This window comes from Lepus europaeus, chromosome 11 (assembly GCF_033115175.1).
Source record: "Lepus europaeus isolate LE1 chromosome 11, mLepTim1.pri, whole genome shotgun sequence".
In the NCBI taxonomy this organism is placed as follows: Eukaryota; Metazoa; Chordata; class Mammalia; order Lagomorpha; family Leporidae; genus Lepus; species Lepus europaeus.
Window position 1 is genome coordinate 104,388,439 of NC_084837.1, and position 55,132 is coordinate 104,443,570.

Genomic DNA, 55,132 nt, shown 5'->3' on the forward strand with positions numbered 1-55,132 from the left:
TTGGCCACCTCCTCCTCTGGCCCCATGTTCAAATTGGTACCTTGGGGGCCGGCGCTGTGGCGCTGTGGGTTAACGCCCTGGCCTGAAGTGCCAGCATCCCATATGGGCGCCGGTTCTAGTCCCGGCTGCTCCTTTTCCAATCCAGCTCTCTGCTGTGGCCTGGGAAAGCAGTAGAAGATGGCCCAAGTTCTTTGGCCCCTGCATCCGCATGGGAGACCTGGAGGAAGCTACTGGCTCCTGGCTTCAGATTGGTGCAGCTCGGGCCGTTGTGGCCATCTGGGGAGTGAGGCCAGCAGATGGAAGATTTCTCTCTCTCTCTCTCTCTCTCTCTCTCTCTCTACCTCTCTCTGTAACTCTGTCTCAAATAAATAAAATAAATATTGAAAAAAAAAAACAAATTGGTACCTTGAATCAATTCTTTTTTTTTAAGATTTATTTATTTGAAAGGCAGAATCACAGAGGGAGAAAGGGGAGAGAGAGAGAATCTTCATCCACTAGCTCCCCAAATGGCCACAAGGGCCGGAGCTGGGCTGATCCAAAGCCAGGTGCCAGGAGTTTCCTCCAGGTCTCCCACGCAGGTGCAGGGGCCCAAGGACTTGGGCCATCTTCTACTGCTTTCCCAGGCCATAGCAGAGAGCTGGATCGGAAGTGGAGCAGTTGGGACCTAACCAGTGCTCACATGGAATGCTGGCACTGCAGGTGGCGGCCACAGCGCCAGCCCCTGAATAAATTATTGAATAAGCAATGATCGACTTAACTGCCCTGTGATTAGTGTTAGCATCTACAGTGGCTATGGCACAGCAGTCCCACAGGACACTGCGTGGGGCCACATGTGTGTGCTCAGTGTGCCACAACCACCATGCACACACACACACACACATGCACCTGCTGCCGGAACTATTCCCAAAACCAGGTGTCCCCACCCTAGAGCCCCCTACTGGCTTTGGACTAGTCCCTCCACCTGTCGGTGCTCAGGTAGTCTGCCGACCTGTGTGATGGGCATAAAGGCAGCACCCCACCTTGCCGGGACTGGAAATAGCTGGCAGACAGGGCCCTACGCACGCGTCCGAGCAGGGCCAGTCCCCAGAGCGGCTCTCTGAGCAAGGAGGCGTGGGGAGCAAAGGGCAGAGCGCCCGCCTTCCCGCAGACCGGAGCCCCGGCCACTCCAGACCGGGCACCGCCACGCCCCGTGCGGGTGGCAGGCAGCCTCCCACCCCCGCCGGCCGCACCTCCCTCCACCTCCAGCTCCCCTTCGAGAACCGCGGAGGTGGGCGGCTGCCGCGTGGCGTCTTCCCCGGCCCGCCCAGCCGGTTGCCCGAGAACTGATGCGGGAGGCTCCACCTGACGCAGGGCGCAGGACGAGCCCAGCCGGGACGCCTGTTGCTGTCGCGGTCACCGTGAAGGGACACACAGGAAGAGGGGGAGGGGGCCCCAGAGCAGCGGGAGGTGGCCCCTGCCTATCTCCAGGCCCCCGACTCCTCCGCTATTAGCAGGAACGTGTTAATGAGAGTTCGCACCCGGGTGCTAATAAACAGTGGGCGCGGCCCGGGCTGCGAGCGGAGGAGAGACCCTCGGTGGGGGGGAGGGGGCGGGCCAATGAGCCCCACTTATCTGTGAAAAGACTTGCTAATAACTTTAATTCCCCATCCTAAACCGCTCCCCCTTTGCCATGCAAATAGATTTTCTAAGCTGGGTGGCTCCAAGGGGACACTTCGGGTTCTGGGAGGGGAGCGTGAGGTGGAGGCAGGTGGGGGGGCGCGGGGAGAGGTGTGAGCCCCACCCACCCTTACAGGGTTCAGCTTTGGACCCCGTTTTCTGCAGCCGGGGAGAGAGCCCTGCTGAGGCCCGAGCCTGGGACCGCCCTGCAGTCCTGTCCCTTTGGGAACCTGGAAATGCAAACAGAGCTTCAGCGGCACAGCGCACCGAGAGGTGGCCGCGGCGCCGGCCGCGAGGGCTGGAGCCAGACACAGGTGCAAAGCAGAGGGCCAGCTGCCGGCCCGGGAGTGACAGGATGCTCACAGCTGCAGGGCTTCTCTGGGCGCCCACAGGGGAGCTGTGGTCCCCCGGCTCCGTGGGCACAGCCAATGCACACAGCACAGGGCGCCTTTAAGAGGGTGGATTTTGTGCTACGTGAATTCTATCTCAATAAAATACTCAGAACGAACACCAACACACACTTGAGGGGGACAAGCGAGGCCTAGAAAGTAAGGGGCCCCTCTCCCTCCCTGCCCTACCCCACCCCAAGCCTGACAGCCTCAGCTGGCCTCTGTAGCATAAGTGTTCCCCTGAGCTGAACCCAACCCACGCAGCCTGGTTTGGCTGCAGGCCCCCATCGGGCCCCTCATCTCCGGCTGGCTGGGCCTCCAGGTCACGGCTACATGGCTGGGAACTGGCTCACTGTGGTTCCCACGGGAGGGAAACAGAAAGAGGGAGAAAGGAAAACCCCCAGGATCCAAGGCCAGGAAGCTTGACCTCCAGGGGAAGAAGCGCTCAGGAAACACGGACCTGACCCCTTGGAGCTGGTGCCCTGCTCCCAGCACCACCCCCACCACCCCAGGCCCCAGGATGAACGCAGCCAGCAGAATTCCAGGAGCCGAGCTCCGCCCTGTGCAAGGCAGCCCAGGGAGCTCTCAGCCAGGGAGTTCTGTTCCCTCCAGCTGCCCTGGTGTTACCCAGTCCCCCACCAGGAGAAGGGAGACTCCTCTAACGCCCACCACAGCGCTTCCAGGCTGACCCACCTGGAACAGGGGGCGCCAGGCCAGGGAGGGGGCTGGGCCTGTGCGTTCTGGGGGCTGAAGATGGCCAGAATCCCTCCCGCCTCCCCAGGGTTCTTGTCTGGAGGGGAGGGAGGCAGCTTCGTGTCCACGGAGGGGAAGAAGAAATCGCCAAGTGACGCCACCACAAACAGTTTATTCACAAATAAATACACATTAGGCAGGGCCTCCGGCCTGCTGCGAAGCGTCCATCCCGAGTCCTTCCGTCCAAGGAGCGGCGGGGAGGGCCGCCCCGGGTCGGGACAGGTCAGCCCCGGGCACGCCCACGCCTGCGTCGCCGCTGCACCCACGTCCAGGAAAGGCGCCGAGGCCCACGGCGCCTCGGTGCTCACAGCCAGGAGGCCAGGTGTCCGTCCTCCGTGGGCTCCTCAGGCCGGCGGCCCCTCCAGGGACGACGGGGGCGTCCAGGCGTCCAGCAAAGCCAGCACGTCGCCGGGGAAGAGCTGCGAGGGGAGAGGGGACAGCGCAGCACTCAGCAGGGGCCGCACCCAGGGGGCCGCAGTCCCCGTGCCCCGCGTGGCCTCCCCGTCCGCTCGCACACTGCGTGGCTCCCCAGAGCGCGCGAGAGGCCGGGGCGCCCTCCGCTCTCCGACGGCGCGGGGAAGAGTGTGCTAACCCGAGGCGAGCGGCTCGGCTCCATCGCCTGCCCTTCGGGACACACCACCTCAGCATAGGCTCGGCCTCTAGGGCGGGCGTCCGGGGACCCCCAGGCGGCGCCGGTGCACACGGCGCCGCCGTCGGGGCAGAGCGGGCAGCCCCGGGCACTCGCGGCGTCGCTGCGCCGCCGGCGCGGGCGCCGCAGGCTGTCCTCGCTGAGGCCCAGCACGGCCGACAGGTGGCCGATGTAGCGGATGGCCAGGCGCAGCGTCTCGATCTTGGTCAGGCTCTGGCCGGCGGGCGCCACGGACGGCGGCAGGAAGCGGCGCAGCTCGTGCAGCGCGCGGGCGAGCGTGCGCATGCGCAGCTTCTCGCGCTCGCTGGCGCTCTGGCGCTGGCCGCTGCCCAGGCGGCTGCCGCGGGCCCCGCGGGGCTGCGCCGCGGTCGGGCGCGGGGGCCTCGGCTCCGGGCTGCCGCCCCACGAGTCGGGGGAGCGCCCGCAGGCCCAGCCGCTGGAGAGCACCCAGGGTTCGGAGAGCGCGGGGCGCAGGGGCTGGGCCATGGCTGCGAAGGCGAAGGCGCCTCTCAGGGCTGCGGCGGCTTTATCCGCAGCCTGAGGTGTGAAGTGGCCCCTTCCCAGGCAGCATCAGCACATCAAAGCCGGCTCGGGGCGGGGCCGCCTCTAACCCCACGCGGGTGGGGGCTGCTCCCCCAAGCTGGCCCTCTGGGGTGCCCACTGACCCGTGGCTCGCAGAGGCGCTGGGCCAGCTCTGCAGGCCGAAGGAAGCGGGGGAGTCAGGCGACGTCCAGTTCCTAGGTTAGGGGCCCGCCCTCCCCTCCTGGGAAACCTTTGAGAGACCAGGTGGGGGCGCGCGCTTGTGCGCTGTGGAGTGGGCTAAGGACCGGGAGAGGATCACCTGTTCCGGAAGTGGAGAAGCGAGGGGGTCCGTTACCCATCGAAGCCCCCTTGATCCTGCGTGGGTCTCTCCCGGGAGGCCGTGGGGGGGCCTATGAGGGAGCCATCCCAGGCGCATCCGCCCTGCTGGCCAGGTCGCTGGGCCGTCTGGGCAGAGGGACACCCCCTAGCCTGGCAGGATTGGGCATTGGGGCCTGTTGGCCCGGCTGCCACCAACTGGCTTCTAAGGCATCTTGCCACTGGGAGCAAGTAAGTGGGTTTAGCCAATGAAATGGGTGAGGAAGTGCTAGAACTCAGCTCCACTGGCTGATCAAATTCTCAGCACACTTAAAGGACCCTTCTCCACGTGATACGGTGATGTGGCGGTCACCAGAGATAGCTTTCCACTGCTACTGGGAGCGCAGTGGAGCTGTCTGCTCCCACAGCCCCTGTTCCCACCGAATGGAGGGCCAGGGTTGTGCAAGGGAGGAATGAGTACAGCCGTTTGCAGATACCGCGGTTGTCCACGCAGAAAATGCGCCGACTCTACGCTGCGTGCCTGCGTGCCTGGGTCCTCAGGAGCTGGCGTTTGCAGCCTGGCAGGTGCATGATGGGTGGCTGCCCTGAAGGCCGTGGTGTCTGCTGTTGCTCCTGAATGTTATCTTGGGTCTCTTCGGTGCCAGAAGTTTGGTGTCTTGCAACCCCTGTGGCTTCCAGCCCCGTGAGATGGATGGGAGGGCTGGTTGGAGGCAGTGAAGGCCAAGAGCCTTGGTCCCTGGCCCCCGCGTATCTCTGCTCCCCAGCTTCCGTCCCTGCCCCCTGCCCTTGGCTTCCTCTGACATCGTCTACAGCCGCTTCTCTAGCTCTGTCGCAGTAGCCCCAGGGTGCTTCCGCCCATGCTCACCTCCACAGGAAGGGGTGTCCCCCCCAGCCCTGGGGGACTGGGGAGAGGATGAGCCCACCCCCGGGCATATGCCTGTGGACCACCGGAGGGAGTGCCTGGCCGGGGAGGCCCTCCTGAGCCTGCGGCTGGCTGCCGGGTCCACCCCCACTGGACCCCGACGATGCGCTCTTGGGGCTCCAGATCCAAGCCAAGGACCAGGCATGGGAGCCTAGTGAGTGGGCCTCTTCAGGGAACAAGTGGTTGGGACTCAGAAGAGTGTGTTAAGCACTGGCATGGGAGGGAGTACAGAGAAAGAACCGGAGAGGGTGGCCTCTCAGAGGGCTCTGGGTGGGGCCGGCACAGTGGTGTAATGGGTAAAGCCACCGCTTGCAGTGCCGGCATCCCATATATGGGCGCTAGTTCGAGTCCCAGCTGCTCCATTTCCGATCCGGGTCTCTGCTAATGCACCTGGGAAAGCAGTGGAAGATGACCCAAGTGCTTGGGTCCCTGCACCTGCATAGGAGACTCAGAAGAAGCTCCTGGCTCCTGTCTTCGGATTGGGCCAGCTCTGGCTGTTGTGGCCATTTGGGGGAGTGAACCAGTGGATGGAAGATTTCTCTCTCTCTGCACCTCTGCTTCTCTCTGACTCTGCTTTTCAGATTTAAAAAAAAAAAAAAAAAAAAAAAAGGCGGCTCTGGGCCACCCTGTCGTCCAGGGACTGCCAAACTTCTGAATGCTGAAACTCCCCCAGGTCCCACAGGCTGCGATTTCACTTGGCAGCCTGCGGGGCAGAAGATTTGCGGGGACCCAAACCCTGTGTTGGTGTCCTGCCTTCGTGCACACGGTTCCACAGTCAAAAGGCTCGCCAGGTACAGCAGGGATCACACCTCTCTTTACTGTCCTGCCTCACCTGTTTCCAACTGCCTGCCCAGGAGGATGCCACCATGCTGGCTTCTTTGAGATGAATTGGGGGGGCTGGCGCTGTGGGCGCATTGGCTTAAGCCACCCCCTGCGACACCGGCATCCCATAGAAGTGCCGATTTGAGTCCCGGCTGTTCCCAAGAAAGCAGCGGATGTGGCCCCTTGCCACCCATGTGGGAGACCCTGATGGAGTTCCAGGCTCCTGGCTTCAGCCTGGCCCAGCCCTGGCTGTCGTGGTCAGTCAAGGCCATGAACCAGCACATGGAAGATCTCTGTCTTTCGCTGTGTCTCTCGTTCTCTGTAACTCAACCTTCCAAATAAATAGAATCTTTATTAAAAGAATGTGTCTGATTAAGTACAAAACCAACTAGACGCCTTTGTACAAGGGCTGCCTGTGTGCGTGGCGATGTATCTGTTGGAACACACAGCACCCAGGAAGTTCTCAGACCCGAAACTATCCCTGTAGCTTCACCTGAGCACCTGTGAGCCACGCAGGGAGGGAGCCCGGGAGTGGTGCATGATGGGAAGTCCTCTGGGGTCCCAAGTGTGGAGCAAAGCCCACACAGATGGTGCGAGAGGGGGTGAAGGCAGAGGTGCTGCCCCCAAAGCTCAGCCCTCAAGGCTGCCACGTTGGAGCTGGTGGTGGAGCCCCCCCCTCGCCTGCTGCCCCTGGGAAGTCACCCTGGGACCCACCCAGCCGAGGCTGTAGTCAGTGGGCCTGATGGAGCCAAGTCGGGGTCCAGAAGCACCCCCAGGCTCAAGCCGGGGCCCTCCCCCGCCCACCGGCCAGCCTCCCTGTCCCTGTCCCCAAGCCTGTCTCTCTCTGTCTCTCTCCTTTGATCTTATCGGCCTCTGTGGAGTTAATGAGTTCTGCAGGCGGCAGGGCCCACATGCCCTCCTGCTGGGGTGAGGCCTTCGCACATGGGAGCCTGTGTTTTGACAAGTGCCGGGGTCACTGGCTCCTGCCGCCCTGGCCCGAGCCGCCCCTCGCCAGCCTGCACGTAAGGCTGGGAAATGAGGCTTGGGGCAGCCCCACCGGAGCAGAGGTGAGAGTTCAAGCCTGGACGCGGGCAGGCAACACAGGGTACCCCCCACCCCCAGCTCAGGCTCAGGCCCTGCCTGTGTCCTGGGCGCTGCTCCTCGCCTACCCCCAGCCCCTCTCACAGAGGAGTGCTAATCAAAGGTGCGAGGCAAAGGTTCCCCTTCAGCCCCTAATCCCCCACCTCACTGGAGCCAGCGGCCCCAGGAGGAGGAAGCAGTGCCCTCCTGCCACCTCCCGGGGAGAGAATGGCATTTGCAAAGAGTCTGGCCCCTGTGGTTAGAGTCCCCTGTCCCGTCATGGCCTCCCGAGCTGCTCCGGCAGCTCTCTGTCCATCCATCTGTCTGTCTGTTGCAGGGCCCCAGCTTCTGCTTCTGCACCGGATGAGTGATGCCTGCTGGTTGCATGGGGCATCCCAGAGGCCTGGCTGGGTCACTGCCCGCTGTAAGTGGCACCACCATGGTACACACTGTTGATGAGGGAATGAAGCCTGCCCCACGGCACAGGGCGAGCAGGGGCAGAACTGGGGACCGTGGGGCTCTGTGACCACCTAAGCCTGGGTGCTGAACTCCCTCCATCTCCTGTCTCCTTTGGAGCAGGCCCCTTTCAATCCTGGGAGTGAGGAGCCTGGGAGCTCTCAAGCCTCACCAAGCCTCACCCTGCATCGCAGAAACCGGAGGAGCCGGAAGTTGGACCTGAGACCACAATACCTGGAGGGTGTAGCCACAGAATCTGGCTGTGAACAATAAACCTCCCAGGATCACAAAACAGGGCCCCGAGCCAACACGGAGAAGAGATGTTGGCCAGTAACCGGGCCCTTGGATCCCACACCCAAGTCCAGCCCGGGCCCCTGGATCCCATACCTGAGTTCCACCTGGACCCCTGGATCCCACACCCGAGTCCCGCCCGGGCCCCTGGATCCCACACCTGAGTCCCGCCCAGGCCCCTGGATCCCACACCCGAGTCCACCCGGGCCCCTGGATCCCACACCCGAGTTCACCTGGGCCCCTGGATCCCACACCCGAGTCCACCCGGACCCCTGGATCCCACACCCGAGTCCCGCCCGGGCCCCTGGATCCCACACCCGAGTTCACCCGGGCCCCTGGATCCCACACCCGAGTCCTGCCCGGGCCCCTGGATTCCACACCCGAGTCCTGCCCGGGCCCCTGGATCCCACACCTGAGTCCACCTGGACCCCTGGATCCCACACCTGAGTCTACCCGGGCCCCTGGATCCCACACCCGAATCCCGCCCGGGCCCCTGGATTCCACACCCGAGTCCTGCCCGGGCCCCTGGATCCCACACCCGAGTCCATCCGGGCCCCTGGATCCCACACCCGAGTTCACCCGGGCCCCTGGATCCCACACCTGAGTCCCGCTCGGGGTTGAGGAAGCTTGGGGCTGAGCGTGGGCAGGATCCTAGAGCAGAAAACCCAACCACAGGGGCTCCAAGCACCCCCGCCTGTACCTCCTCCCCACCCCAGCCTCCCAAGGGAGCTCCTTCCACCCAAAATGCTGGCTCCTCCCCCTCCCAAACGCACACCTTTAACCCTTGGAGCCACTGAGCTGGCAGGCCATATGGAATAGATTATTCTGGGTCCCTGATAATCTGATTATCTGGCCACGGGCCAGCTGGGTGCTCAGCAGTGGAAGTCACAGGCAGGGTGACGAGGAGGAGGGGGTGGGAAGGGAGGAAGGGCCCCGAGGAAGTGCCAGCAGCTCCGAGGGCCTGCAGAGAATGCAGAGTAAGTGGGGCTAGCGCCTCACTCCTGGGGGCTCCCAGGTCTGCCCCTTTCACTTCAACCAGTAAATGGTGGTGGGGCTGAGCCTTAGAAGGAAAAGTGGGGAAACTGAGGGACAACACCGTTAAGGTGATAAACAACCACAAAGCAAATGTGAAGACATCTCACAGTGCCTCCCTTTCTTCAGGGACTCCCTAGGGTCAGCAGGGATGCCCTGGGGAGACCCAGGCCAGAGCAGCGACCCCCGTATTTCTCAGGGTCCTTGCATTCCCAGACACAGCCAGCAGAGGGCGCAGCTGGGCTGCCCGGGCTCTGAATCAGGGCAGCGCTTTGACAGCCGCTGGGGAAGACTGATTCCAGGGGCCAAGGCCAGAACCCAGCTTAGGTCCCCAGCTTGGGGTGGGGGGGCGGCTGCTGGGTCTGGCTTAAGAAGTGGGTGCAGCCTGGCTCAGCGCAAGTGGGATGGACCAGGCCACTGCCCTCTCCGGACCTGTTACTCCTCTGTCCACCAAGAAAAACGGGCTTGGTCATGCAGACAGAGCAAGGCTGGAGCCCACAGGAATGACGGGAAGGAAGAAGGCTCAGGAGGGCCCTGCCCCACCCAACACGCAAATGCCTGCCTTGGTGTAGCCAGCCCAGTTCCCTGGATCACCCTCCAGGCACGGGTCTCAGGCCACAGTGGTGAGGGGCTGGACACCAAACCCCTGGCACGTTCAGGTCCTGCTTCCCACTGTTTGAGGTATCCCACCCGAGACCCAGTGAAAGCAGAGCAGCTCGGAGGGCTGGGAGGGATTGGGGCGGCCCTGGACAGGCTGCGGGACAGTGGGGATGGGGTCGGGGGGTCTGGAGTTGGCCAGACGCTCCATCACGAGAAGGCTCTTTAACGACCAGGCCCAAGGGCCCAAAAGTCAGCCAGATCCAGCCCTTGGCCTGGGTCTTGGAGGTTATGCATGGGAGTGCCTCGGTGTGTGGCTCCCCAGGCCTGGCCTGAGGCTTCAGAGAGGCCCCATCATGCCCTAAACCGGCCCTTGACGGGAATTTATCCTCATCAGAGAAGATTAAAGGGGCAGGTTTAGACTGAAAGGCAAGTGGCAGGAAAGTCCATTCGGCCTGACACCACCCACACAGCAGAAACCCCAAGAATCTGAAACACAGCCACACCCAGCCTGTTGTGGAATGACGCCGTGGACTGTGTGCGTACGTGGGCACATGTGTGGGCAAAGGCCTCGTGTTCTCGCCACGTACGGGCATGCCTCTCCTAGTGACAGGGGCACAGTCGTAAAAAAAAAGAAAAAAGATGCCTTTATTGGAAAGAAAGGCAGAGTCGCAGAGAGAGAGAGAGAGAGAGAGAGGGAAGGAGAGGTCTTCCTTCCACTGGTTCACTCCCCAAATGGCCTCAATGGCTGGGGCTGGGCCAGGCTGAACCTAAGAGCCAGGAGCTTCTTCTGGGTCTCCCAAATTGGTGCAGGGACCCAAGCACTTGGGCCACACCAGCAGAGGAGTTGGATCGGAAGTGCAGCAGCCAGGACTGGAACCAGCGCTCACGTAGGATGCTGGCATTGCGGGTGGTGGTTGAGCCCACTGCACCACAGCGCCAGTCCTGGGGTACTTCCTTTAATGGTGTTATGGATGTTTTTGTCATCGTGCACACAATAGCGTGTCCATACTTAGGCACACTAAAATGACTACAATGTCATACCCTGGGTGACACAATCTTACGGACCAACTGTGATGTATGTGACTCCGAGGGGCGGCAGGCCTGGCATGTGACAGTGTATGCTAACATACCAGGCCCAGGTGTGTGGCCAGGGGCAGGCCTGGGTTCTGGCTGCTGGTCAAGAGAGAATTTCATCTTCCCTGTTAGGTTTACATTTTATACCTGGAGACTGTATTCCTGTGTTACACGTGCAGTTTTAAAATAGTTTTTCAAATACAGGTCCAAGGATGTACACAGGTAGAAAATGCTGAGAAATTGCTCAGAGTTAACTTCTGCTGTTACCACCGCACCATGGAGTATCAGGCATGCCTGAGAAATCTCATGCTGGGGGGTGGGGTGGGGTGGGCGTTTGGCACAGCAGGTAAAGCTGCCATCTGCAATGGGTTCGTGTCCCAGCTGCTCCACTTCCCATCCAGCTCCCTGCTAATGAGCCTGGGAAAGCAGCGGAGGACAACCCAAGTGCTTGGGCCCCTGCACCCACATGGGAAACCCAGATGAAGCTCCTGGCTCCTGGCTTCAGCCTGGCCCAGCCCTGGCCATTGCGGCCATTTGGGGGAGTGAACCAACAGGTGGAAGGTCTGTTTCTATCTCTGTCTCTGTCTCTTTTTCTTTTTCTGTTCTGGCTCTCTTTCTGTAACTGCCTTTCAAATACATAAATAAATCTTAAAAAAAGAAGAAGAAGAAATGGTGTCAGGTGCATAGTACTTGAACATATGAATACCACCAAGCTGTACACTTAAAAATGGCAAATTTTATGTTATACATATTTCACCATAATTGTTGCAAAATTCAAAGTGCAATGTACAAAAACCTCACATTGCATACTTTAAACACATGATGCACCCTATGTGAATTCTAGTTCATTGAAACTATTAAAAAAAAAAAAAAAAGAGTGGGCATTTAGCCAACCAGGTGAGATACCATCACCCCATGTCAGATCCCTGGGTCTGATCCTCAACTCCAGCTCCTGACTCCTGCCAGCTTAAGGCCCTGGAAGGCAGCAGTGATGGTTCAAGTCCTTGGGTTCCGCCACACAAGCCGGAGCCCCGGATGGAGCTCCTGGCTCCTGGCTTTGGCCCCAGCCCAGCCCTGGCCTTTGTAAGCACTTGGGAAACTAGCAGAAGGGAGCTGTCTGTCTCTGTGTCTCTGTCTCTCTGTCAAATAAATGAAAAAACTTTAAAAAAAGAAAGATACATATGTCAGGAATTTAAAACAATGGGAAAGGTGTGGCCATTCAGGCATGCTGGGTTAAGCCACCACTCGGGACTCCCACATCCCATATCACAGAGCCAACTCCATGCTTCTGGTCTACCTTCCTGCTACTGCGCCCGGGCAGCAGCAGATACTGGTCCCAGTACTTGGGCCCCTGTCACTCACAAGGGAGAACTGGACAGCGCTCCTGGCCTAACCCTGGCTGTGTGGGCATTTGAGAAGTGAGCCAGTAGATGGAAGTTCGGTCCCTCTCGCTCTGGGTCACCCCGCCTTTCAAACAAATATTTAAAAAAAAGAAAAAAGAGAAAGAAAACCAAACAATAAATGGTGCACTCCCTGGAAAGGCTTGGCCTGCGCTGACACAGGCCCAAGTGCTTCTCTCTGGGTGGGACGCATGGAGGGTTTTGTATTTCCCCACATTTTTGCAGTGAGAATGCATTGCTTTGATAACTTAGAAAAAAAAAAAAAAAACAGAGAAGGAGGCTTGTGTGCGCTCCAGCAGTGGGGCTCAAGCCCCCCTGTGGCTCTAGAGTTGAGGCCTGGGAGGCTGGGCCTGCAGCGCGGGGAGGGGGCACCTCAGATCCCCCCTTCACAAGAGCTGCAGGGACTTGGAGGGTCCCTGTGGAGCCCCTGGGTGCCTCACCTCACGCAAACAAGGACACCCATTTCATAGGTGAGGAGACCGAGGCCTGCCTGCTCCCAGCTGCTTCCTCATCACCTCTCCTGGTCCCACCCTGCCCTGGGGCAGTTCTGAGCTCCGCCCCTCCCAGTCTGGCCCCACCTCCACCCAGAAGAGATGTGCAGCCTCAGGTCCCTTCTCCCCCCACCCCCCCCCCAACCCTGACCACCCCTGCAGGGAGCTCCTCTTAGACCTCCCTGGGCACCCAGCACACAGCTCAGCTCCCAGCTCACAGCCTACCTGCCGCCCAGCCACAGCCCCAGCACGGCAGTGTCCCAGGCCTCTGTCTCAGACACCAGTGGACTGCACTCCTGGCCCAGGGACCTGGTGGGAGTGACCTGTGGGCTCAGCTCCCCGAGCCCTGTCTCAGCGGCTGCTCTGTGACCTTGCCCTGCTGCCTACCAGCCTCTGGGCCTTGCGTGATGCAGCCTGGCAGGGCCCTGTCATCAGGCATCCCTGGCTGTGCGCAGTGTCACGTGCCCGCCCCTGCAGCCAGGGGCCCTCCTTCTCTGCCCGCCCCGCCCCCCAGGGGGGCAGACCCTGCAGCAGTCCACACCCCCCCCAACAAGTGCCTTCTGGGCTCCTGAGGGGACCTGCTGCCGGGCTGTTTTGGAGGCCCCTGCACACCCTCGTTCCCAAGTCAACACCTTCTGCCCCGAGGGAGGTGACCTTAGTGTCAACAGGCAGCCGGGAGGTGTGAAGGCAGCCACAGTGGCCTGGGACACCAGCTAGTAATGAGAATACCACACGACCCTGCAGGCGCTCCCGGCCCTGCCTCCCCCCTCCCCTCCCACGTTCCCACAGCCCCCACAGCCCTCCCCCAGGGCCTGGAGGGGACCCGTGCAGAGGAAAGGGAGGCGGTGGTCAGCAGCCTGGTCTTACCCTGGCACCACAGCTTCGGTCCTGTGTCCAGGGGCTCTGGGCTGCCTGCCCAGGGATGTGGCTGTGGGCAGCTGGGTGCCTGCTGGGGCCAGGGGTGAGCAGGCCGGAGGCACTGCCTCAGTTTCCCCATGCAGGGCTAGAGCTGGATGAGGGTGCCAGGCTTCACCCCTGTGGCCTCTGGCATCGCCCTACCAGTGGGGGCGGGGAGCAAGTTCAGGGATGTGAGGAGGCAGAGGTGGACGGGGCCCTCAGTCTCCTCACCTGCGCAAGGGCAATGCCAGTGTGGGCACTGTCCGCCTCCCAGCGCCAGGCTGGCCCACGGCACCCGGGCAAGCCTCGCCAAAGGTGGTGGCGGCCTTGTGGCTGCAGCCCCGAGCGTGGGCCCAGCTGCATCCCGGAGCTCCAAACGCACACAGCAGGGGTGGGCACACAGCCCGATGCACGGGAGCAGCCTCCTTCTGCACCTGCCCACGAAGCAGCAGCCCTGTCCTCTCTCTGGTCCTCGGCCTCAGCTCTGAACACATCAGGGCCACCCAGCCTCCTCAGTGGCGACTGAGAGCTGGGCACCCCAGCACCCAGGCATCCAGCCCACCCGGAAGTCCCCTCCTGTCCCTGGATCGGTCCCCTGGGCCAGTCTCTCTGGAGACAATAGCCACGCCCCTCCCCCGTTTTTATTTTTGGGTTAAACACCCGCAGGTCCTGTTTCTCTGGTGACCTGGCCTCCTGCCCTGCGCTGGGGTCCGGCCCCACCCTCATGAGCTTACTCCAGGCGCGACCCACCCTGCCTGGGTGGGGGAAGGAGCCAGGACCTCCTTGGCTGGAGACTCCCTGCTTCTTGATAATTGGAATGCAGCTTGGGGTCCCATTTGCTTGCCTTGCCCTTGACACCTGGAAGCACGGCCCCTGTGCCCTTCTCTCGTCTTACGTGCTGCAGCCTGCCCCTGAACTTGAAGGGCTCCGCGGATCCCACCTGATTCCACCTCACCGGCTGCTCTAGGCGGCCAGATCTCTGGCTGGCAGCCAATTCCTCTCCTGGGTTTGGGCTCCCTCCACATTATTCGGGATTACGACGCTGGGGCAGGTGTGTGGCCCAGAGGTGGAGGCACCACCTGGGACGTGCACAGCCCAGGATGGGACATCCTGAAGGGCAGTGGTGATGGCTCAAGTACCTGGGAACTCACCGCCTGTGAGAGACCCAGCCTGAGGCCTGGACTCCTAGCTTCAGCCTGGCCCACCCAGCCTCGGCTGTTGCAGCAGGGGGTGACCCAGCAGATGGATGGCATCTCTCTCTCTCTCTCTCTCTCTCTCTCTCTCTCTCTCTCTCTCTGCCTTTCAAATACATAATTTTAAAACATGATGATAATATTGCCTGTGACAAACACATGTCACCAGGGACCTTACTCCAGGTGCACCTGCTCTATCTGTGGTGTCACTTAACTCCCTGTCATCCGTCGCATGTCCCCATGCACTGACCGGGAAACCCTACGCCATGTCCTTACGTGGACAGGGATTGTGTGCAGTTGCCCATAGCATAGACTCAAAATGACCCCCGCGACTTAAAACACAAGGTGAGTCATTTTCTCTCACATTAAAGGAATTCAGGGGTAGAGGTAGAGGGGCTGTTTCGGGCAGTCATCAATGCCTCCGCCCTCTAGTTCCAACAAGGTAGCTAAAGCTGCAGCCATCACGTTTTCCAGGTGGGGAGGAAATAGCAGGGGGCGGGGAGCCACAGGAGCATACCTCTTAGCTTCCGTGAGTTCTCGCAGGGAGCTCCCTCATCCAGGCGCCAGCTCCCCCTATCTAGGATGGAGGCCCAGCGCTGAGCCCCCTCACCCAGCGGCTGGCTCACAGCCTCGTCTCTCCTTCCATCAGGAGGTCAGAGGCTTCGTATGTGTGGAAGAGCAGGGTGGGACCCAGACCCAGCTTGCTGGCCCAGCACCTCGGGGCAGACAGCAGCCAGTAAAGGCCCGGCCCCACCCCCTGGCCACAGGAGGACCACTTGCAGGCTTGAAGCTGGACAGGCACCTGGGCAGGCCCCAGCCCTGGGAAGCTGGCTCTGAGCCTCCGCATGGAGCCTGGCCTGGGGGTGCGGTGGGGGTGGGGCCGTCAGCTGCAGTGCCAGCTCCAGGCGCCTGAGTTTTCCTGCAGCTCAGGTCAGGAGCCAGTGTGCTTTTGAGGACAACCCCATGCCTGGGTCCAGGGAGGAGCGGCTGGAGGTGGAGGAGGGGTGGAGGGTGCTACTGCTGGAGTGAATCCCAGAGAAGGGCAGACCACGGCCCAGCCCGCGCTGACGGCCCCAGCACGCTCCCTTTCCCACCCAACCCTGCTGCCCTGGAACTTGCCCAGCCCCGTGCTAAATACTAGGAAGTGCATTATCTTACTACCCCAGCCATTACACGGGAGATTGGAATCCCTATTTTCTGCATGAAAAAAACCCGAGGTTGAATAAGCTGCCAAAGTTCTCACGGCTTCCATGGGTGGAGCTACTCGACTCCATAGCCCAGCCCCCTAACCACTGAGCAACACTGCCTCCCTGTGCTAAGCATCGGGGCTACCATGTTGGTTTCCCTGCTGAAGAGTGAGACCGGCAGACAGTGCGTCCCCATGCCTCCGGAGCTGACTCGGGCCCATTGAAGAGCCAGGGGCCATAGCAAACCCATCCCAAGGCCACACTTAAGCTTGGACATCCCCAAGGCTCGCCCAAATCAAGGCAGAAGGCAGGCAGGCTTCCCCAGAGAAGGGGGAGCGTGTTCCACGTGCAGGGCTCTGTGTGGGTAACAGATGCCCATGCAGCATTAAGGCTGGGGACAAGGGAGGTCCTGGGTCATCAGACCTTGGTGGAGATACCTGTCACACGCGCAGGGCAGCGGAAGGCGTACACGGAGGGACTGCCTTCAGTCCGCGCCGCTCCACAGTCCCTCACGGCAGTTACAGGTGAGTCAGGAACACAACCAGACTCCGCAGCTGGACGGAACTGTGACACCTGATCAGTCTGTTGACGACTGTCAAGTGCCAGCGTGCTAGCTCCCTGCTAGTCCCTGCGGCTTCCGTGCCAGTTAGTACGTCCAGAGCTGCTGGCTTGGCTGAATGAACGATGTACCTAAGCCACACCTGCCAGTATTTCAACCTAAAAAGCCTGTGACGTTTCCACTTCCCTTAGGAAACTGTGTGCGTCTGTGTGTGTGTGTTTGACCTTCATTGAAACCCTTTTAACTCATGCAATGTTGTATACTAACTGCTTCGTGCCAAAGCAAGCCTGTATGCAATCAATTTCATCTTCTTTTTTCATGTTACAGATTAAACATTTCTCAGGGCCGGCGCTGTGGTTTAGCAGGTAAAGCTGCCGCCTACAGTGCCGGCATCCCATATGGGCGCTGGTTCAAATCCCGGGTGCTTCATTTCCAATCCAGCTCTCCGCTGTGGCCTGGGAAAGCAGTGGAAGATGGCCCATGGCCCTGGGCACCTGCACCTACATGGGAAACCCGGATGAAACTTCTGGCTCCTGGCTTCAGATCGGTGCAGTTCCAGCCATTGCGGCCAATTGGGGAGTGAACCAGCGGATGGAAGACCTCTCTCTCTTTCTGCCTCTCTCTCTGTGTAACTCTGACTTTCAAGTAAATAAATAAACCTTAAAAATTTTTTTCTCATTGTTCATAGCCACTAGAATAAACAAGTTACCTTAGCCAATGTTATTTAATGTCAGTAATTACTTCATTATAACATCAAAATTTCTGCAACATATTTTGAAATAAGTTCTGAGAGGGATAAAGTGTTAACATTTTATTTTTGAAGGTTTACTGGTCTCTCCTGCCATTTTACTTTCCCCCCCCCAAAATTAAAATTATTTAAATAGGGTCGGCACTGAGGCACAGAGGGTTAAACCACTGCCTACAGTGCCAGCAGCCCACATGGAAACCAGTTCAAGTGCTGGCTGCTCCACTTCGATCCAGCTCCCTGCTAATGCATCTGGGAAAGCAGCAGAGGATGGCCCAAGTCCTTGGACCCCTGCACCCACATGGGAGACCCGGATGAGGCTTCTGGCTCCTGGTTTTGGCCTGGCCCAGCCCTGGCTGATGCAGATATTTGAGGCGTGAACCAGCAGATGGAAAATCTCTCCCCCTCTTCCTCTGGACCTCTGCTTTTTGAATAAAATAAATAAATATTTATAAAAAATTATCTAAATGGATGAACATTCGAGTAAACTAGGGCTGCAGTTTTCTTCTTCTTTTTTAAATTTATTTGACAGAGTTAGACAGTGAGAGAGAGAGAGACAAAGGTCTTCCTTCTGTTGGTTCACCCCGCAAATGGCCACTACGACCAGAACTACACTGATCTGAAGCCAGGAGCCAGGTGCTTCCTCCTGGTCTCCCATGCGGGTGCAGGAGCCCAAGCACTTGGGCCATCCTCCACTGCCCTCCCGGGCCACAGCAGAGAGCTAGACTGGAAGAGGAGCAACCGGGACTAGAACCTGGGGCCCATATGGGAATGCTGGCACCGCAGGCAGAGGATTAGCCAAGTGAGCCACGGCGCTGCTCCTGCAGTTTTCTTTTGTATATAGCCCGCAGCAGGTATCTGTGCTCATCCAGAGTAAAACTTCGATTGGTTACTGTTTAAAAAGGGGAATCGGCTGCACACATCCTGATGTGGGATGATCTAAGACAAGCTGCTGGATGAGAGAAAAAACAAGCAAATTATAAGCTGCTAGGTGTGACGTGCAAGGTGCACGACAGCACTGCGCGTGAACTGTGCGCCCTCCGAGGGTACACGTTTGTGTGAACACGCTGAGGGCCCGCAGCCTGGGACTCCGGCACTATGTGCAGCGTTACTGTTCCTTACAGTGAAGTTGCATAATTAGCCCAATGAAAAGTTAGTTTTTAATAGCAGCCATAAAAACAAGGTCATCCACCCTTTGGGGCAGCAATGGTTCATCTGCTCTTGCCATGTTGATCCTTAGTTACCAATTTCTTTTCAGTACAGCAACTTTATGCTCCAAAGTCCCGAGGCTAGCTCCCCGTTACCTTGGAAACAAAGCCCACCTCCAGCCACCCCAGCAGTGCCCTGTGCCTCTCCCCATCCAGCTCCCTTCTGGAATGCTCTCCACCTGCCTCCCTCCCTGCTCAAAACCTGCTCATGGCCCCAGGCCCAGCAGTGACCTCTGCACTGCCTCTGGACCTCAGGTGGCTTTTTTTTTAAAAAAAGATTTATTTTATTTATTTGAAAGAGTTACAGAGAAAGGTAAAGCCAAAGAGAGGGAGAGGCCTTTCATTCCACTGGTTCATTCCCCAATTGGCTGATGGCTGGAGCTGCGCCAATCCAAAGCCAGGAGCTTCTTCTGGGTCTCCCACATGGGTGCAGGGGCCCAAGGACTAGAGCCATCCTCCACTGCTTTCCCAGGCCATAGCCGAGAGCTGGATGGGAAGTGGAGCAGCCAGGACTCAAACCAGCGTCCATATGGGATGCTGGCACTGCAGGCCGGGGCTTTAACCGGCTACGCTACAGCACTGGCCCCAGCTCATGTGGCTCTTAAGCCTCCTGCTCAGCCCTGTCCCTGGAGCTCGCACAGGAGTGAAAACCATCCCCGGCAGCGATCCTGCGAGCAGATGCTCCAGTTTCACTCCTGTTGTATTGCCCAGAAGCTTAAGGTGAGACAGGTTAAGGGCCTTGCCCAAGGACACTCAGCTGGCTAGTGGTGGGGCAACTGGTTATCCATTGTCCTGTTCACTTGCCCTTCCCACAAGAAAGGTATCTCAGGAGAACTGACCCCAAGAAGAGCTTGTTCACCCGGGGACACCGACAGTCGCCAGCTGCTACATAAGACGAATGAACAGCCTTGACATCTGAGTCCCTTCCTTCTAACAGCGCAACAGCCGGCACTGAGCCACCTGCCAGTACCAGCCTCCTCCCCAGCGCTGGGTACCCTGGCTACTGCTGGGGCGCTGCTGAGGTCTCCGGAGCCCAGACGCTCTAAGTGACTCGCCCAAGGTCATCCAACCAATAAAGAGGCCGGCTTGGGCGCCCAGCTTCTCCCATCATCACCCACTGCACCCCAGACTTCTCCAGGCCACTCGCAGCCCCGAGATAACGATCCCGGGGTCCCTCATGAAATCAGCCAGTGGGGTTCTGGGGGACCCCATGAGGGTCCACCTGTACCCACCCCCATCACACTGGAAGCCAGATCCAGCGTGCCAGGAGGTTCTGTGTGGGAGTTAGAGGTTCAGCCCCGGGCGGCAGCCACGCCTCACCAGCGCCCAGGAGACACCGGAGGGACCGCCTGGCCACGCACCTGGGCGCTACCTGCCTCAGCGGTGGCACCCCCACTCCCCAGTGGATGGAGCTTGGGGGGGGGGGGGATTGGTGAGAAGCTTAGCAGCTCCATCCAGATGCGAATTGTCCCTCCCACACTTCCCGGGCCCCATTAGAGCCCCCGAGGAGTCAGAATCCACACCTCCGCAAATGGGCCCGCTTTCCCAGGGCCCCCTGCCCGGACCGTCCCTGGGCTCTGTGGGTTTTGACACCTCTCTGTAAGCCGGCGGGGGGCCACCTCGCACCTCGGGCCCGGATAAAGGCTCCGGCTTGGAGCTGGCCGGCCCAGCCGCCCAGAGCCCCGCAGCCGAGCCATGGCCCAGTCGCCGCCGCCGCCGCGGCCGCCGCCGCCTCCACACGGCCTCCTCGGCCAAGACCACTGGGTCCTCTCCCAGGGCTGGGGCTGGGACGCGGCCTCCGTCTCCACGTCCCCGGCCTCCTCCTCGGACTCGTCCGGGTCCTGCCCGTGCGACGGCGCCCGCGGCCCCTCGCTGCCCGCGGCCCCGGGCCACGGCGCCCGCACCCGGCCCCCCGAGGCCGCCCCGACGGCGCCCCGACGCGCGCGGCCCGGGCCCGCGGGCGGCCAGCGCCAGAGCGCCAGCGAGCGCGAGAAGCTGCGCATGCGCACGCTCGCCCGCGCGCTGCACGAGCTGCGCCGCTTCCTGCCGCCGTCCGTGGCGCCCGCCGGCCAGAGCCTGACCAAGATCGAGACGCTGCGCCTGGCCATCCGCTACATCGGCCACCTGTCGGCCGTGCTGGGCCTCAGCGAGGACAGCCTGCGGCGCCCGCGCCGGCGGCGCAGCGACGCCGCGAGTGCCCGGGGCTGCCCGCTCTGCCCCGACGGCGGCGGCGCCCAGGTGCCAGGCGTGAGCTCCGCGGTGTGCACCGGCGCCGCCTGGGGGTCCCCGGACGCCCGCCCGGGGCCCCGCTCCGCGCCTGAAAGCCTGGGGAGCAGAGTCCCGGACTCGGATCCCTGGGGGACGCCCCCGTACTGCCCCACGACGATGCAGTCACCCACGCTTCAGCCCCGAGGGAGAGCCCCGGATGCGTCGCCTTGGACGCCACCCCAAGCTTGCCCCGGGACGCAGATGTCCCCAGAGCCCGGGCACCCCGCGGCACCCTGGACGCCGCCCCCCGCGCCCCCGGAGCTGGCTGCAGTGTACCAGGTATGCAGTTCCCTCGGGTGGCCCCAGGATGCGTTGGAAGTGGAGGGGTCGGAGGTCTCAGGTCCACAGGGAGGGGCGTCCTTTGTAGATTAGGGATCGCCTAGTGGATGGGAGAGCGGGAGGAACCTGCAGCCTGGAGGGTGTGTAGGCCACTGCCACCCAGGGTCCTCAGAGCCCCCAGACTTACCCAGAGGTCAGGGTGGAAGGTGGTGGGGTCCCTGGGAAGAAACTCTCTCTAGGAGGATTCGGGTTCCGGTTCGGGGGTGGGGAGGAGGGAGGCCCACTTGTGAGGATAGCACTTTCTGAGATGGGCTGGGAGCTGATGACCCTCATGCTTTCTCGGAGTCTGCAAAGGGTCAAGTTCGTAACCAGAGCTGGGGCATTTCCCCAGCCCCCGTCTTGGCACTTGGCAGTGTGTTAATTCCTTCAGCCTGCCCAGCAGCTCCTCTGAGGAGCTGATATTGGCATCTCGCCCATTTCACAGATGAGAAAACCCAGGCTCTGTGCAGTCAGGAGAGTTCTCATGGCTAGCGAGTGGCAGAGCCGGGGTTGAGTGTTGATCCTGGCTGCCAGCCCCCACCCCACCCCCCCAGGCAGGGGCCCACTCCTGAACTGCTTTCACCTGTTTTACAGAGTTCCTCTGTGTCTCCACTGGGAAGCCCACCCATCCTGCCCCCGGCATCGTGCCAGAGACTGCAGCCTCAGACCCAGTGGGCGTGCTGGGGCCGCAGTGTGGAGGTGCTCCCCGGCCCCCAGGAGCGGGCGCTGGGCCCCGCCTTCCCGCTCAGTGAAGCCAGCCCCTCGCAGAGTGCGGCCCTGCGGCTCAGTGGCTGCCCCGAACTTTGGCAAGAAGACCTGGAGGGGACCCACTTGGGCATCTTCTACTAGCAGCCTTGCCTGCCTCGCTTTCAGCCAGGACTGGGGCGCCCCCCCATACACACCTGTGGACTGCTCCCAGAAGGGGACTGCGTGGCCCCCAACGAGGCTGGGCTGGGGCCGGCTGGGCGTGGGTGTAGGAGCCTAGCCCCTCGCGCTGCTTCTTGGTGACGGCTGATCGGAAGCCTGTACTGTAAATTGGTTTTATCCCGCTGCAAACACGAGCCTGCGCACAAATACACCGTGTGGCTCCACTGTGCCTACGTTTTGGACACTGTGTTGTTCAGTGATACATAGTCATGGGGCATCACATGATGTTCTGATAGCTGTGTACACGGCGTAACGTCGGGGAAGCCTGCTTCCTCAGCCTGGTTGTCTGTCTTCCTTTCTGAACCTGGTTTGGTTTGGTTTTGCCTTTGGGAAGGGTAAACTGGACCCGTCCAGTGGCGAACAAGTCACAACACTCTCAGCTTCCCGAATCCAGGCGCTGGTCCGCACCTGCCCGTTACCCAGGCTCCCCCTGTGGTTCAGGGCTTAGGCCCGCCCCCTCGCTTCAGTCACCCCTGCCCGCCTGCCTCCTGCTGCCCGTCAGGGAGCGGGCGCCTGTGGCTGGGCACAGACAGGGGCCAGGCTGGAGCGCAGAGGCGTGGGACTCGGCTCCAGCACGAGGATCCGGAGCGGTCCTCAGGCTGCCATCTAAGAGGGCCCGCCGTGGGGGCAGAGCACGGTCAATGCAGCCACAAACACAGAACTCAGTTCTGGGGGCCAGGACCCCGGGTCAAGGCGGGGGCAGCTCTAGCCGCTCTGAGGCCTCCTCTCGGCCCGCAGCCACCTCTTTCTCCCTGTGTCCCCACGTGGTTGCTGCTCTGAGCGTCTCTGTCCTAACCTCTTAGGAGGACCCCATTTAATCTTAGTTACCGCTTTTAAGGATCTGTCTCCAAATATAGTTAGGTTTGGAGGCTCAGGCTTAGACATGCATTTTAGGGGGACCCAGTTCAGCCCCGTAACCCCTGGTGTTAGGAACCAGAGAGGAAATATTTCCCAACCAACGGAGATGATGGGAAAGTGAGCCATCAGGCTGCAAAGGTGGGCTTGGACCAGGTGCTCTGGACCAGCGAGGACGTGACAGCAGGCTGAGTTACCCGTCAGTCCTGCGCCTAAGCAAGGACTCCGGGAGTGGACGTTTGGCTGAGCGGTTACGATGCTCGCGTCCCACACTGGCGCTGCCTGGATTCCAGTCCAGCCCCTGCTCCTGACACCACCTCTCTGCCAATGCGTACCCTGAGGCAGGAGGGCCGGTGCTAGTCACAGGGTCCCTGCTACTCATGTGGGAGATGCAGGTGGAGTTCCCAGCTCTTGGCTTCACCTGGTCCAGTACTGGCTGCTGCAGGCCTCTGGGGGAATGAACTGAGGGATGGGAAACCTTTATCTGCCTTTCAAATAAAATGGAGAAGAGAAACCAGAGGCATGCCCAGATCTTGGGGGAAAGGATGCCATATCCACCGGGCAGAGCTCCCGTGGATGTGGCAGTGCAGCCAACTCAGAGGGGAGCTGGAGAAGAGGTAACCTTGGAGCTGGGTGCTGAAGGATGTGTAGGAGTTCGCCCAGAGGGGCGAGAAGAGTGGCACAGCCATGAACCGAGCCAGAACAGCAGTGGCTGGTGTCCAGAGTTGACAGGAGGGACAGATAGCTAGGAAAGGAGCTTGGAGGCCAGGCTGCAGGGCTCTGTTTGGTGCTGGGGTGGTTGGCCCTGTGTTTCCTGGGTGCTGGAGGGTGCTGGAGGCTGGGACAGAGGCCGGGGCTTGGGGGTTGGGCAGAGCTGCTTTTGAGCCCCTTTGCTTTGCAGACTCGGAGCCAAGCAGCGTGGTCACCACAACCGTGCAGGTTGAGAGAAGGGCAGGGAGGAGGCCCCACGCAGACTTGAGCTCCTGTGTGACCTGAGTGGCAGCCATTGCCTGCCCAGGTGCCCGTGACACCAGGCAGGTCCTTCCCTATAGCCTCGGCCACTTACCTCCTGATGGACAAGGCTCAGGCAACCACTGACTTTTCCTTTTATAAAGATGTATTTGAAGGCAGAGTGACGGGAGGAGGAAAAGAGAGACAGCTTCTGTCTGCTGGTTCACTCCCCAGATGGCCACAATGGCCAGGGCAGGTCGAGGCTGAAGCTAGGGGCCAAGAACTCCAGCCAGGAGCCAGCAAACTCCCTCTGTGTCTCTCACGTGCATGACAGGGCCCCAAGCACGTGGGCCATCTTTTGCTGCTTTTCTCAGGCTACTAGCAGGGAGCTAGATCTGAAGAGGAGTAGCCGGGACTCGAACCGGTGCCTGTGTGGGATGCCGGCGCTGCAGGTGGAGGCTTAGCTCACTACGCCACAGCACCGGCCCTAAGCCTCAGTGAGATGGAGATCGTGATGGAGCCTACCGAGCTGTCAGGTGGCCAAGCAGGCACTCAGTGACATGAGTGGCTGAGCAGAGGCAGCCGGCCTAGGGTTTGGCCCCATGGTTTGCCAAACCTGGCCTCTGGACAGCTCATCCACTCTCCTCGGCGTGTCCCTGGCTGCACCCTGGGCGTGCTGCTCTAGCTACACCTCGGTTAGTGCCTGCCCGGGGAGGGAGAGGAGCTGACACACCGAGCCCTGTGTGACCAGTCCACCAGCACTTCCTGGGGACCCTCGCTGCTGTCCCTCAGAGATCAGACACTCACAGAACGCAGGGCTGCTGCCGAGAGGTCTTGCTGGCTTTGCATTTGCGGAAAACTTGGCTCAGCCTGGGCACATTCCCAGGTCCCCAGAGGAGCCCCCAGTAGGCTCCGGCTGCTCCCGGAGCTGTCTGGTGCTGCAGGGGCAGATGGGATATGGGGTCGGCAGCCTGAGTTCTTGTTGGTTCTGCTCTGTGACTTGCGCCCGGCCCTGCAGGCGGATCTCTAGCCTTGGAAGCTGTCAGGCCGCGTCAGCATCAGCGTGGATGTCACAGTCCCTGTCCCAGCTGCAAATGGGGGCTGGGCTTCCGGCCAGGAGGGGCAGGCAGCAGGGGGCCTAAGCCACCCGGGTCTGTGAACCTGCGATAAAGCCAGTCCTTATCTGGGAGCTACTGAAGACAGGATGAGAAAACAGGGACCCAAGATGCTGAGGCCAGCTCCTCCCCTGGCCAGTCCCAGGTCAAGTGCCAGCCATGGCCGCTGGGTACTGGCGACAGGAAGGGCTGGCGTAGAGGGGAGGGGCTGGGGGCTTAATCTGGGGCTGCCCCAGGAGCCTCCGGGTTGGTGTCACCCGGGCTGGCTTCAGCCCCTGGGCCCGCCCTCCCCTTTGATGTGCAGATGGGGGCAGGGAGTGCTGGCCAGCTCCTCCCCAGGTGGGGCCGCCTCGGTCTGGAGATGGGGCTCTCCTCACCAGCCCAGCAGCTCGCTCCCTGCCTCCTGGGCCCAAGAATCAGCCGCCGAGCCGCAGTCTGGAAGCAGGCCTGGGAGCCCGGCTCCACCCTTCCCCCCACTGTTGCTGCTGTGCTAGAAGAGGAGCAGTTAGCGTCCGTGTGAAGACCGCTGGTTTCTGGGAAAGCCCTCCCTCCCCTCTGCCAGGACCTGCTCTGTGCCTGGCCCAGGACTCACTACCCACGTGGGAGCCACTGCGTCCACAGCCGTGAACCCTCCACCAGCTCTCAGCACCTTGAACTTGTCACAGGCGTTGAGAACGCAATGACGGCTGCAGGCAGACAGGGCCGCCCAGGTGCACAAGCCCTGTACAAGGGCCGGGGCAGGTGCCTCTCCCACGGTGCTCCTGGGGGCCCCCAATCCCAGTGTTCCCCATGCACCCCAGCTCCCCTCCACCCTGGCCTCTCCAGGTGCTGCACTCACACAGCTTTCACGAAGCTCATTTAGAAACCCTTTATTTACATTTGTTCTAGAAAAAAAATATACAGATTTGTGCCTTGTTGATTCCTCGGGTTGGAGGTCTTTATGGGAAGGTGGGGGAGGGGGCAGGCGGCCCCCTCAAGGCTGTCCTTTTTCCGATGAGGGCTTCTGCCCACCTGGCCCTGGACTGGGCTTCCCTGAGATCAGTTACCCCGGGCCTGGCATCCGTGCCGGGCTCCAGGTGAGATTGACACGAGGGGCAGGGGCTTGGGAGGCGCTTGGGACGGCCTGGCAGGCCCCGCGGACAGAGCAGGGGGGCTTGGGCTGGAGACTTGGTCCTGGGAGGGAGGACACAAGTGCCTCAGGCCCTGAGGACGGAGCTGCCGCCTTGGCACACGTGGGCGGGCCCTGGCGTGGGGGCCAGGTGACATGAAGGACCCAGGACTAGGCGCTGTTTGCCGTGAACCACGCGAGCACTGCCTCCTTGTTCTCCTGCACCCACTTGATGTTGGCTCTCGTCTTCTCCAGCGCCTGCTCCAGGGCCCGGGTGCCCGAGCCGAAGCCCGTGTCCAAGTTGTTCAATCTGAATTGCTCCAGCTGCCAGCAAGATGGAGGGTCTCAGCTTCTCTCAGCTCCCCTCCCCGCCCCAGCTCCCCCTCCAGCCCCTACACCGCAGCCAAGGATGGGCCCCCACCCCGGGGCCCTGAGACAGGGGGGACAGTGATTCACCAGTCCCTGGGCAAAGTCCACATCTACCCTCTGGATGGGAAATAGCCCTGGGAGGCCCGGAAAGTGTCATGGGTCACTGGCTTGGCTCAGCTTTGAACCAGATTATAATCTCAATGCAATCCAGACAGGAAAGAAGGGGCTGCCTGCGGCACTGGTATCACAGCACTGGTTCAAGTCCCCGAAGCTCCACTTCCAATCCAGCTCCTTGCTAGCGTGCCTGGGAAAGCAGTGGAGGAGGGCCCAAGTGCTTGGGGCCCTGCCTCCATGTAGGAGACCCGGATGGAATTCCAGGCTCCTGGCTTCAGGCTGGCCCAGTCCCTAACTTCTGCAGTCATTTGGGGAGTGCAGCAGCAGATGAAGATTCTCTCTCTCTCTCTCTCTGCCTTTCAAATAATAAATAAATAAAATGTTTTTAAAAACCATATGATACCACTTCCTACCTACTAGGATGTCAATACTCAAAAAAGAAAAATAAAAAGAAGCCCAGTGTTGACAGAATATGGAGAAACCGGCCTCTGCACACACAGGGCAGAGATGCTTTGGAGAACATCGTGGTGGTTTCACAAGAAGTTCAACAGAGTCACCAAATACACCCAGGAGGAATGAGCACATATGTTTGAAAAAAAAAAAAAAACCTATGTGAACGGTCACAGCAACACTATCCGTAACAGCCAAGAAAGGGCAGTGACCCACGTGCCATTTTCTGCTGCACAGACGAAACGTGCATCGTCTGGCCATACAAAGGAATGGCAAGGGGCTGGCGCTGGGGCGCAGCAGGTAAAGCCACCGCCTGCAATACCGGCATCCCGAATGGGCACCAGTTCGAGTTCCAGCTGCTCCACTTCCAATCCAGCTCCCTGCTCATGTGCCTGGCAAGGCCCAAGTGCTTGGGTCCCTGCCAAGAATTGGGCTCCAACCTCCAGGCTCCTGGCTTTGGCCTGGCCCAGCTGTGGCTGTTGAGGCCATCTGGGAAGTTAACCAGTAGATGGAAGGGCTTTCTGTCTGTCTGTCTCTCTCTCTCTAACTCTGCCTTTCACATAAATAAACTTAAAGAAAAAAAAATGACAATAAGGAATTGCCCATTTTCTTGGATTTGCTAATGACTGTGACTGTGCAGTATTTACAGATAAAATCAATTATCTGTGATGTGTTTTGAAATTACCTATCCCAAAATAATGTTGGCAAGATGTTGGTAATTTTTAAACCTGCATCATGGCTCTGTAGAGGTTCACCCTAGGTTCCCCTACCTCCAAATTCCACAATGAATTTTTCTGATGAGAGTGGCAGCATTGACCAGGGCAGGCTACTCGGCCCCCTCCTCCAGGCTGGAGGCCAGACCGCACAGAGACGCACGGAGCCCATGCTCAGCCGGGGCTGGGTGGCAGCTGTCCCCTGGGACTGGGAGGGGGCCCAGGAGAGGCTGGCGTCTCACCTGCTGCAGCTCGTACTCAGTGGAGAACCGGCGGGTCACTGCCCGGATGAGATTGGCAAAGGAGAAGGAGCCACCACCAAAACTGCAGGGCATGGAGAGAGGAGCCGTGAGGGGCCCAGCAGGTGCACCGGCCTCCAGGGCGGGTGCCTGCAGGGGCCCTGGCTCTCCCCATGTTCCAAGGACTCTCCCATCAGCCCCATCAGCACACCTCGTCTTCCCATGCCTGCTGCCAACTTGAGCCCTCAAGCTTGGCTAATCTTCAACCAGCCCACGCTGAACCCGAGACCCCTGGCCCCCCAGACTCACTCCTCAAAGAGCCTCTTCCAATTGCTCTGGACAAAGTCCCAGACCAGGGTCTGCCCGACCACGTTGTTGGCGATGCTGTTGATGGTGGAGGTGGCGTCCTGCCTCCGGATGTAGTCAGGGTTCAGGGTGTAGCCCAGGTACCTGGCAGGGGAGGGTGCTGGCTGTGGGACCACTGGCAGGGCTGTGGCCCAGCGGGTCGGGAGGGAAGCCAGGCCCACAGGGACCAGGCCGTGTGCCCACACGGGCCCTCTTCCTGCATCCTCTCAACATCCCCTTGGCGTGCAGAGGACCAGGGGGCCTCTTGTCCCACCTCCCCCGGTAGAAGGGAGCTGAGAGGAGGCAGCAAGATTGCAGGGTCCCTGGCTATGCCAAGCGTCACAGGGCTTGAAGGGTTGCATATGCAGAGGGACTCAGGGCCCAGGACACAGCCCCAGACCCGGGGCTCTCACTGCTGAAACCTTAAGGTCTTTGGGCAAAATAGTTTTGCTTCTTTGTACCTCAGTGTGCTCATCCGTAAAATGGGAACACCCTCCCCTCTCCCTGGCCATACAGGTGTGCAGGGATCGCCTGTGTGAGGCAGGTGGAGCCCGGTGGCCTCAGCCAGCCAGCCCTGCCCAGAGCCTCACCTGTTCAGGATCCACACCTCGTTGCTGCAGGCCAGAGCCGACCGCAGCTTGTCGGCCTCGTTCACCAGGGTGGCGCTGCGGAACTGCTCCCAGGCGAAGTCCCACTCCCTCTCCCCGCCCAGGGCGATGGCATTGCAGTAGACAGTGGTGCGCAGGTTGGGGTGGATCCTGGGGGGGGGGGGGGTGCAGCTGTCAGGTGTGGGGCAGCAGCAGCAGGGAGGGTGGGACAAGGGGCTGCTGAGACCAGGACTGTGGGCTGCAGGCACGGCAGAGACTGGTGGAGGAGGCATAGGGAGAATGATGGAGGAGGCATGGGGAGGCTGAAGGGGGAGGCACAGGGAGACTGGTGGAGGAGGCACAGGAGAGACTGATGGAGGAGGCATGGGGAGACTGAAGGGGGAGGCACAGGAGAGACTGATGGAGGAGGCATGGGGAGACTGATGGAGGAAGCACAGGAGAGACTGATGGAGGAGGCACAGGGAGACTGACGGGGGAGGCATAGGGAGACTGACAGGGGAGGCACGGGGAAACTGATGGAAGAGGCATGGGGAGGCTGAAGGGGGAGGCACGGGGAGACTAAGGAGGCACAGGGAGACTGATGGGGGAGGCATGGGGAGACTGAAGGGGGAGGCACAGGAGAGACTGATGGAGGAGGCATGGGGAGACTGAAGGGGGAGGCACAGGAGAGACTGATGGAGGAGGCATGGGGAGACTGATGGAGGAAGCACAGGAGAGACTGATGGAGGAGGCACAGGGAGACTGACGGGGGAGGCACAGGGAGACTGACGGGGGAGGCATAGGGAGACTGACAGGGGAGGCATGGGGAAACTGATGGAGGAGGCATGGGGAGGCTGAAGGGGGAGGCACGGGGAGACTAAGGAGGCACGGGGAGACTGATGGGGGAGGCACAGGGAGACTAAGGAGGCACAGGGGGACTGATGGAGGAGGCACAGGAAGACAGACGGGGTAGGCACGGGGAGACGCTCACGGGTTATTACTGGGGTCGTCCATCCATTGCTTGAAGAGATCGGAGACCAGGGTCTCACACTCCTGAATCCCATTGGAGCAGGCAGTGCTGATGGCGTTAACCTCATTGTACCTGCCCCAGGGGTGGCGTGTGGTTAGCACCCTTGGTCCAGACTCTGGCCGAGATGCACCCCAGCTCCAGGTCAGGCTTGGGTCTGAGACTCTGGCCCGCTCAGCCTAGTTTCCTTGCGCCTCAAAGCAGCCCAGGAGGCTGGAGGGGCCAGTGCAGGCTCAGGCCCCAGCCTTAACCCCTGGGAGCTGTGTGACCTCCAGCTGCTGGGGTGCCCTGCTTCAGGGTGGGCTTCTGTATGAAAAGGTTTTGGCTCATGCAGCGCCTCCCGGCAGGGCCCCTGCTCCAAGGGTGATGGGGAAGGCCCTCTTTCAGCCCAGCCAGGCATTGAAGGCTCAGGAGAACATGGCCAGGGGTCACCATGACCTTTGAGATCCAGGGGTGGGGGGCAGCGCTGTGGTACAGCGGGTTAATGCCCTGGCCTGCAGTGCCAGCATCCCATATAGGCGCTGGTTCAATTCCCAGCTGCTCTACTTCCGATCCAGCTCACTGCTATGGCCTGGGAAAGCAGTGGAAGATGCCCCAAGTCCTTGGGCCCCTGCACCTGCGTGGGAGTCCCGGAAGAAGCTCCTGGGTCATGGCTGCGGATCAGCACAGCTCTGGGCCACTGCAGCCAACTAGGGAGTGAACCATCAGATGGAAGACCTCTCTCTCTCGCTCGCTCCCTCTCCCTCTCCCTCTCTCTCTCTCTCTGCCTCTCCTCTCTCTGTGTAACTCTGACTTTCAAATAAATAAATAAATCTTAAAAAGAGAGAGAGAGAGAGGTCCTTGGGGGTCTCACTCACTGGTCCATCAGGGTGTCTGGGCGCCGTGTCCAGTTGACGGTAATACTTCTGAAGTGCTCAAAGAGCGGGCGGACCTGCTTGCTCAGGTAGTTCTGCAGAAAGAGCACAGGTGGGAACAGCTTTGAAGACCCACACCGAGCAGGTGCAAGGCGGCCCAGGCCTGAGCTGAGCGTCCTCGCTCTCTGAAGCTTCCAGCAGTGGTGGGCGTTTGGCACAGCGGTTCATTCGCCGCTCGGGGACGCCTGCATCCCAGGTCCCAGTGCCTGCGTGCAAACCCTAGCTCCGATTCTGCTAAAGGTCAGCCTGGGAGGCAGCGGGGAGGGCTCAATGCCTTGCGGCCCTGTCCCCCATGTGGGAGAGCCCTGGATTCTGTTCCCACCTCCTGACATCAGCCAGCCCAGCCCAGTCCAGCCCCAGCACGTGTAGGCATTTGAGGCGGGAGCCAGCAGGTGGGAGATCTCTCTCTTGGTCCAGGCATCTCCCTCCACCACCAGTGCTGAAAGCCACCACGGGGCATTCAGAAAGCACAGGAAAACGGGGGGCGGGGGAGAGAAGGCCACATGGAGCCCCCCCTCCGCCACTGTCATTTCCAAGGCGGAGGCTTTGCCCCGTCATCTGCACCTCTTGGTGTCTCGTGTGGCACACCTACAGTCCTGCACACGGCCCCTTTCACCTGGCCCCGGAAGGCCGACCTCGCGCCTCCATGGACCGCGGCTCAGGTTCAGTCTGGCAGGCTGGCTCCTGTGCCCGGCTGAACCTGCAACCGCGGGAGAAGGAAGAAAGCCCGAGAACGGGAGAGGACACGGTGGCTGGGCGCGCAGAACCAGACCTGGCCACCCAGGAGAATTCACAGCCGGGCACCTGCGGGAGGCGCGCCTGAGGCAAGGGGGCTCGAGTGACAAGGCTCCAAATTAAGGGGCTGGGGTGCAGCCCTTGGCCTGGTAGCTAAGAGCGGTTGGGACACCATCTGTGTCCTATAGCAGAGTGCCTGGGCTTGAGGCCTGACTCTGCTCCTGGTTCCAGCTACCTGCTGATGAGCACCCTGGGAGGCAGCAGGTGGTGGCTTGTGTCACTGGATCCCTGCCCTCATGTGGGGGACTCTGCTGGGAGTTCCAGACTCCCGGCTTTGGCCTTGACCCAGCTCCAGCTGTTGCAGGTATTTGGGGAGTGAGCCAGCGGATGGAAAATCTCTCTCTCTCTCTCTCTCTCTCTCTCTCTCTGCCTTTTCAGTAAACAAATAAATTTAAAAGAACTTAAGGGATGGGTCTACAGGGGCACAGGTGAGCCAGGAGTTGCAGGCAGGCAGAGCCAGTCTACAGAGAAAATTGAACGCCCAAGTCCCCCAGGCTCTCAGCAGCCTCCATGGGGGAGACTGAACCAGGAAGGGGGCCTAGACGCAGTGAGAGGGCTTGGTTTCCACCCCGCAGGGCCACAGGGGCTCCCGGGGTCTGGGGAGCTGGGAAGCTTCGCGAGCTCGTGTGCACCTGCCCAGACTAATTCTGAGGCCGTGAGAGCTGCAGTGACTAACCCCAGCTGGCCCGCCCAGCTTCTGCTCGGCACGGGATTGCGTGCGAGCCTTGTGCAGGGGCGCTGCTAATGGATCTAGATCCTTCCAATTTTAGTCCCCCAGGCATTGCCAAAGAGAGCTCTGCTTCCAATCACGTTTTACAGCCTCGCTCTCAAACTCAAAGGCACAGCACGGGCCTCCAGCTTGAAAGGAGCCCAAAACAAACAATGCTGCTGGGAGGAAATGCAGGAGAGACGCCAGGGCTGGCCCAAGTCCCCTCTGAGAGCCGGCCGCAGAGCGGGGCCATGGCAGGGGGACACGCAGAGTGGGGCCATGGCAGGGGGACACGCTGGATCCCCAGCGGTTGATGAGAGAGACAACTTGGGTGGGGGATGGAGAGGAAGAAGGCTTAAGAAGCCTCGCCCCGGGCAACGGGGTGGCAGGCACCTTGTCTGCCCAGGAGGGCGCAAGGAGCAGCCCCCCATGCAGTCCAGGGAGGCAGCGGAGGAAGCTAACGCACAGAGAGACAAGAGCAGAAGAAATTGGCCGAGGGAAGCGCCCCGGGGCCTCGGGGCCTCCAGGCTCCTGTGCCTACAGCGCCCATGATGGCTCCTCTGGGTCCCCGCTGTGGTGGCTCTGGCCACCCCCCCGCCAGGATGGAGTGCAATCCTGGTGCTTGCTGTACCGCGACCCAGAGACTTCTGCACGGGTGGACGGGCGGGCGAAACTTGGAGCAGCGGCTGTTTTCAGCTGAAGGACGAGGCCAGAGCCGCAGCCAAGCCCACCAGGGCTGAGAGGAGAGCCGGGCTGCTCGCGTGCAGAGCCCCCCTCTGAGAAAGGCCCCTGGCCAATGTCCACGGCTGCAGGGCCGTGAACACCCGGGGAGGGGGCCACGATGTCCCTACCCAGAAGCCTCTAAGCCCGGTCGCCCTTTCTGGAAGCCGCGCTGCTCTTGAGAGAGAACCCAGGAGAGAGTCCCCTGGGCTTCAGAAACCACAAGGGGCCATGCAGGAGAGGGCACCCCCCGCCCCCCGGAAAAACCTCAAGCTCCCGGATGTCCCCTCCCGCACCTGTCAGTCACAGGTGGGCGGAACTCAGCTCTGTGGCTGAGCTGAGCATTGGGCTCAATCACAGTACCACAGAGGCTCAGATCCGAGGGCGTGTGCAAAAGCTCACGGGACAGTGCGATGAAAAAGAGAAATTCGTTTTGGTGCAGAAATTTCCTTGAGTCATATATACAGGAGGTCTTTAAAAAGCTCAGGAAAAGGGTGAATTACGAAAAATGATGGCTCTTAACATCCTTTGCACCAAAATAAACTTATCATTTCATTCCATTTTCCTATGAGCCATGAGTCTTGGAAAAAAAAACTATTTTATTTGAAACACACGCGCACACGCACACACACACAGACCTCCCATCCACTGGTTCACTCCCTAAATTCCCCTAATAGCTGGAGCTGCTCCAGGCCAAAGCCAGGAGTCTGGACTGCCTCAGGATCTCCCACATGGGTGGCAGGGACCCCAGCACTTGGGCCATCACCTGCCGCTTCCCGGGGTGGGGCACCGCAGCAGGGAGCCGGACCCCCCACAGGCACATGGGAGAGTGCAGGTTTTGAAGTCCCCTCTCCTTTTAGGATTTGAGTTCCTGAGGGGGCGGAACGGCATGGGGCAAGCAGGTCACAGGCTTGGAACTTCCTCCACCAAAGCACCTCGCTCACCATGACTGGCTGTGGATCCTTAATTTTACATTTTTTTTTTTCATAAAAAAATTACCTCTTCAAGCACGCTCTGATGGCCACGTAACATCTCATCAAACGGGGGTGCTACCTTAGCCTAACCAATCCCCCGGTGTTGGACACCTCAGTGTTTCCTGGGTTTCTTGTCTGTTTCCTGTCTTTATCAACAACCTGCCAGGAACATCCTACCCACTTAACTTCAGCCACAACAAGCTCGCTTCCCTCCAATAAAATCCATCCAGCGCCTCCCCCGGCAGGGAGGGGCCTCTCCCTGGGCTGAGCGGGGAGGAGGCCAGGCCACAGAGCTGCGCAAGGACAGGTCTTCTGTGGCCACCTCCCCTGCACAGGGGCCTTTTCTGGGCCTCCCCGAAGCATTCACTTCCCGCGCTTCAAAGCAGCAAACTCTGCCGCAAGCCCCAGCGTGCTGTTCCCATCCCCCTCTGCATTAACCACTGCACCTGCTCAGTCCCGCCTCCCTCCTGCTCTGCGACCTCTCCCTCCCGCCCCCTCCGCCAGGCCTGCGCTCGGGAAAGGACTTGACCAGGGAATCTTCCCGGTAGCTCCCGATGCTGGGCAAGAACAGGTGCACGCGTGTGGACGCCCTGGCACCCCACCGGGCGGTTCCATACCTTCATGGGGCCGTAGACCTCGGAGCGGTCGAACATGAGCTTGAAGTAGCTCAGGCTGCTCAGGGCTGCCTGCCAGGGCATGTACTCGGTCTCTCGGATCAGGAAGAGGGTGTTATCTAGTGCCAGTGTGACGGGGATTTTTTGGGCACTGGGAAAAAAAACAAAAAAAACAAAAAAACACAGAGGAGCTCAAGTAAGCACGGCCTCCAGCTCAGCCACAGCTGGAAACCCAGGCCAAGCTCTCAAGAATGGGCCTTCCAGGAGCCCGAGGTCCCACAGCCAGCATTTGCCTTGGGGAATGCAGCAACCGGTGCCCTCGCTCATTGTACCCATTTTACAGATGAGAAGACCAAGGCTCAAAGAAGTGACCCGACAGTCCCAAGGCCACTCAGCTCACAAGAAAAAGGCTCTGCTACGAACTCCGCCCACCCCCTTTCACTTGCGAGCTGAGTGGCATCTGTGAAGTGGGTGTGCTGGGACCGAGGGAGGGAGCCCGGGGAGCCTGCTGCCCTGAGAGGGGGCACAGCTCGCACCCCGGAACCTGCCCTCACCTGGCCAGGTTGAAGGCGTCGTGGATTATCTGTGCCCGATTGATGACAGGGATGACCTGCAAGGGAAGCAGGGCGTGTGAGCTCGGGCTGGCCACGGAGAGCAAGCGTGTGGCCCTGCAGTCCTGTCCTGGGGCAGGGGACACCCACCGAGGGGTTGGTCTCCAGCTGAGTCCGAATCTTCCTCCAGTTGCCTTCATCGTAGTTCACCTGGTAATACCCCGTCACGTTGAGGTTTGCAAGGATCCAGTCATCGCCTTCCGCTCTAAACAGGGAGTTCTGGGCTGTGGGAGGGACCAGATCTTTGGAGCAAGGGGCTGCTCAGGCAGCCATGGCCTCCTCTCCGGACTGCGTTAGCCTGGCTAATGCCCATTCTTCCTGATGAGCTCACCTCCTCCAGGAAGCCTTCCCTGACTACTCTGAAACGCAAGTTCCTTTATTCCCAGCCCCCTATCCCAGTAGCCCAATCACAGGCGCTAGAATGCTATTCACTGCTCTCTCCCTCCCTCTCACTGCCAGCCTGGGCCCAGACAGAGCCATCTGGCTGTGACCTTCACTCCCTCATGCCTGGCAGGGTGGGACTGTTGCAACCCTGTACCAGGCTGTGCCTGAAGACTTTTCTATGGATTCTCTCCTTTAACCCTCAGCCAGCCCGGGGTTCTCAGCCCCATTTCACGGATGCTGACATGGCGAGCAGAGAGGGATGGTCGTTTGCCCAGGGTCACACAGCCGGGCAGCAGCAAAGCAGAGGCTGAGACCCTCCCCGCGCCCGCACAGCCCTCTGCACACAGCTGGGAGTGTGGGGCGAGCACCACCCATGAGGGCAGGGTCCGGTTACTTTGCTCGACGCCTTCCAGCCAGAATTCCTGCTGCTGCACGCCATTCCGCATGGACGAGACAGGGACAATCCACAGATAGCTGCAACCAGAGCCCGGCAGCGGGCGGTGAGCGCCTGCCCAGGCTCCGTCTCAGACACCAGGCTTGGCCCCCGGCACCCCGCGTGCTCACTTGAACTCTGACGGGCGAGTGACATTGGACGCGGGGTCCAAGAGGAAGTGCTGCTGGGAGATGATCCCGTTGGTTGTGTTCACGGTGACGACCGGGAAGCCCATCTGCAGGATCCAGCGGTCCATGATGGCGCGCACAGTGGTGGGCAGCTGGACCGCCGACTGGTTGTCCACGGCCTGCAGCAGAGCACAGTGCGAGGCTGTCCCCACCCGCCTGGGGCAGTCTCGGGGACCCTGGGTGGGAGGCAGGAGCCAGGGTCCTGCTGCAGCTATGCAGGGAGCAGGCCAGAGGGAGGGAGGGAGGGGGCAGGGGAGGGGGGCCGGGCTGGAGATGGCCAGGAGGGACCCAGGGCCTGGACAAGACCCTGGCTGCCCCTTGTGGGTGGGACTGGCCATGGGAACTGGCAGGGCAGTGGCCACGGGGAGCAGGGAGCGGAAGGGGGCAGCTGGACTGGAATCTAGGGTTGTGGGGGAGGGGTGCTGGCACTGAAAGAGGCCATGACCTCAGCTAAGGAGGCTGGTGTCGGATGGGGGCACGGGGGGAGTGTGGACTCCAGCCCCAAGTGGGGCGGGGTCAGTGGGATGGCTGCGAGGGCAGGCAGGCAGGCAGGCAGGTGGGCGTGGTGGGCAAAGGGTTTGGCCACAGACAGGGGCTGGATGGGGCACAGGGCAGCCGGGAGTGCTGAGTAGGGAAAAGACTGGCTCCAAAGTTCTGGTAGGGGAGGAGGATCCAGGCTCAGGAAGCCCCGGGACTGTGTCCTCTCCACTAAGAGGAAGCTCTTGTCCCTGGAACCATCAGCACACCCATTGCACAGACGAGCAACCAAGGCTCTCCAGGGCCTGTCCCAGCCAGAAACAGGGGAGCCCAGCCCCTACTCTGGCCTGTGCTGCCCCCGGTACTCAGGACAGCCTCCCCACCGCACCCCCTGCTGAAGTCTTTGGGGGCTGGCTGTTACGCACCCGCTGCAGGTGCTCCCACAGGTCCAGGTAGATGGTGTTCTGGTACTCAAAAGTGTGCAGGTAGGACTGTGGGAAGACAGACCTAGGTGAGTGCCGAGTTTGGGGTGGGGGGGAGGCCAGAGAGCCACCCCCAGGGCTGGCCAGGGTCTCTGTGCTCACCGCCAGGCCCTCCTTGAACAGGTCCTCGGTCAGGAAGCTGGACAGCATCCTAAGGACAGAGGCGCCCTGTGGAGGCAGACAGGGAGGGGCTGAGGAGGCTGCGGGAGGACCTGGGTGCTGTCCTGCCCGCTGTGCCCCCAGGGCCAGTGCCCCATCTCCCTCCCCAAGCCCATGACCGTGGGCAGGGCCGAGGCAGCACCTTGCTGTAGCTGATGGCGTCGAAGAGCTCGCTGATCTGGGCGGGCGTGACAACCTCGTCGGCGGGGGAGGACAGGGGGTGGGAGGAGGCCAGGGCGTCCACGGCCATCACGTAGTGCAGTTCGTTCAGCACTATGAGGTCTTTCTGCACAATAACCCACCACCTCGGCCATCAGCAGTCTGGCCTGGTGAGTGGGCGTGGTTCCTCCACCTGCCCGCCCCAGCCCCCGACCCCCGGGGGTGCAGCTGGCTCACCAGATTCCAGGTGGGCTCTGCGTAGTCAGCGCCCAGGTACTCCACGTAGGAGGCAAAGCCTTCGTTCAGCCACAGGTCATTCCACCAGTCTATGGTCACCAGGTTCCCAAACCACTGCCAGAGAAGGGAGTCAGCCCCAAAGCCACACGCTTCCCCGAGTGGCTGGGACAGCACTGGCCCTGCTCTCGGCCTAGTAGCCACCCGCCCAGGCCCCAGGTCCTGGCATCACTGGGACCCCCTCCCTGCTGCCCTGCCAGGGCCCCTCCCTCTGCAGTGGCTCAGGGCGGAGCCTATCACAGCCCCACCCCCTTCTCTCCCAGCACTCCCCATGATGGGGGCTACCTGGTGGGCCAGCTCGTGGGCAACCACGGTGACCACTCGCTCCTTGTTGCTGCTGGAGGACACCAGGGGGTCGAAGAGCAGGGCGTTCTCCCGGTAGGTCACCAGGCCCCAGTTCTCCATGGCCCCGGCGTTGAAGTCGGGCAGGCCGATCTGGTCTGGGAAGAGGGTATCTTGTGGGCCGATGGCCCCTGGGTGGGGCGCCCCAGCCTGCCTCCCTCCTCAAGGCCCCTCACTCACCAGATTTTTCGAGCGGGTAAGGAGTGTTATAATGGTTGGCAAAGAAGTTTAGGATGGGGCCCGTGACATTCAGGGCGTACTGGCCATGGCCTTCGTTGATGGCGCTGGGCCGAGCCCAGATCCGGATCTGCAAGGCGGCGAAAAGAGGTCAGGGGCCCCTCTTGAACCGGGGGAAGCCCTCTTCGGGCCAGGGCTGGGGCCCATGCAGGTTAACCGGAGAAGCGGGGGGGGGGGGGGGGGGGTGGCGCCCTGAGGGGCTGTGGCTCCCAGGGAGGGCCTCTGGGGAATAACATTGGTCACAGCCACCACGTGTCTGGCACGCGTTCGGAGCTGGGTTCGGACAGTGCCTAAGCATGGAGAAGCTGGAGTGGGGTTGAGGACCCAGGGCTAGCTGGGGCCCAGGACGTACCAGGACGTTATTGGGTGACTGGCCCTCTATGTGCGTGAACTCACTGACGATGTAGGCCAGCAGGTACGTGGACATCTTGCGGGTGGTGTGGAACTCCGTGACGTTCCAGCTGGGGTCTTCTGGGAGTTCGGTGCTGCCTTTTGGGCGTGGAACACAGGGACGTGTGGGGACACACGCTCCCTCCCACCCTGCACCCCGGGGCCCCGGGCCGACCCACTCACTTTTGGGAAGCATGTTGGACAGGGCCGTGTAGCTCCTGGGGTGGATGAGCGTGATGTTGAACGTGGCCTTCATCGCCGGCTCATCAAAGCACGGGAAAGATTTCCGGGCATCTGCAGCCTGCATCTGTGTCGTGGCCACCACCCTGTGCAAACCCAGATGTCAGGGGAGTGTGTGTGCAGGGGTGGGGGAGGGCTTTGCAGGGGAAGGGGTGCTCAGGAGGCCGTTCCAGCCACATCCCTGCCTTCTCTGCCTCCTGTCCCGCCAGCTGGCTTGGGGGAGACAGGTGCTGCTTCGGGGTTCAGTCTAAGTCTATGCAGGTCCCATCGCTGCACTGGCTGGGGAGCTTGGGCAAGTGTCTCTCCTGCGTCTCCTCCCTCCCAGGTGGGCGAGGGCTCCCTTCCACAGCCCCCTCGGAAGGGGGAGGCCTGGGGTTCTGCCTCAGCACCTGGGACCTCCCCGGCAGGCAGCCCCAGCCCCGGCTTACTTTCTGACGTCGCCTTCCATGTACTCGCTGCGGTAGAAGCCCGCCAAGTCGTCGGCCAGCTCGCCCTGGAACTGGGTGTCCATCTCGTACTGGCTGCCCGCCACCAGCTGGCCCCGGAGGTGCACCACCAGGTACTCGGTGAGCTCCACGAACTCCGTGCTGTCGATGGCGGGGGGCTGGGAGCCCCCCACGCCCCGCAGCACCACCGGGTGCCCCTGTGTGATGGTGTAGTTGAGTTTCTTGCTGTGAATGATGATGACGTTGGTGGGCTCCTGGCAGGTGAACCGCACGGTGCTCGAGCCGGTGAAGATGTAGAGCCCTTGGCTGTTGGGAGTCAAGTAGGGCCTCAGGACCACGTTGTAGGAGTCAGGGATGAGCGTCTTGGGCAGGCGGTACCGGTTCCATGGCAGGTTCTGGTCCAGGGTGGTGGCGGGGGAGGAGGTGACAGTGGGGTTCGAGGGGGCCACGCTGGGGCTCTGAGCCGTGTTCTTGTTCTTCTCATGGGCGTACACCACGGACAGGGCCACGATGGTGCACAGGGCGGCCACGCCCAGGAGGATACCCAGGATGCCCAGCGACTTGGAAATGTAGAAGCCCTTGGCCATGGTGAGGCAGGGAGGGAGCTGGGACAGCTCAGGCCAGGCAGGGACGGGAGCAGCCCAGGGCCAGGCTTATATCCCCCAAGGGGAGGAGCCCCACTGCCTTTCAACTGGGCAAAAATTAACCAAGGCTCAGACAGGCGAAGGTCACTGCACCGGGCAGGGGCTGGTCCAAGCACGGTGTTGGGAGTGCGGCTCAGGGGCACCTGCTGGGGGCAAACAGTGTTGGGTTACAGGCTGGAGCGGGTGGCTTCGGACCCCAGGGGCAGCTGCAGCGGTAGGATGGGGGTTACAGTCAAGGGGTGGGGAGATGCTTCCCAGGCATCCCAGGTGGGACACGCACAGAGCACACAGCCAGGGCCAGGGACGTGCCAGGGGCTCCTGGGCCACAAGGCCCCGCCTCCACCTCTGCCTCGTGCTTGCCCAGCAGGGACTTCTCCCAGCCCCTGCCCGTCCCAAGTCCTCAATTAGCTCAGAATAAAGCGACTCCGGGTGATTAGCTCTGCCTTTTCTCTTTCAAACGCCAGGAGGCGGCTGGAAGCTTAACCTCTCCCCAGCCGTGGCCTGGCGCAGGTACTTTCCTGGACCTCTTTCCTCTAATGACAGATTTGCTGGGAAGCCACACTGGACGCCACGGGCAGAGCCCAGCGGCCACTCCCTCCGTCAGACCCACAGCTCGGCCGCTCTTCCCGTGCTCGGGAGATGCGAAGCTCCGAGCTCTCACAGCAGCACGCCTTCCGCCTCGCGACCCTCACCCCTACATCCCCGTCACCCCATCCCTGTGTACTGCTGCATCTCATCCCACTTCCGCTCGGGCCCCTCAAACCTGCTCGCCACACACATGAGATCGCTTCGCACCAACGCTTAAAACCTTCCTTTGGCTCCTAGGGACCCAAACCCCTGGTCCAGCAGCGATCAGCCTGCCCGCTCCCCAGCCTCAGGCCCATCACGCTCCCCTGTCACACCGCTCCGGCCACTCCAGCCTTCCACCACAGGGCCTTGGCACATGCTACTCCTGCCGCCAGAAACATCTTGCCCTGTTCATCCTTCAAGTCTCCCTCAGAGAAGCCGCCCTGGATGCTCTCACCAGGCCAAGTCCCCGGGAGCTCCATCAGCACCATAAACTTCTCCCTCAAACCCTGGCCCTGAGCACGCTTGTCCATTTGCTTCTTGTGACGATGACTGGAGAGAACTCCCCTTTGCTAGTTCACTCCCCAGTTGCCCACAAAGCCAGGGCTGGTCCAGGTGAGAAGTCAGGACCCTGGAACTCTTATCTGGGTCTCCCACGTTGGGTGTGCATTAGCAGGAAGCTGGAGCAAAAATGGAAGAGCTGGGATTCGAACCAGGAACTCCGGCATGGGGGGTGCGGGTCTCCCAAGCAGCCCAAACTCCCGCCCCATCTGTCTGTGCTGACAGCGTGGATGGGCGGATGAACCCTGAGTCCAGGAGAGGGTCCTCGCTGAAGACTCTGCGGCTTCTGTCTTTTCCCGATCCTGGCCCGCACCTGGCCCATCTCTGAGCCCCTGGCCACCCACGGCAGGCAGGCAGGGCCTTGGGGGCTCCCGTGCCTGGCTGCTCCTCAAACACCTCATTCTCTGCCACCCCCATCACCCCGGAGTGGGCGCGAGGCCTTGCTGAACACATGCACGCGCCCGTGGATGGACACGATGATCCATTCATTCAGGTTCAAGCGCGGGGAAGGGGGGGTGAGTGACCGCCCCCTCTCATCCAGGCTCTGCAGGCCGGGTCCCCGGGAGAATCCCAGGCGTGGGTGGGTGCTCGGAGCCTGCAAGCCCTGTGGAAAGCAGCCCCTGGGGCGTGGACAGAGGCCGGCGGACGCGGTGGCCAGCAGCCACCTCTCCGCTCAGGCCTGGGCACCGACGGGAAGGCCCCCGGGGTGGGTTCCAGAGGGCACGCTGGCTCACAGGGCGACGTGGCACAGGCTCCCCACCACTCTCCATCAGGGCTGAGCCTGCCGAGGGAGGCCAGCCTGCGGCCCCTGCACCCCTGCTCGGCCTGCAGGCCCCCTCCCCATGCCTGCAGCAGGAAGCCCCACAAGGCCACGGGGCCTAATCCCTTCCGCAAACAAAGGCAGAGGCTGCAGGCCCATCGTGGTCTCTTCCTGTTTGCCTTGGACGCAGACCACGGGGCCCAGCTGCCTGGAATCTTTTCTTTTTTGGACAGAGCCTTTGGGCTTCCAGGCTGGCGCAGCAGGCAGCCCGAGGCTGGCGCTGTGGTGAGCAGTCTGGGCTCAGGGCACCACGCCAGCCTGTGCAGGCCCCAGCCTGGCCCCCCACCCTTCTCCCTCCACTGGGCAGTGGTGGCCCCGCCCCCTACCCCCAGCATGCCTCAGCACAGGGACCCTCCTGCTCCCAGCCGTCCCCAGCCTCCAGGGCCTTCAGATGGAAACCTCAGCTCCGGTCTGTGCGACCTTGGCTCCGGCTGCCAGCTGCCAGAATCCCGTGGGCTTTTGCACACCGCTGTGCCTTGGCTCATCCTGTTCCCTCCCTCCTGTCAAACTCCTACTTGTTCCTCAAAACCCAGCTCTCAACATGCATGGCAGCACATCTGAGCCACGCCTCCCCAGTCTCCAACTCACACCTCTATCACAGAACTTGGGAAGAGGCCGGCTATGCGGTTAGAGGCGGACCCGGGCCCCCCAGGGCGGGCTCTGTGGCTCTAGACACAACCTGCACAATGCTTGCCATGGCCTACGGGTCTGGTGTGCTCCAGCCCCCACTACCCTGTGCTCCATGCCCTGATCTCTTGCCCCCGCCCCCTCCCAAGCTGGTCCCATGGACTCGCCTTTTCCCGTCTACTGCCTGCTGCAATGCAATGGATGAAGCCACTGCCTGTGACCTTGGCCTCCTGCAAGCCCCGTGACAGTGCCAGCGGCTCCACTTCTGATGGAGCTCCCCAGTAATGCACCTGGGAAGCGCTTGAGCCCCTTTCACGCATGTGGGAGACCCGGATGGATTTCTGGCTTCAGCCTGGGCCATTGCTGCTGTTTGGAGAGTAAGCCGGAGGACAGAAGCACTTTCTCTCTCCCTCCCTCTCTCTCTCTGCCTTTCAGATAAATACATCTCTTTTTTTTAAAGACCAGCACATCATGGTTGAATTATTATTATACTTTTTTTGGGTATGCATTTCAATTCACTACTATCGGTTTAAAAACTGTTCAAAAACTGTTCACCTAGGTAGGCCCTAACATATTCCTGTAGCTGCTTTTGGGGCCCCTGTGCCATTCTGTGTGGCTCTAGGGCCGGCACCACTGTGGCTGCTGGAGCGTGGGCCCAGACCCTCGCCCAGACCCCCGCCCATCCAAACACAGCAGCTTTCTATGGCTCTTCCTTTGTCCTTGTTCCAGACACAAAAGTGCTTCTAGACTAAAAACCCCAATGTTACAATCCACAAGGGGCCGGCGCTGTGGCACAGTGGGCAGTCACTGCCTGCAACGCCAGTATCCTGTATGGGCGCTGGTTCCAGTCCCGCTGCTCCTCTTCAGAACCAGCTCCCTGCCAACGCGCCTGGGAAAGCAGCAGAAGATGGCCCAAGTGCTTGGGCCCCTGCACCCACGTGGGAGACCCGGAGGCAGCTCCTGACTCCTGGCTTCAGACCGGCCCAGCACTGGCCTTTGGAGGCTGCTTGGTTCCACATGCGCCATCAGAGATGCCTTCTGTCCCAGCATGAAGACGCTGGGGGCCTGGGCACGGCTGGCCAGTGTCAGGGCCTTTCCCATTCTCACTCCATGTGCCCACCTGCACCTGCGGCTGGGCGGGGCCTCAGGACAACCTGCAGCCCCTTTGTCTGCTCTAAGGAGCAGCTCAAGGGGCGGGGGAAAAGGCTGGGCCCAGCTTGGGACACCAGCCCCTCCCGGGCTCTGGAGGCCTCCAGCACAGACAGCTGTGTCAGTCTGGGCCCGGGGCCAGCCCCCAGGGCGCTTCCTCTGGGAGCCCCTGAGTTGTTGTCCATCCTGTGAGAACCGTAGAAGCCTTGATGGGAAATCGGTTCCCTTCAGCTTCTCCAGCCTAAAACAGAGCGCTCGGGTGGGGTGCAGAGGGGGCCCTTGGGGGAGGGGGCTGCAGAGCCAGCCTGGTGGCTCCATCTGTGTAACCCCCCATGCAGCCCCCAGGTACCCCTCTAGCAGTGCCCGTGAGCGCTAAAGCCCACAGGAGGGGACACGCACCCTTTCACGCAGACCAGGACTTGGCAGGGACTGGGGGGCTGGAACTGTTTGGCCAGCGGGGACCCTGGCCCTGCCTCCAAAGGTGTGGCTAGGGCCCCTGCAGGGGCTCTGGGGACAGACACAGGGAGTGGGGCGCAGGCCAGGGAAGGGTGTCCATGCTGCTGTGTGAGCAGTGGGCCATTGTCCATACCATCCCTCTGGGAACCTCGAAAAGCCCCCAGCAAGGGGGTCCCAGATCTTCGACCAGAGCCACAAGCCGAGCGACTGGGCCCAGTGCCCAGGGATCCCCACCGACCTGCTCAGGGTGTCTTGCAGTGAAATTCTGGAAGCAAAAGGGGCTGGAGGACTTGGCTTCGGGAGCTGGCCCCTCCCCCTCCCCCCCAGGAGATGCTGGGGAATACCAGGAAGGGGACTGAGCTGCCTCCAACCTCCCACCTGTGAAATGGGAGCAGCCCTTGGGGTGGCCCCTGTGCTCCTGGACTAGCCTCAGACTCCAGGGCTCCACAGGAGGCGGCTGGAGGCGATGACAGTGGGCTTGGGCCAGCCGGCCGGCAGTGAGCTGGCCCTCCAACTTCCTCCTGGCCAATCCCGCCCACATACATGCCTACGGCCCCTCCTCAAACCCACCAGCCCAGAAGCCACCTTCGCAGGTTTAATTCAACTGAAGCCCAGGGGGAGGATCCGGGGTCTCAGGGCCAAGCCATGCTCAGATGGAAGGTGAGGAACCAGTGCTCTGACCACCCATCCCCACCGCCTGGTTGGTGCCGGCAGCTGGGACCGGTGGAGTAGGAGGAAGAAGACTCAAGTCCCCAGCCCCAGGCCAATGCTGCTTGCACAGCTGGGGGCTTCAAAGATGGGCAGGGATAAGGCCCCCGCAGGCCCTATTTCGGGGGCGCCCCAGGTGCAATGGGAAAGAGCAAAGGCTTGGAAACCGGCATTTAAACCGAGACCCAGTTCTTCTTCAGCGGGCCTGGGATGCAGGGCTTCCCCCACGCGGCAAAAGCCAGGGGCCAGGGACAGCGCCTGCGACCCCAGGCTGCACCCCGGTTCCGGTGGAGGCCGGTTAGAGACCCCAAGGGTCTCTCACCTCAGGCTCCGCCCACCTCCGTCGGCGGCACGCCCAGCGCGGGGCCTGGCTGCCCACTGGGATCGCCCCTGGCGTCCCCTGTCCCGCCGCCCCCTCCCCAGCTTGGGGCCGCCCCCGGATGGGAGGTCGTCCAGCCTGCGGTGGCGCCTATTTGGCCGTGAGATCCGAGTGGGCGCTTGGCACCGAGAATTCTTGGCTCCCCTCGGCCCTCGGTTTACCCATCTGAGAAGGAAGCGTCCGGCGCAGCTGTCCGGCCCTCTGCACGCGCGGGCTGTCGCGGGCCCTCGGCTCCTGCAGCCCCCGCCCACCCAACGGCCCCGCAGCTCCCCCTCCCCGCCCCGGCGCCCGCCTCTCCGGCCGCGCCCCACTTGCCTGAGCCGCGCGCTCCTCGGACGCGGGCCGCCCCGCCGCTCCCCGCCGGGACGGGCGCCTCCCGTCCCGTCTTTTTAAAGGGAAGTAACCTGACCCCAGCACCACTCCCCCAGGCTAACCCCGCCTGCCCGCCGCGCCCTCCGGAGCCCCCAGGCCGCTCCCCCGACGGCCCCTCCCGCAAGCCTGGGACCGCTCTGGGGCCCTGGTCCCCCCACCCCCAACCCGGCTCTCCCCTCCGGCCCCGCCCCGCCCTTCGCATCTGGATGGCATCTGCCGTCGGGGGAGGGGCACAGCTTCGCCCAGGGCGAAGCAGCTGGGTGCTTTCAGATGCCGGCGGCTGGCCCTGCGTGGTGGTCGGGGAGAGGGCGGGGAAGCGCGGGGCTGGCGTCCCAGGTGGCACTTGTGTTCCCAGAGCCGCCACACAGCCACACGGATTCGGCGTGGCACGGCTCTGTAGGTGAGAAGTCCCCAGCGTGTCCCCCCCCCCCCCCCCCCCCCCCGGCTCTGCGCGCAGCCCTTGGCTGGTGGCCCCTTCCTGTCCGCAGGGTTTGTCCTCACTCTGCTCTTGGCCCCTGGCTCTGAGACCACTGAGGAGCGCTTCCGTACCACCTGCAAGGGACAGACACCGGCGTTTGGGCTGTGCAGTTAGGCTTGCACTGGCTCTAACCTTGGCGACCACAGTGACCATCGGTGTCTCTGAGTCGCAGCCCTGCTTCCCCTTCCTGATCCTCCGCTCTCATCCTCAAAACCAGGTCACAAGGTTAGTGGGACAAAGGATTGTGTGTAAAGTAAGACTCTGCAGGCTCTCAGGGAGACCCGCCAGGCCCCCCTGGGTCTCCTCTCTCCCTGCAGGCTGCTGCCTGCCCGGTCCCTCCCCCAGAACCCTCCCCCAGAGCCGACTGTGTGGCTCACAAGTGGGGAAAAACTAAATCCAGCCTGGGCGATCTTCCACCTGGGCCCCTCCTTCCCGCACCTGAGGCTCTCAGGGGACTTGAGAGGTGGATCCTCCTGTCTTGGTGTCAGTGCACCCCCACTTTCTCTGTGGACAGAAGGGACGGTCACTTTCAGGATTTAGCCTAGGGGCCAGTGCTGTGCCTCAGCAGGTTAAAGCCACCACCTGCAGTGCTGGCATCACGTATGGTTCAAGTCCCAGCTGCTCCACTTGCCATCCAGCTCTCTGCTAATGGCCTGGGAAAGTGGTAGAAGATGGCCCAAGTGCTTGGGCCCCTGCACTCATGTGGGAGACCTGGAAGAAGCTCCTGGCTTCAGATCAGCTCAGCTCTGGCATTTGCGGACAATTGGAGAACGAACTACCAGATGGAAGAACTTTTTTTTTTTTTTAAGATTTATTTTATTTATTTGAAAGATGAGTTACAGAGAGAGGTAGAGACAGAGAGAGAGGTCTTCCATCCTCTGGTTCACTCCCCAGATGGCCGCAATGGCTAGATCTGCGCTGATCCGAAGCCAGGAGCCAGGAGCTTCTTCCGGGTCTCCCACACGGGTGCAGGGGCCCAAGCACTTGGGCCATCTTCTACTGCTATCTCAGGCCATAGCAGAGAGCTGGATCGGAACTGGAACAGCTGGGACTAGAACCTGAGCCCATATGGGATGCTGGCACTTCAGGCCAGGGCTTTAACCTGCTGTGCCACAGCGCTGCCCCCCTGGAAGACCTCTCTCTCTCTGCCTCTCCTCTCTCTGTGTAACTCTGACTTTCAAATAAATAAATAAATCTCTTTAAAAAAAAAATCTTCCAGTCAGGAGGTAAGCATTATAGAAAGCCAGAAGCCCAAAGGAAAAAATTCGGGGCAGGCATTTGGCCAAGCAGTTAAGACATCAAGGTACCTGGGTCAAGTCCTGACTCCCCTCTGACTCCAGCTCCCTGCGAATGCACACCCTGGGAGGCAGCAGGTGATGGCTCAAGCACTTGGGTCCCTGCCAGCCACATGGGAGACCCAGACTGATTTCCTGGCTCCTGGCTTCAGCCTGGCCCAGCCTTGGCTATTGTGAAAATTTGGGGAATAAACCAAATGGAAGATCTCTGTCTCTCTGCCTTTCAAATAAATACATATTTTAAATGAAAAAAATGACTGAATTCAACTATATAATAAGATGAAATTTGTGCCTTGGGAAAAACCACTACGAGAAAAGTGCAATTCGAACTGGGGGGAAAGAAAGATCACCCATAATACAGCAAGCGGTTGATGTCTCTGACATCTGCAAACATTGCAGAAATCATTGAAGAATGAACCATGTCTCAAAGTGAGACAGTTTGTGGAAAACGGTGGTTCCTATGAGCTATTAATGTGTGAAAAGCAGCTCAATAACTCCTAAAGAGAGATCAGAGAACATCATAGCTACAAAAAATATTCTTCACTTGTCAGATCAGCAGGAGTTTGGTTTTTTTTAAAGATTTATTTATTTGAAAGGCAGAGATACAGAGGGGAGGGGGAGAGATCTTCCATCAGCTGGTTCACTCCTCAAATGGCTACAATGGAGAGACAGGAGCTTCTTCTGGGTCTCCCATGTGGGTGCAGGGGCCCAAGCACTTGGGCTGTCTTTTGCTTTCCCAGGTGCATTAGCAGGGAGCTGGATCCGAAGTGGAGCAGCCAGGATTCAAACCGATGCCCAAGTGGGATACCAGCACTGGAGGCCGTGGCTTAACCTGCTGCACCATAGCGCCAGTCTCCAACAGCAAGGACTTTAAAAACTTCTAACACTGTTGGCAAGGGCAGGAGGAAAGGACCACCTCCACCACCACCACCCCCACCCCCACCCCCCCCCGCCCCCCCGCCCAGCCCCGGCCCCTGCATTGCTGGCTGGCTGGAAGCTGGCTCAGCCGTGAAGGAGGCGATTGGCAATATTTATCAAGCACATGAACTCGTCTCCTGTTTGACTCAGCGCTCCTGGAAATATCTTACAGATGTACAGAGACCCTGCAGCCATGAGTGCCGCTGGGTCGTCTGGGAGAGGAAATAACTTGGAACTAGCCGCAGAGACGAGATACGCCGGTCCCAGGCTCATCCGATGGAATATTTACAGCTGCGCTAAAGCACAGTGCTGGGCGCTCGCGATGACAGGGGCCCCAAGAGGAGTTGTTGGGTGGGGAAAGCCGAGGCAGAGCAGGGTTCCAGTGGACAGGGCGGGGCATGGGATGTGTGCCGAACACGCCCACAGTGGCTCCGCAGCCCTAGGCAGCACCCGGGAAACCCGCAGCTGCACCAGGGCCGGGGAGAGATGGTTTTCTCTTTTTTTTTTTTTTTTTTTAAGATTTATTTATCTATTTGAAAGGCAGAGTTACAGAGAGGCAGAGGCTGAGAGAGAGAGAGAGAGAGAGAGAGAGAGAAGGTGAGAGAGAGGTCTTCCATCCGATGGTTCACTCCCCAGATGGCCACAACGGCCGGAGCTGTGCCAATCTGAAGCCAGGAGCCAGGAGTTTCTTCCGGGTCTCCCACGTGGATGCAGGGACCCAAGGACTTAGGCCATCTTCCGCTGCTTTCCCAGGTCATAGTAGAGAGCTGGGTTGTAAGTAGAGTAGCTGGGACTCGAACCGGCACTCATATGGGATGCCAGCACTGCAGGCGGCAGCTTTACCTACTACGCCACAGCGCCGGCCTCCTTTTTGTTCTTTTAAAAGAAGATTTATTTATCTATTTACTGGAAAGGCAGAGAACCTATAGCGAGAGACGGAGAGATCTGTCTGCTGGTTCACAACAGCCAGGGCTGGGCCATGCTGAAGCCAGGAACTCTGTCGGTTCCCACATAAGTGGCAGTGGCCCAAGTCCCTGGGCCATCATCTGCTGCCTTCCTGGGCATTAGAGGAAGCTGGATCAGGAGCAGCTGGGACCAGGGTGCTCCAAATGGGATACCAGTGTCATAGGTGGCAGCTTAACTCATTCCATACAACACCAGCCCTGTTCTGCTGAGTGTAGACCACGTAAATAAATAAAATTGGGGCCAGTGTCTGCAGCACCGTCTTTCCACCTGGGCATCCGTTCGAGTCCCAGCTGCTCCACTTCTGAGCCAGCTCCCTGCTAATGTGCCCGGGAAAACAGAGGAAGATGGCCTGAGTCCTTGCACCCCTGCACCCATGTGGGAGACCGGAAGAAGCTCCTGGCTCCTGGCTTCAGCCTGGTCCAGCCCTGGCTGTTGCAGCCATTTGGGGAGTGAACCAGCGGATGGAAGACCTCTCTCTCTGTCTCTCCTCTCTCTATAACTCTGCCCTTCAAATAAATAAAATAAATCTTTAAAAAAAAAAAGACAAAAAAGACAAGGAGAGCAATAGATTATGTATTTTTTTTTTTTTTTTGACAGGCAGAGTGGACAGTGAGAGAGAGACAGAGAGAAAGGTCTTCCTTTGCCATTGGTTCACCCTCCAATGGCCGCCGCGGCTGGCGCACTGCGGCCGGCGCACCGCGCTGATCCTATGGCAGGAGCCAGGTGCCTCTCCTGGTCTCCCATGGGGTGCAAGGCCCAAGGACTTGGGCCATCCTCCACTGCACTCCCGGGCCACAGCAGAGAGCTGGCCTGGAAGAGGGGCAACCAGGACAGAATCCGGTGCCCCGACCGGGACTAGAACCCGGTGTGCTGGCGCCACAAGGCGGAGGATTAGCCTATTGAGCCACAGCGCCGGCTAGATTATGTATTATAAAAAGTTTAAGCTTCTGTATTTTGGAGGAATGATTTGATGTCTGGGATAGGCTATGACATGATTCAGAGGGGAGACACAGTATGGCACCAGTTAAAACTTGTACATGAGGGCCTGGCCTTGTGGAATAGCGGACTAAGCCGCCACCTGCCATGCCAGCATCCCGTCAAGGCGCTGGTTCAAGTCCTGGCTGCTCCACTTCTGACCCAGCTTCCTGCTGTGCAACAGAAGATGGCCCCAAGTGCTTGGGCCCCTGCACCCACTTGGGAGGAGTGGACTTCCAGGCTCCTGGCTCTGGCCTGGCCTAACCCTGGGCTGTTGCAGCCTTCTGGGGAGTGAACCAGCAGATGGAAGATCTCTTTGTAACCGGGTTCTAGTCCCGGTTGGAGCGCCAGATTCTATCCCGGTTGCCCCTCTTCCAGGCCAGCTCTCTGCTATGGCCCGGGAAGGCAGTGGAGGATGGCCCAAGTCCTTGGGCCCTGCACCCGCATGGGAGACCAGGAGAAGCACCTGGCTCCTGGCTTCAGATCAGCGCGATGCGCCGGCTGCAGTGGCCATTGGAGGGTGAACCAACGGCAAAAAGGAAGACCTTTCTCTCTGTTTCTCTCTCTCACTATCCACTCTGCCTGTCAAACAAAACAAAAAACTCCTACAAGAATGTTTTCTGTCTTGGGTTAGTAGTAGGAGTGCAGTGGGACAAGCCCTTTCTAACTGCTGCTCACGACCAGAGGTCACAGAGGGGAATACCGGGACCAGCCACCAGTGAGGTCGTGGGGCATGTGTCCTGCTCAGGAGTGGTCGGGCTCCATTAGTCACTGCTGACGCTGAGACACACATGTGGGGGCCGGCCACGCTGCTCCCAGTACTGGGAAGTGTGTTTTAAGTTCCCATAATACACAGTAAAAATCATATAAACTTCTGTGTGGCAAAAGACAAAAATCACACTGGACCATAATATTTGTAGCACATATAAAGCAACAAGCAATGTGTATGTCCATACTATTTGAAAAGATCCTGCAGGTTTTTGTTTGTTTGTTTTTTTTTTTAATGAAAAACACAATTGAAAGCTAAGTAAAGAATTAGATCAGCAACGCCACAGAAGAAATACAAGAGGGCGCCTTCCTCACACCCCGGAAACACAGGTTCAAACAATGAGGTATCAGTTTCTGCCTGAAATGTTTAAAACAATGAATGGCAGCAGCAGTTGGTGGTCAGGGTGTGGGGAGCTGGAATGTTCCTCCACTCCTGGAGGACTTTTTACAAAGGATTGATTTATTTGGAAGGCAGAGTTACAGAGAGAGCGAGAGCGAGATCTCCCGTCCACTGGCTCACTTCCCAAATGGCCACAAGGAAGCCAGGAGCCAGGAAGTCCATTCTGGTAACAGGTGAGACGCAAAGGTCTAAATGTCAACCTCAACATTCAGGTCTCCCTCCTGGGTGGCTGGGGCCAAAGTGCTTGGGTCGTTTTCCACTGCCTTCCCAGGTGCATTCGCAGGGGGGCTGGATGGAAGTGGAGTAGCTGGGACTCCAAGCTGAGCTCGTATGGTTTGCTGGCATCACAGGCAGCGGCTGCACCTGTTGCACCATAAGGCACAGCTCCGGCCCCTCCGGGAGCACTTGTGAATGTCTCTGACCACCGAGAAAGTAAAATGGCAAGACTACAAAAAAAAAAAAAAGTTTTAAATTTTTATTTATTTGAAAGAGTGACAGAGAGAGGGGGAGAGACCAACAGAGATCTTTGATCCACGGGCTCCCTCCCTCCCCAAATGGCTGCATTGGCTGGTGCTGGGCCAGGCACCAGGAGCCAGGAGTTCCTTCCAAGTCTCCCACGTAGGTGGCAGGGCCCCAAGTGCTTCGGCTGCCTTTCCAGCTGCATCAGCAGGGAGCTAGAACCGGCTCTCCAGACTGGAACCAGTGTTCCAGGATGTCACAGGCCATGGCTTGACCGCTGTGCCACAATGCTGGGCCCAGACACAGATCTCCTATTCACTGGTTCTCTCCCCCACATGCCTGCAATAGCTGAGGCTGGGTGAGGCCAAGCCAGGAGGAGCCCAGTGTGGGTGGCCGGGACTCAGCCACCTGGGCCGTCACCTGCTCCTTCCCAGGGTGTGCAGGCTGGATTCAGGATTGGGGCCAGGACCCAAGCTCAGGCCTGTCTGCCCCCAAATGTAAAGGCATAGACCCTCTGACCCAGCAAATATGTTCTGGGGAATTTGTCCTAAACCCAGAGGTGTATGAAGCCAGTAAAGATGCGTTTGGAGGAGGCTTCCTGTTACAGAAGCCAAAAGCACCCCCACCATGTCCCAGATGCTTGTTGATTGACTGATCAACCAAGCCACCACTTCTAAGCAAGCTATTCGGGGCCCTCTAGGGACATTGCACACCTGTTAAGGAGGGGGGCAGGGAGCGGAGTTCCTGGTGACCGAGGCCCCTTTCCAAGGTCAGGCCTTCCACAGGAAGGATGCATCGCTGTTGTCCTGACGGCTAGCACAGAATGGCAAGGCACCTGCCCTTACTATCGGGCCTGGACGCAGAGGGTGGGGCCGGCGATGGAGATACAGGAGAGATAATTGGCTTATACACCTTAGACACCTGTGTGCTTTCCAAATTGTCTGAACAATTGCTGGTTTTGGAAGCAATCGCCTGCCACCACCCAACCTATTAAAATATTACAAAAGAGAAGGAGACAAGGATGCCGGTGAGGCGGACGCGCAGGGGCTGGCGAGCATCGCAGGCACCCTGGCCTGGAGGGGCTGAGCTGAGCCCGGGCAGGGAGGGGGCCCTGGGTGCGGCAGCACCAGGTCACTGAGAGGACCCTCCCTAGAGCCCCCACTTCCATGAGTTGGGGACCCCCGAGCCCCAGACTGGAGTCCATTGGTGGAGACAGGTGCCTCCCTCTTTGGGGTTCTCCTGCCTCGTGGATCCTCTCCCCCCATGCCCCCTGCTCTCCTGCGGAGCAGTGTGCCCCCTCTGAGAACAGGGCGCCTGCTGGGAAGTTCGTCTTTGAGGCCCACACAGCACTGCCCCTGCCAGAGACGGCGAGGAAGAAAGGGGTTCATGGCAGCCGATGGGTGGAGGTTGGTGGATCAACAAGCGTCTAGGAAGCTCCGGGCTGGCGGGCACCAGCTGGACTCTGTGGCTGCAGGGGAGCCCTGTCCTCAGGAAACCCTGCAGGGACCATAAAGTCCGGTGCGTGGGGGCTGCCCGCACCATTTCCCATGGTGCCCCGCCCTAGCGCAGGGTGGGATTGAGCTCCACGGGCCGCCTCTGCCAGCCGGGAGGGGCCCTCCCTGGGCCCGGGGAGGTCGTCCAATGGGGGCTGTGGGGGCTGGGTCCTGGGGAATGAGCGCAGTTAGCCAGTTGGGCAGGGGGAGGAAGGGTGTCCCACGTGGCAGCGGCAGCACCGAGTGCAAACCCAGGGGCTCAGGTGCAAGGCCAGGGCGGTGGAGCCCGGAATGCAGCGCTGGGGAATCCGGCTGGGTCCCTGGGGCGTTGTCTCCCTGCTGGTGTCCCAGCTGGGAAGGGAGCCAGGTGGGCGGCAGGAGGAGCTGGGAGGGGGCAGGGTCCCCCGAGGCCAGGGCGCTGGGTAGGGCTTGGGTGGGGGACCTGGCAACGGACCTGGGGAGCTGGGCAGGGCTGGGCCGGAGGAGGGGTGAGGGGGGCTGGGCCGGGGGAGGGGTGGGGCTTCCCGGAGCCAGAGATGCTTTGCAAAATTATTTCTTGTTTTCAAGAACTCAGTTTGGGTTTAATTATCCAATTGATTAAAAACAGAGCAGCTTTTAGAGAACTTTCTCCGAGACGCAGGAAGTGGGAGAGGCGTGCTGCTCTCTGGGCGTGGAAGGCACAGAGGGACCCTGAGCCCAGGGAGGGACGGTCCCTGCTGGGAGTGCTCCGGAGGAGGCCGGCCCCTGCAGCCCTGCTCTGGGCCTGGCACAAGCCAGCAGCTGGCCTGGAGGTGGGGGGTCACTTCTCTGTACTACAGATTCCTGGAGAGTGGGAGCTGTTGAGAGCGAGCCGAGTGTCCCCCAAGAAGACCTCAGCGTGGACACCTCTGCAGTGCTGTCCCTGGGCTGTGCCTGTGCGTCCGTCCTTGCCACCGTGGCAGTGCCCTTGGGGAAGGGTCCGCGGGGTCTGGGTGCCCCTGCAGCGACCCCCTGGGGGCTCGCGTGTTTGTTTTGGAGGGAGGGTGCGCAGGAGTGTAGCTGGACAGCGGCCTGCAAACCTGAGTGGTGGGCGTGGGGAAGCACATTGAGGGTGCCTCTCGGAGCGACCCATCGGGCTTGCAGGGAGCAAGGCCCAGAGAGGGCAGGGGAGGCCCCGGCTGCTGGGCCTGCAGCCCCAGGTGCCACTGTAATGGCCACGGCCAGCCGGGGTGCGTGGAGGGTGCTGGTCCCATCAGGGATGGGGGTGGAGGGAAGCCGCCACTCGCTCTTGCCTCCTCCCTCTCCCAGGTTTGAGGAGTCCTGGGGGTGACAGGGGTGGGGTGCTGCCCGGAGAGGGGTACGTGGAGCCACAGGGAGGCACGTGGCCTGGCACCTGGCACCTGCGCCGTCACCTGGGGCTCCCTGCTCAGCGGGCCCCTGAGCAATTTCTGAGTCAGGGGCCCTGTTGTAACTTTGCACCGCGTAGCCTGTCCTGAGAACTGGAGCCTGGAATTGAGACCCACCCGCGTGACGGCAGGCAGGCAGTGCGGGGAGCCCAGCGCTGAGTGGCCTGGGGGGAGTCGCTGTAGCATCAGCTCCTATGTTCCCTGCTGTGGTAGCTGTGGACGGCGGCAGCTGAGGCCCAGAGGGTATAAGGCTTGCCTTGAGTGGCTGGGCCCAGCCTGCGAGGGACCCCGAGGTAAGTGTGTCCCAGGAGGGGCTGGCACTGGCCTGGGACTCTCCAAACATGACACCCCCGCCACCCTTCTGTGTCTCCTGGGCCACGCTTCCTGCAGCCCCAGGCCCTTCCCATCCCTCTGCTCCCCCCTTCCCCCGTACTGGCTTGGGCCGCTGGCCTCCTCCTTCGTGCCCCGGCGCCGCCCACAGCTGGGCAGGTGCTGC

At 60.6% G+C, this 55,132-nt stretch overlaps 3 protein-coding genes across 3 annotated transcripts; 1 reads left to right on the top strand and 2 right to left on the bottom strand.

Annotated features, from left to right (window-relative positions):
* Positions 1–3,142: 3,142 nt before the first annotated feature.
* MESP1 (mesoderm posterior bHLH transcription factor 1) lies at positions 3,143–3,933 on the bottom strand. Its single transcript, XM_062206671.1, has 2 exons — positions 3,391–3,933; positions 3,143–3,217 (listed from the first exon to the last, which is right to left on the bottom strand). Exons 1-2 carry the CDS (start codon positions 3,931–3,933, stop codon positions 3,143–3,145), a joined length of 618 nt encoding a protein of 205 aa, XP_062062655.1.
* A 16,024-nt stretch (positions 3,934–19,957) lies between these two features.
* Positions 19,958–21,935, top strand: MESP2 (mesoderm posterior bHLH transcription factor 2). Its single transcript, XM_062206672.1, has 2 exons — positions 19,958–20,809; positions 21,443–21,935. Exons 1-2 carry the CDS (start codon positions 19,958–19,960, stop codon positions 21,695–21,697), a joined length of 1,107 nt encoding a protein of 368 aa, XP_062062656.1. The 3' UTR covers positions 21,698–21,935.
* Positions 21,936–25,569: 3,634 nt separating this feature from the next.
* On the bottom strand, positions 25,570–45,341 carry ANPEP (alanyl aminopeptidase, membrane). Its single transcript, XM_062204831.1, has 21 exons — positions 45,289–45,341; positions 39,199–40,006; positions 38,714–38,856; positions 38,493–38,629; positions 38,084–38,210; positions 37,847–38,001; positions 37,505–37,618; positions 37,251–37,394; positions 37,052–37,117; positions 36,893–36,958; positions 35,934–36,109; positions 35,764–35,843; positions 35,076–35,209; positions 34,929–34,984; positions 34,378–34,525; positions 30,506–30,597; positions 29,613–29,723; positions 28,625–28,792; positions 27,999–28,139; positions 27,693–27,774; positions 25,570–26,128 (listed from the first exon to the last, which is right to left on the bottom strand). The coding sequence occupies exons 2-21, from the start codon at positions 39,801–39,803 to the stop codon at positions 25,976–25,978; spliced, it is 2,898 nt and encodes a 965-aa protein (XP_062060815.1). The 5' UTR covers positions 39,804–40,006; positions 45,289–45,341; the 3' UTR covers positions 25,570–25,975.
* Between the last annotated feature and the right edge of the window lie 9,791 nt (positions 45,342–55,132).

Coding starts and splice junctions, on each gene's coding strand:
- MESP1 (XM_062206671.1), bottom strand. CDS start 3,933: ATGGCCCAGCCCCTGCGCCCCGCGCTCTCCGAACCCTGGGTGCTCTCC. Junction 3,218..3,390: donor AGCCGAGCCGCTCGCCTCGG/GTTAGCACACTC, acceptor CTCCCCTCGCAG/CTCTTCCCCGGCGACGTGCT.
- MESP2 (XM_062206672.1), top strand. CDS start 19,958: ATGGCCCAGTCGCCGCCGCCGCCGCGGCCGCCGCCGCCTCCACACGGC. Junction 20,810..21,442: donor AGCTGGCTGCAGTGTACCAG/GTATGCAGTTCC, acceptor CCTGTTTTACAG/AGTTCCTCTGTGTCTCCACT.
- ANPEP (XM_062204831.1), bottom strand. CDS start 39,803: ATGGCCAAGGGCTTCTACATTTCCAAGTCGCTGGGCATCCTGGGTATC. Junction 35,844..35,933: donor ACTCGCCCGTCAGAGTTCAA/GTGAGCACGCGG, acceptor CTCTGGTTGCAG/CTATCTGTGGATTGTCCCTG. Junction 30,598..34,377: donor AGGTCTACGGCCCCATGAAG/GTATGGAACCGC, acceptor CTCTTTCTGCAG/AACTACCTGAGCAAGCAGGT.